This window comes from Zea mays, chromosome 8 (genome assembly GCF_902167145.1).
Source record: "Zea mays cultivar B73 chromosome 8, Zm-B73-REFERENCE-NAM-5.0, whole genome shotgun sequence".
Taxonomy (NCBI): Eukaryota; Viridiplantae; Streptophyta; class Magnoliopsida; order Poales; family Poaceae; genus Zea; species Zea mays.
In genome coordinates this window covers 79,303,228-79,374,129 of record NC_050103.1, presented here as the reverse complement: position 1 = coordinate 79,374,129, position 70,902 = coordinate 79,303,228, and the positions used below count along the sequence as shown (strand labels likewise).

Below are 70,902 nucleotides of genomic sequence, written 5' to 3'. Positions count from 1 at the left end.
AAATAAGTATTTTATTTATAAATATTTTTTGGTGAATTTTTATGATTTTTCGAGCTCTTTAAAAATGTATCTCGGAATTAGAAAAAAAATAAAAAAAGAAAAAAACCTAAACCTAATCTAACCGGCCCACTAGGGGCCGAGTTCCCAAACCCTATTCCTACGCGCGCCGCACGCCTGCCTCCTCCCTGAAGCAAGCCGCCGCCGCCCCTGTGTCTTCTCCCTCCCCTGTGTCTCTCTCTCCCGCACACGCCATGGATGCAAGCCGCGCGCAGCTACCGCGTCCGAGCGCGCCACCCAAGCCCCACCCCCGCGCCAAGCTGCCGCGCGCCCTGTGCGTACCCAGGCGCGCCGCCCAGGCCGCGCGACGAGCGCGCCCCAGGCCGGCCCCACCGCGCCGCAACGCCAGGACGCGACCCCAACGCGACGCCCACGCGCGAGCCAAGTCCCGCCCTGTAGCCGACCGAACCGCGCCAGGGAGCGAGCTCCTGCCCCGCTCGTTCACCCACGGCAGTAATGGAGCTTCAATCGTGACCATTATTCTCCCTGCGTTATGGAGTTCAAGGCACTCGTTTCTTTTCTTTGGAAACCGACGCATCTATGGCACTTGAAGACAGCTGGCGCCCCATTGAAGCTCTCCCTGGCGTCCTTTCCCCTCTCCCCTCCCTCTCTCTATAAAAGGGACAGTAGAACTCTCTCCCATCCTCCCTACCCGAGCTCTCTCCCATTCCTCTCGCTCGTCGCTCGTCGCCGGAGCCCGTGGAGTTCGCCGGAGTTCGTCATCACCGGAGCCCGTGGAGTTCGCCGGAGCTACGCCATCCGACGTCCGTAGTCAAGCCCCTGCTCTTCTCCATCCGGCCGAAACCCGTCGATCCATCCCCGTCACACGCACGAACCCAAGGTTGAAGACGAACCAAATTATTTTGTGTATTTTATAAAAGTACTTTTTGATTTGATTCGTGAGTTGTATATTTTATTTGTTGTAATATGAACACATGTGATTCATGATTTATGTATATGTGTGCGTTATGGAATTTGTTAGAGATATACGATTATTAGTGCACCGTTATATTTCATGTTAGTCGTGGCGTTGAATTTTGGTTTAGAGAAATATGACAAAATTTAGTAGTCACACGTTGGTGATAAAAAAACAAGAGATGGGAATTTTTGTAGTTAAATTTGGTTACCACGAATTTTGGAAACTACTTGGAGAATTATAGTTATAGGTGCATTTTAATGGATTTAGAAAATGGTATAGAACTCATGTATGATTAACATAGGAATTCTAGATGATTTAGTTAACTATTTTATTAACATTTTCTTTTTATAAAGAAAGGAGAAAATATCATTAGTAGGATGGAAAATAGATTTTTGCTAGTCAAATAAACATGTTCGCAAATTTAGCACTAAAATTGTTAGAGTACTAGTTTATGTCAAAATAACCTCACTTGCGTTGGAAAATGTTCAATTAGTAGTTTATAAGGATTTTTAGAATGTTAAATTCATTTTTGCTATACTAAATAATTTGAAGTAGAAATAAAAAGGATAAAAGGTATTAATTTATTTATTAGTATTAAAGACGATAATTATTTCATTGATGATGTTAAAATATATTAATACTAGTTAAAACTGTGTTTATTGCACCCACTCATAAATTCACCATTTAGGACTCATAATAATAGATATAATTGAATTAATAAGTATTTACGCGTTTAGGACGTATTTAAGACGTGATAAGTGCGATGTGTGTTTTGTGTATTGGTGTATGTTTATGTAATGGTGCATGTTTATTTATTTGTGTATGTTTTATTTTTGTATGTGCGCTATGCGACTCTATTAGAAGCCGACTGTGCGGTAGACGAACCGAACTCGTTCGAGGACTATCCGCAGGACTCGCTTGAGCAAGGCAAGTGGATTCTCCCTCTGCATATTTTTTTGTACCCAATCATTGCATATAATAATGTTTACTTTTTGATATATTGCATAATTTGATGGGTTTTACCTAATTAAGGATTTCCTAGATTTACCAACCGTATTCCTTGTTTAACTTGGGAAATTATTAAGCTGTGCTAATTTGTGCTACCGCTCAACTTAATGATTTTAACGTCACTCATTAATTGGTATTAATGTTCCAAAATTTAAATTGGCGATTATGACATTAACTCGGTGGTTAAAACAACATTATTTCAAATTAATTGGAACATAGAGTGACCATCCAGGATAACAGTGCAACCACGAGTGCTATCATGGCTCTGGCTTTGGTAATTAGTTTTATATGCTTAGTGCCTGGCAACCTTACCTGAAATATGGGCAAGAGGGGGAGCGGTAGGTGCTGGCAGCCCACGTTAACATGGGGACGTATTCTTGGCTAAGGTACCTCACACAGGGGGCCACCACCATCGTCTTTAGAAACCTTAGCGGGTTGCTTCATATTAAGGTATTTTGTGAAAGTCTCATAATGGATCCCTAGCCATTCACCTCGGCAGTGTCTAAGGGTCCGATCAACCCGGGCTAGATGGGATACATGGCTTGTGGGTAAAGTTGTACCACCTCTGCAGAGTGTAAAACTGATATATCAGCCGTGCTCCCGGTTATGAGCGACCTGGACTCCTCACATGATAATTGAACTTGAAGATGGAATTAAATTGAGATCCGATGATCTGCCAATAATTTGCTTAAGTGGTTTCACTTAAGTGTTTTTGTTATATTCATATTCCTTTGTTTAAATGGGATATTTGGGATTCACACTTATTAGTAAGACAGGTGTTGTTAATAAAATGTTGACCAACTAAAATGCTTACTGCTCAACCTTAGCCTCACCTTGTTATACCTGCATTAGTTTTTCCCCCACTTGATGAGCCCTGACCATAAGTGAGCTCACCCTTGCTAATATTTTGATCAGAGGGTGATGCTGGAGACTTTGATGGAGATTTTATCGACGACGATGATTTCTATGTCTAACGATGCGCCGGTCATCTTCCTATGGGAGATTGCCCAGTTGTTTATTTCCGCTTTACTTTGATGTGATACTTGCTAAAGATACAATGTTTTAGAAGATGTAATAAAGTATTATACTCTCTTTACGCCTTTATTGCATTGTCTTTTGATATACTACACTTGTGACGTCAACATATGTGTGGAAATGGATCCTGGCACACATATGGTATGCGCTCGGTTCTACCCCTGGAACCGGGTGTGACACTGGCGCACCGGACACTGTCCGGTGCACCACCGGACAGTCCGGTGTGCCAGACTGAGCAGAGTCTTGGCTGCTTCGAGCCAAGTTCTTCTCTTCTTTTCTTTTCTCTGATTCTAGCACTTAGACAAATATATTAGTACACAAAAACCAATGTACTAAGTCTAGAATCATACCTTCTTGTTGATTTGCACTTCATCCATCATTTGGCATATAGTTACTCACTCAACATGTGTTGGGCACTTAATCACCAAAATATACTAGAAATGGCCCAAGGGCACATTTCCCTTTCAATCTCCCCCTTTTTGGTGATTTATGCCAACACATCAAAAAGCAACAAATAGAAGTGCAACATCAATGCAATTGAGAACAAAAATAGTCTTTGACAAGATTTGACATATTTGGATCGTTCTTCGCCACCACTTGGTTTGTTTTTGCAAATCAAATTCATTTTCCTATCTCTAAGTTAAACACACATGTTTAGACACAAGGAGAGATAATCCAAGAGTAAAAATGATTAAGAGCCAAAAACTCCCCCTTTTTCCCATAATCAAACATTCTCCCCACAAGAGACCAAATTTTGATAGTAAGAGTTATTTTGACAAATCAAAAGTTCTACTCTACTCTTTTTAAAAAATTTCACAAGTGGTAGCTGATCCATTTGCTTTGGCCTTATTTTCTCCCCCTTTGGCAATAAGCACCAAAACGGGATCAATCTTTGGCCCTAAAACCCCATTGCCTCACCAAAATCGTTAATTTCGAGTAAAAAGGAAATAAGAGCATGGAGATGAACTTGGAGTAAATTACCGTCTAATCGGAGTGCAGTGGAAGTCTTGCATGGTCCAAGTTCACATTTTCCTTTCAATCCACCTTTGAGACTAAATTAGGTAAACTCAAGCACACGATTAGTCTCAAAGAGTCAAATTGCAGCATTTCTCCCCCTAAATATGTGCATCATTCACACATGGACTTGTGAGGTCCAGGGATCTCTTGCACAACTTGATCACCATAAGTGAGCAATAGTATGCATAAAGGAACATGATCAAAGACATAAAACACATGTTATGCGAATCTAAGACATTTAGCTCACTACGCAGCCTGCAAAAGGTCTTCTCATCTAAAGGCTTGGTAAAGATATCAGCTAGCTGGTTCTCGGTGCTAACATAAAACACTTCGATATCTCCCTTTTGCTGGTGATCTCTCAAAAAGTGATGTCGGATGTCTATGTGCTTAGTGCGGCTGTGTTCAACAGGATTATCCGCCATGCGGATTGCACTCTCATTGTCACATAGGAGTGGGACTTTGCTCAGATTGTAGCCAAAGTAGTTGCGCGCAACACTGTCCTGCGGCAACATACTCGGCCTCAGCGGTGGATAGGGCAACGGAAGTTTGTTTCTTAGAACTCCAAGACACCAGGGACCTTCCTAGAAATTGGCACGTCCCTGATGTACTCTTCCTATCAACATTGCATCCAGCATAATCGGAGTCTCAATATCCAATCAAGTCAAAGGTAGATCCCTTTGGATACCAGATCCCGAAGCAAGGCGTAGCAACTAAATATCTAAGTATTCGCTTAATGGCCACAAGGTGACACTCCCTTGGGTCGAATTGAAATCTAGCACACATGCATACGCTTAGCATAATATCCGGTCTACTAGCACATAAATAAAGCAAAGAACCTATCATAGACCGGTATGCCTTTTGATCAACGGACTTACCTCCTTTGTTGAGGTCGACATGTCCGTCGGTTCCCATTAGAGTCTTTGCGGGCTTGGAGTGATTCATCCCGAACCGCGTGAGCAAATCTTGCGTGTACTTCGTTTGAGAGATGAAGGTGTCGTCCTTGAGTTGCTTCACTTGGAACCCAAAGAAGTAGTTCAGCTCGCCCATCATAGACATCTCGAATTTCTGCGTCATCACCCTGCTAAACTCTTCACAGGACTTTTGGTTAGTAGAACCAAATATTATGTCATCGACATAAAATTGGCATACAAATAGATCACCATCACAAGTCTTAGTGAAAAGAGTTGGATCGGCTTTCCCAACCTTGAAAGCATTAGCAATTAGAAAATCTCTAAGGCATTCATACCATGCTCTTGGGGCTTGCTTAAGTCCAAAGAGCGCCTTAGAGAGCTTACACACAAGGTCGGGGTACCGTTCATCCCCAAAGCCAGGGGGTTGCTCTACGTACACCTCCTCTTTGATTGGCCCGTTGAGGAAAGCGCTCTTCACATCCATTTGGAACAACCTGAAGGAATGGTGAGTAGCATAGGCTAACAATATGCGAATAGACTCTAGCCTAGCTACAGGAGCAAAAGTCTCCTCAAAGTCCAAACCTGCGACTTGGGCATAACCTTTTGCCACAAGTCGAGCCTTGTTCCTTGTCACCACTCCGTGCTCGTCTTGCTTGTTGCGAAACACCCACTTGGTTCCCACAACATTTTGCTTTGGACGTGGCACCAGGATCCAAACTTCATTCCACTTGAAGTTATTTAGCTCTTCCTGCATGGCCAATACCCAGTCCGGATCTAGCAAGGCTTCCTCTACCCTGAAAGGCTCAATAGAAGAGACAAACGAGTAATGCTCACAAAAATTAGCTAATCTAGAGCGAGTAGTTACTCCCTTGCTTATATCACCCAAAATCTGGTCGACAGGATGATTCCTTTGAATCGTCGCTCGGACTTGAGTTGGAGGTGAAAGTCGCCTAAAGGGGGGGTGAATAGGGCGAATCTGAAATTTACAAACTTAATCACAACTACAAGTCGGGTCAGTGTTAGAAATATAAACGAGTCCGAGGGAGGGCGCAAAACAAATCGCAAGCGAATGAAGAGTGTGACACAAGGATTTGTTTTACCGAGGTTCGGTTCTCGCAAACCTACTCCCCGTTGAGGTGGTCACAAAGACCTGGTCTCTTTCAACCCTTTCCCTCTCTCAAACGGTCCGTCGGACCGAGTGAGCTTCTTCTTCTCAATCAAACGGGAACAAACTTCCCCGCAAGGACCACCACACAATTGGTGTCTCTTGCCTCGGTTACAATTGAGTTGTTCGCAAGTAAGAACGAAAGAAAGAAGCAATCCAAGCGCAAGAGCTCGAAAGAACACAAGCAAATCTCTCTCACTAATCACTAAAGCTTTGTGTGGAATTGGGAGAGGATTTGATCACTTTGAATGCTAGAGCTCTTGTAAGTAGTTGGAAGATGGAAAACTTGGATGACTTGAATGAGGGGTGGTTGGGGTATTTATAGCCCCAACCACCAAACTAGCCGTTTGGTGGAGGCTGCTGTCGCATGGCGCACCGGACAGTCCAGTGCGCCACCGGACACTGTCCGGTGCGCCAGCCACGTCACCTGACCGTTGGGTTCCGACCGTTGGAGCTCTGTCTTGTGGGCCCGCCTGGCTGTCCGGTGGCGCACCGGAAAAGTCCTGTAGACTGTCCGGTGTGCCACCCGCGCGTGCTCTGTCCTCTACGCGCGCAGGCGCGCATTTAATGCGTTGCAGTCGACCGTTGCGCGCGAAGTAGTCGTTGCTCCGCTGGCTCACCGGACAGTCCGGTGTGCACCAGACATGTCCGGTGAATTATAGCGGAGCGGATTCCCGAAGCTGGCGAGTTCAGAGTTGCTCTTTCTTGGGGCACCGGACAATGTCCGGTGGTGCACCAGACAGTCCGGTGAATTATAGCGGAGCCCTCTAAAAATTCCCGAAGGTGAAGAGTTGGGCGTCGAGTTTCCTGGTGCACCGGACACTGTCCGGTGCGCCAGACCAGGGCACACTTCGGTTATCCCTTGCTCTCTTTGTTGAACCCATTTCTTGGTCTTTTTATTGGCTTTTTATGAACCTTTGTCACCTGTAGAACTTATAGACTAGAGCAAACTAGTTAGTCCAATTATTTGTGTTGGGAAATTCAACCACAAAAATCAATTAGGAAATAGGTGTAAGCCTAATTCCCTTTCAATCTCCCCCTTTTTGGTGATTTATGCCAACACAAACCAAAGCAGGTATAGTAGTGCATAATTGAACTAGTTTGCATAATGTAAGTGCAAAGGTTACTTAGAATTGAACCAATATAAATACTTATAAGATACGCATGGATTGTTTCTTTATTTTTACCATTTTGGACCACGCTTGCACCACATGTTTTGTTTTTGCAAATTCATTTGTAAATCTTTTTCAAAGTCCTTTTGCAAATAGTCAAAGGTAAATGAATAAGTTTTTGCGAAGCATTTTCAAGATTTGAAATTTTCTCCCCCTGTTTCAAATGCCTTTTCTTTGACTAAACAAAACTCCCTCTTAATGAAATCCTCCTCTTAGTGTTCAAGAGGGTTTTAAGATATCGATTTTGAAAATACTACTTTCTCCCCCTTTTGAACACAATAAGATACCAATTTGAAAATCATTAGTTTTAAAATTTAGGAAGCTGGTGGTGCGGTCCGTGCGGTCCTTTTTCTTTGGGCTAATACTTTCTCCCCCTTTTGCATGAATCGCCAAAAATGGATACTTTGAGTGAAAGATAAGCCCTTAGTAAAACTACTTTCTCCCCTTTGGCAAATAAAAACATGAGTGAAGATTATACCAAAGACGGAGAGTTGCTCGGAGCGACGGCGAAGGGTGAGTTATGGAGTGGAGTGGAAGCCTTTGTCTTCGTCGAAGACTCCAATTCCCTTTCAATACACCTATGACTTGGTTTGAAATCCACTTGAAAACATATTAGTCATAGCATATAAAAGAAATATGATCAAAGGTATATGAATGAGATATGTGTGCAAGACATCAAAAGAAATTCCTAGAATCAAGGATATTTAGCTCATGCCTAAGTTTGTTAAAAGTTTGTTCATCAAGTGGCTTGGTAAAGATATAGGCTAATTGTTCCTTAGTGTTAATATATGCAATCTCGATATCTCCCTTTTGTTGGTGATCCCTTAAGAAGTGATACTGAATGGCTATGTGTTTAGTGCGGCTATGCTCGACGGGATTATCCGCCATGTGGATTGCACTCTCATTATCACATAGAAGAGGAACTTTGGTTAATTTGTAACCATAGTCCCTAAGGGTTTGCCTCATCCAAAGTAGTTGCGCGCAACAATGGCCTGCGGCAATATACTCGGCTTCGGCGGTAGAAAGAGCTACGGAATTTTGCTTCTTTGAAGCCCAAGACACCAAGGATCTTCCCAAGAACTGGCAAGTCCCTGATGTGCTCTTTCTATTAATTTTACACCCCGCCCAATCGGCATCCGAATAACCAATCAAATCAAATGTGGATCCCCTAGGATACCAAAGCCCAAACTTTGGAGTATAAACTAAATATCTCAGGATTCGTTTTACGGCCGTAAGGTGAGCTTCCTTAGGGTCGGCTTGGAATCTTGCACACATGCATACGGAAAGCATAATATCCGGTCGAGATGCACATAAATAGAGTAAAGAGCCTATCATCGACCGGTATACCTTTAGATCGACGGATTTACCTTCCGTGTCGAGGTCGAGATGCCCATTGGTTCCCATGGGTGTCTTGATGGGTTTGGCATCCTTCATCCCAAACTTGCTTAGAATATCTTGAGTATACTTCGTTTGGCTTAGGAAGGTGCCTTCTTGGAGTTGCTTTACTTGAAATCCCAAGAAGTACTTCAACTCCCCCATCATTGACATCTCAAATTTCTGTGTCATGATCCTACTAAACTCTTCACATGTAGATTCGTTAGTAGACCCAAATATAATATCATCAACATAAATTTGGCATACAAACAAATCATTTTCAAGTGTTTTGGTAAAGAGTGTAGGATCGGCCTTTCCGACTTTGAATCCATTAGTGATAAGAAAATCTCTAAGGCATTCATACCATGCTCTTGGGGCTTGCTTGAGCCCATAAAGCGCCTTAGAGAGTTTATAAACATGGTTAGGGTACTCACTATCTTCAAAGCCAGGAGGTTGCTCAACATAGACCTCTTCTTTGATTGGTCCATTGAGGAAGGCACTCTTCACGTCCATTTGATAAAGCTTGAAGCCATGGTAAGTAGCATAGGCTAATAATATGTGAATTGACTGAAGCCTAGCTACGGGTGCATAGGTTTCACCGAAATCCAAACCTTCGACTTGGGAGTATCCCTTGGCCACAAGTCGAGCTTTGTTCCTTGTCACCACACCATGCTCGTCTTGCTTGTTGCGGAAGACCCATTTGGTTCCTACAACATTTTGATTAGGACGTGGAACCAAATGCCATACCTCATTCCTAGTGAAGTTGTTGAGCTCCTCTTGCATCGCCACCACCCAATCCGAATCTTGTAGTGCTTCCTCTACCCTGTGTGGCTCAATAGAGGAAACAAAAGAGTAATGTTCACAAAAATGAGCAACACGAGATCTAGTGGTTACCCCCTTATGAATGTCGCCGAGGATGGTGTCGACGGGGTGATCTCGTTGGATTGCTTGGTGGACTCTTGGGTGTGGCAGTCTCGGTTCTTCATCCTCCTTGTCTTGATCATTTGCATCTCCCCCTTGATCATTGTCGTCATCTTGAGGTGGCTCATCTTCTTGATCTTCTCCTTTATCAACTTGAGCCTCATCCTCATTTTGAGTTGGTGGAGATGCTTGCGTGGAAGAGGATGGTTGATCTTGTGCATTTGGAGGCTCTTCGGATTCCTTAGGACACACATCCCCAATGGACATGTTCCTTAGCGCGATGCATGGAGCCTCTTCATCACCTATCTCATCAAGATCAACTTGCTCTACTTGAGAGCCGTTAGTCTCATCAAACACAACGTCACAAGAAACTTCAACTTGTCCAGAGGACTTGTTAAAGACTCTATATGCCCTTGTGTTTGAATCATATCCTAGTAAAAAGCCTTCTACAGTCTTAGGAGCAAATTTAGATTTTCTACCTCTTTTAACAAGTATAAATCATTTGCTACCAAAGACTCTAAAATATGAAATATTGGGCTTTTTACCGGTTAGGAGTTCATATGATGTCTTCTTGAGGATTCGGTGTAGATACAACCGGTTGATGGTGTAGCAGGCGGTGTTGACCGCCTCGGCCCAAAACCGATCCGAAGTCTTGTACTCATCAAGCATGGTTCTTGCCATGTCCAATAGAGTTCTATTCTTCCTCTCCTCTACACCATTTTGTTGTGGTGTGTAGGGAGAGGAGAACTCATGCTTGATGCCCTCCTCCTCAAGGAAGCCTTCGATTTGTGAGTTCTTGAACTTCGTCCCGTTGTCGCTTCTAATTTTCTTGATCCTTAAGCCGAACTCGTTTTGAGCTCGTCTCAAGAATCCCTTTAAAGTCTCTTGGGTATGAGATTTTTCATGCAAAAAGAACACCCAAGTGAAGCGAGAATAATCATCCACAATAACTAGACAGTACTTACTCCCGCCGATGCTTATGTAAGCTATCGGGCCGAATAGATCCATGTGTAGGAGCTCCAGTGGCCTGTGAGTCGTCATGATGTTCTTGTGTGGATGATGAGCACCAACTTGCTTCCCTGCTTGGCATGCGCTACAAATCCTGTCTTTCTCAAAATGAACATTTGTTAATCCTAAAATGTGCTCTCCCTTTAGAAGCTTATGAAGATTCTTCATCCCAACATGTGCTAGTCGGCGATGCCAGAGCCAGCCCATGTTAGTCTTAGCAATTAAGCAAGTGTCGAGTTCAGCTCTGTCAACATCTACTAAGTATAGCTGACCCTCTAACACTCCCTTAAATGCTATTGAATCATCACTTCTTCTAAAGACAGTGACACCTACATCAGTAAATAGACAGTTGTAGCCCATTTTGCATAATTGAGAAACGGAAAGCAAATTGTAATCTAAAGAGTCTACAAGAAAAACATTGGAAATGGAATGGTTAGGTGAAATAGCAATTTTACCCAGTCCTTTGACCAAACCTTGATTTCCATCCCCGAATGTGATCGTTCTTTGGGGATCTTGGATTTTCTCGTAGGAGGAGAACATCTTCTTCTCCCCTGTCATATGGTTTGTGCACCCGCTGTCGATTACCCAACTTGAGCCCCCGGATGCATAAACCTACAAAACAAGTTTAGTTCTTGGTTTTAGGTACCCAATCTATTTTGGGTCCTTTGGCATTAGAAACAAGAACTTTGGGTACCCAAACACAAGTTTTTGAACCCTTGTGTTTGCCCCCAACAAACTTGGCAACTATCTTGCCGGAATTGTTAGTTAAGACATAAGAGGTATCAAAAGTTTTAAATGAAATGCTATGGTCATTTGATGCGCTAGGAGTTTTCTTCTTAGGCAACTTAGCATGGGTTTGTTGCCTAGAGCTAGATGTCGCACCCTTATACATAAAAGCATATACATAAAAGCATGATTAGGGCCAGAGTGAGACTTCCTAGAATGAATTCTCCTAATTTTGCTTTCGGGATAACCGGCAGGGTACAAAATGTAACCCTCGTTATCCTGAGGCATGGGAGCCTTGCCCTTAACAAAGTTGGATAATTTCTTAGGAGGGGCATTAAGTTTGATATTGCCTCCCTGTTGGAAGCCAATGCCATCCTTAATGCCAGGGCGTCTCCCATTATAGAGCATGCTTCTAGCAAATTTAAATTTCTCATTTTCTAAGTCATGCTCACTAATCTTAGCATTAAGTTGTGCTATGTGATCATTTTGTTTCTTAATTAGAGCTAGGTGATCATGGATAGCATCAACATTAATGTCTCTACATCTAGTACAAATGGAGGTATGTTCAACGGTAGATGTAGAGGGTTTGCAAGATTTTAATTCTACAACCTTAGCATGCAATATATCATTTTTACTTCTAAGGTCGGAAATGGAAGCATTGCAAACGTCTAATTCTTTAGCCTTAGCAAGCAATTTTTCATTTTCATTCCTAAGGCTAGCAAGAGAAATGTTTAATTCTTCAATCTTAGCAAGCAAATCATCATTATCATTTCTAAGATTGGGAATTGAAACATCACAAGCATTTAAATCAACCTTAGCAATTAAATTTGCATTCTCATTTATAAGGTTGTTAATAGTCTCATGGCAAGTGCTTAGCTCACTAGATAATTTCTCACATTTTTCTACTTCTAGAGCATAAGCATTTTTCACCTTAACATGCTTCTTGTTTTCTTTAATAAGGAAATCCTCTTGGGTGTCCAAGAGATCATCCTTCTCATGAATGGCACTAATCAATTCATTTAATTTTTCTTTTTGTTGCATGTTTAGGTTGGCAAAAAGAATGGGCAAGTTATCCTCCTCATTACTAGCATTTTCCTCATCACTAGAGGTCTCATATTTAGTGGAGGGTCTTGATTTTACTTTCTTCCTTTTGCCGTCCTTTGCCATGAGGCACTTGTGGTTGACGTTGGGGAAGAGAAGACCCTTGGTGACGGTGATGTTTGCGGCGTCCTCGTCGGAGGAGGAGTCGGTGGAGCTCTCGTCGGAGTCCCACTCCCGGCAAACATGGGCATCGCCGCCCTTCTTCTTGTAGTATCTCTTCTTCTCCTTTCTTCTCCCCTTCTTGTCGTCGCCCCTGTCACTGTCACTAGATATAGGACATTTTGCTATAAAGTGACTGGGCTTACCACACTTGTAGCAAACTTTCTTGGAGCAGGGCTTGTAATCTTTCCCCTCCTTTGCTTGAGGATTTGGCGGAAGCTCTTGATGACGAGCGTCATTTCCTCGTTGTCGAGCTTGGAGGCGTCGATGGGTGTTCTACTCGATGTAGATTCCTCCTTCTTCTCCTTCGTCGCCTTAAATGCGACCGGTTGTGCTTCGGACATGGAGGGGCCATCAAGCTCGTTGATCTTCTTTGAGCCTTTGATCATCGGGAGACATTAGTGTATATCTAGGATTTCCTCGAATTAATTGAACTTGCAAAAAGAATACCCAAGTGAAGCGGGAAAAATCATCAACAATAACAATACCATACTTACTTCCCCCGATGCTAAGGTAGGCGACGGGTCCGAAGAGGTCCATATGAAGTAGCTCTAAAGGTCTTGTCGTGGTCATCACGTTCTTGCTGTGATGAGTACTTCCCACCTGTTTACCTGCTTGACAAGCTGCACAAGGTCTATCCTTTTCGAAAGAAACATTGGTTAGACCTAATACGTGTTCTCCCTTTAGAAGTTTTTGAAGGTTCTTCATCCCAACATGTGCTAAACGGCGATGCTACAGCCAGCCCATGCTAGTCTTAGCAATTAAGCATGCATCTAGATCGGCCTCCTCCTTCGAAAAATCAACTAAATAGAGTTTGTCGTCTAGTACACCCTTAAAAGCTAGTGAACCATCACTTCTTCTAAAGACAGACACATCTATATTGGTAAACAGACAATTATATCCCATATTACATAGTTGACTAACAGACAATAAGTTGTATCCTAGTGATTCAACTAAGAACACATTAGATATGGAATGCTCAGATGAAATAGCTATTTTTCCTAGACCTTTAATATTGCCTTGGTTCCCATCTCCAAAGATAATCAAATCTTGGGAATCTTTACTCTTGACGTAGGAAGTGAACATCTTCTTCTCCCCCCGTCATGTGGTTTGTGCATCCGCTGTCGATAATCCAGCTTGAGCCCCCGGATGCATAAACCTGCAAGGCAAATTAGACTTGGGTCTTAGGTACCCAACTCTTGTTGGGTCCTACAAGGTTAGTTACAATATTCTTTGGGACCCATATGCAAGTCTTGTCTCCCTTGCATTTGGCCCCCAACTTCCTAGCAACCACTTTCTTATTTTTACATGAAAGTACAAAATTAGTGTTGCAGGCATGAAAAATAGTAGCAGATTCATTATGCATTTTCTTAGGCACATGATGAACAACATTATTTCTAGGCATATTTCTACTATGCATAAAGGAAGAACTTGAAACAATCATGGCATGTGAATCATAAGCATCATAACTCCTATTATAATGAGCATTCCTAGAAAATTTCCTATCATAAATAAATGCATGATTCTTTTGACTACTACTAGCCATAGGAGCCTTCCCTTTTTCCTTGTTGAGAATGGGAGCCCTTTGACTTGTTAAGTTCTTGGCTTCCCTTTGAAAGCCAAGCCCATCCTTAATTGAGGGATGTCTACCAATGGTGTAGGCATCCCTAGCAAATTTTAATTTGTCAATGTCATCTTTGCAAGTCTTAAGTTGGGCATTAAGACTTGCCACTTCATCATTTAATTTTGCAATAGAAGTAAGGTGCTCAACACATGCATCAATATTGAAATCCTTACACCTATTACAAATCACAACGTGCTCTACACAAGGACTAGATTTATTAACTACTTCTAGCTTAGCATTTAAATCATCATTCAAAAACTTCAAGCTAGAAATAGATTCATTGCAAATAGATAACTCAGAAGATAGTAATTCATTCCTTTTAATCTCTAAGGCAAGAGACTTTTGAACACTAACAAATTTGTCATGTTCCTCATACAAGATGTCCTCTTGCCTCTCTAGCAGTCTATCTTTTTCATTCAATGCATCAATCAACTCATTAATCTTTTCTACTTTAGCTCTATCTAATCCTTTGAACAAGCTAGTGTAATCTACTTCATCATCACTAGAGTCCTCATCACTAGAAGTAGAGTACTTAGGATTTTCTCAAGCGTTTACCTTCTTCTCCTTTGCCATTAGGCAAGTATGGCGCTCGTTGAGGAAGAGCGACGATTTGTTGAAGGCCGAGGCGGCGAGTCCTTCGTCGTCGGAGTCGGACGAAGAACAATCTGAGTCCCACTCTTTGCCAAGGTGCGCCTCGCCCTTCGCCTTCTTGTAGGCCTTCTTTTTCTCCCTCTTCCCATGTCTTTCGTCTCCCTGGTCATTTTCATTATCGGGACATTGAGCAATAAAATGACCTGTCTTACCGCACTTGAAGCAGGAACGCTTTCCTTTTGCCTTGTTCTTGTTTGAGTACTCCTTGCGTCCCTTCAATGCGGTCTTGAAGCGCTTGATAATGAGGGCCATTTCATCCTCGTTTAGCCCGGCCGCTTCAACTTGCGCCACCTTGCTAGGTAGCGCCTCCCTGCTACTTGTTGCATTGAGAGCAACCGTTTGAGGCTCGTAGATGGGCATTGGGCCATTCAATGCCTCATCAACGTATCTTGCTTCCTTGATCATCATACGCCCGCTTACGAACTTTCCGAGTATTTCCTCGAGCGTCATCTTGGTGTACCTAGGATTTTCACGGATAGAGTTCACAAGATGAGGATCAAGTACAGTGAAGGACCTGAGCATAAGTCGGACGACGTCGTGGTCCGTCCATCTAGTGCTTCCGTAGCTCCTGATTTTGTTGACCAGGGTCTTGAGCCTGTTGTACGTTTGCGTTGGCTCCTCTCCCCTGATCATTGTGAACCTTCCCAGTTCGCCTTCCACTAACTCCATCTTGGTGATCATGGTGGCATCTTTCCCCTCATGAGAAATCTTGAGGGTGTCCCAAATTTGCTTGGCGTTATCCAAGCCGCTCACCTTGTGGTACTCGTCCCTGCACAAGGATGCTAGCAAAACAGTGGTAGCTTGTGCATTTTTATGGATTTGCTCATTGATGAAAACGGGGTTGTCAGTACTATCAAAAAGCATTCTATTTTCAACAATCTCCCAAATACTTGGATGGAGAGAGAATAGGTGACTATGCATTTTGTGACTCCAAAATGAGTAGTCTTCTCCATCAAAGTGCGAAGGTTTCCCAAGTGGAATTGAAAGTAAATGAGCATTGGAGTTAACCGGAATACGAGAATAATCAAAAGAAAAGTTTGAATTAACCGGTTTCTTTTTATCGTCGTCGTCGTCTCTTGGGGAAGAAGAGGACTCGTCGCTGTCGTAGTAGACGATCTTCTTGATGCGCCTCTTCTTCTTCCCGTCTCTTTTCTTATGACTCGAGTCAGAGTCCGAAGGCTTATCATCTCTTGGCTCGTTGACGATGGACTCCTTTGTCTTGTCGTTGATCACCATCCCCTTTCCCTTAGGATCCATCTCTTCGGGCGATTAGTCCCTTGCGTGAAGAGAACGGCTCTGATACCAATTGAGAGCACCTAGAGGGGGGTGAATAGGTGATCCTGTAAAAACTTAAACTTATAGCCACAAAACTTGGTTAAGTGTTAGCACAATGGAATTAAGTGGCTAAGGACCGAGCTCTTGTGAAACACAATGGTCACAAATAAAACAAGCACAAGAGACACGATGATTTATCCCGTGGTTCGGCAAAGTATAACACTTGCCTACTCCACGTTGTGGTGTCCCAATGGACGAGGGTTGCACTCAACCCCTTTCAAGTGATCCAATGATCGACTTGAATACCACGGTGTTTTTCTTTCTTTAACTCTTTCCCGTTTGTGAGGAATCTCCACAACTTGGAGTCTCTCGTCCTTACAACAAAGATCAAAGTGAAAGCACTAGAGTAAGAGAGGGAAGCACACACACACAAATCTGCAGCAATACGCACACACACAGCCAATACTTGAGCTCGAATGAATCGCAACAAGTTCACCACTAGAACGGAGCTCAAATCACTAAGAAAGTCAATCAAGTGCGCGGAGACGGAGTGTGGAAGATTTAGAATTCTCAAAGTATGCTTGGATTACTCCTCCATGCGCCTAGGGGTCCCTTTTATAGCCCCAAGGCAGCTAGGAGCCGTTGGAAGCATTCTTGAAAGGCAATTCTTGCCTTCTGTCGGGTAGCGCACCGGACAGTCTGGTGCACCACCGGACATCCACTGTTCATGTCCGAAGCGGATCTCCTTCCATTCCTGGTGTAGCCGACCGTTGGATCTTCGAGCTGGTTGGCGCACCGGACACTGTCTGGTGCACACCAGACAGTCCAGTGCCCCCAGCCGATCGTTGGCGTGGGCCACGCGTCGCGCGCGGATTGCATGGCCGACCGTTGCTCTGGCGGCCGTTGGCTCGCCGATCAGTCCGGTGAATTATAATCGTACGCCGCCGACGAATTCCCGAGAGTGGCCAGTTCGCCGGAGTCCAGCCTGGCGCACCGGACACTGTCCGGTGCACCACCGGACAGTCCGGTGTGCCAGAATGAGCAGAGTATTGGCTGCTTCGAGCCAAGTTCTTCTCTTCTTTTCTTTTCTCTCATTCTAGCACTTGGACAAATATATTAGTACACAAAAACCAATGTACTAAGTCTAGAATCATACCTTCTTGTTGATTTGCACTTCATCCATCATTTGGCATATAGTTACTCACTCAACATGTGTTGGGCACTTAATCACCAAAATATACTAGAAATGGCCCAAGGGCACATTTACCTTTCAGTAGTGGCTTGGGAGTTGAAGTGCCAGATTTGGGCGACCTCGTCCGAGTCGTAGCCCTCGTCCCGTACGGATGGTACCTGCGCTCCAAACTCAACAATATCCCATATGCTAGTGTGGAGTGAGGTTAGGTGATGCCTCATTTTATCACTCCACATACAATAGTCCTCACCATCAAAAACTGGTGGTTTGCCTAATGGGACGGAAAGTAAAGGAGCGTGTTTAGAAATGTGTGGATAGCATAAGGGGATCTTACTAAACTTCTTGCGCTCATAGCGCTTAGAAGTGACGGACGCGGCGTCGGGGCCGGAGGTGGTGGGCAACGAAGAGTCGGTCTCGTAGTAGACCACTTTCTTCATCTTCTTCTTCTTGTCACCACTCCGGTGCGACTTGATGCGGGGAGGTGATTCCTCCCTTCCTTTGGCGCCGGACTCCTTTGATGGAGCCTTCCCGTGGCTTGTGCCCGTTTCTATTTCCCTCTTGGCGGATCCTCCCGACATCACTTCGAGTGGTTAGACTCTAATGAAGTATCGAGCTCTGATACCAATTGACGGGCTCTGATACCAATTGAAAGTCGCCTAGAGGGGGTGGATAGGCGGAAACTGAAATTTACAACTTTAAACACACTACAAGTCGGGGTTAGCATTAGAATAAAATCCGAGTCCGGGAGAGAGGGGAAAACAAATCAACCAAGAAAATAAAGCAGATGACACGGTGATTTGTTTTACCAAGGTTCGATTCCAAAGAATCTAGTCCCCGTTGAGGTGGTCACAAAGACCGGGTCTCTTTCAACCCTTTCCCTCTCTCAAACGGTCACCTAGACCGAGTGAGGCTTCTTCCTTAATCTCACGGATCACTTAGACCCCGCAAGGACCACCACACAATTGGTGTCTCTTGCTTCACTTACAAAGCACTTGAGAGTAAGAAGTGAGAAAGAAAAGAAACTCAACCAAGCAAACAAGAGCAACAAAGAAACACAAATGATCCTCTCACAAGTCCTAATGCGCTAGAGTTGAATTGGGGACTTTGAGTGGATCGATCACTTGAATTGTGTCTTTGGAGTGGAGTCTATTGCTCTTGTATTGAATGCAATGTGTTGAATGCTTGGATAGTTGGAGTGGAGGTGGTTGGGGGTATTTATAGCCCTCAACCACCAATTCAACCGTTGGGGTTGGCTGCTGTCGATGGGCGCACCGGACGGTCCAGTGCGCCACCGGACACTGTCCGGTGCGCCAGCCACGTCACCCAACCGTTAGGGTTCTGAAGCGGTCGACCGTTGGAGCGCTGACCTCTGGTGGCATCGGACAGTCCGGTGTCGCACCGGACATGCACTGTTTACCGTCTGGTGCGCCTCTGACCTCTGCTCTGACTTCTGCCGCGAACTGTAGCGCTGTCAGGGGCACTGTGCAGTCGACCGTTGTGCCGAAGAGTGAAAGGGAATTAGGCTTACACCTAGTTCATAAATAATTTTGGTGGTTGAATTGCCCAACACAAATAATTGGACTAACTAGGTTGCTCTAGTGTATAAGTAATACAGGTGTCAAAGGTTCACAACAAGCCAATTAAAAAGACCAAAGTTGGGTTCAAAATAGAGATCTCAAGGCATCCCGAAAGGCTCCCTGGTCTGGCGCACCGGACTGTCTGGTGGCGCACCGGACAGTGTCCGGTGCACCAGGGGACTTCGCGCAGAACTTCTCAGCCTCGGGATTTTCCTGGAGCCGGCGCGCTATAATTCACCGGACTGTCCGGTGTACACAGGACAGTGTTCGGTGCTCCAAGAAGACGCGGCTCTGGAACTTGGCAGCCTCGGGAAATCATAAAGGCTGCTCCGCTATAATTCACCGGACATGTCCGGTGTACACCGGACTGTCCGGAGCAACTACGGGGCAACGGCTACTTCGCGCCAACGGTCGCCTGCAACAGCAATTAATGCGCGCCAGAGCGCGCAGGCGTCAGGCACGCCCATGCTGGCGCACCGGACACTCTACAGTACATGTCCGGTGCGCCACCGGACATCAAGGTGGGCCCAGAAGTCAGAACTCCAACGGTCGAATTGCAACGGCTTTGGTGACGTGGCTGGCGCACCGGACATGTCCGGTGTACACCGGACTGTCCGGTGCACCATACGACAGTCAGCCTCCACCAACGGTCATGTTTGGTGGTTGGGGCTATAAATACCCCAACCACCCCACCATTCATGGAATCCAAGTTTTCCAGCTTCCAACAACTATACAAGAGCTAGCATTCATTACAAAGCACACCAAAAGAGATCAAATCCTCTCCCAACTCCACACAAAGCTTTAGTGACTAGAGAGAGTGATTTGTAGTGTTCATTTGAGCTCTTGCGCTTGGATCGCTTCTTTTCTTTCTCATTCTTTCTTGTGATCAAACACTCACTTGTAATTGAGGCAAGAGACACCAATTGTGTGGTGGTCCTTGCGGGAAGTTTGATTCCCAAGTGATTTGAAAAGACAAGCTCACTCGGTCCGAGGGACCGTTTGAGAGAGGGAAGGGTTGAAAGAGACCCGGCCTTTGTGGCCTCCTCAACGGGGAGTAGGTTTGCGAGAACCGAACCTCGGTAAAACAAATCCGCGTGTCACACTCTTTATTTGCTTGCGATTTGTTTTGCACCCTCTCTCGCGGACTCGTTTTTATTTCTAACGCTAACCCGGCTTGTAGTTGTGTTTATATTTGTAAATTTCAGTTTCGCCCTATTCACCCCCCCCCCCCCTCTAGGCGACTATCAATTGGTATCAGAACTCGGTGCTTCATTAGAGCCTAACCGCTCGAAGTGATGTCGGGAGATCACGCCAAGAAGGAGATGGAGACCGGCGAAAAGCCCACTACAAGCCACGGGAGCACTTCATCGGAAGAGTCCCGCACCAAAAGGAAGGATAAGAAGAAGGACTCCTCCAAAGGGAAGGAGAAGAAATCTTCTTCACACAAAGAGAAGAAGGAGAAATCCTCTTCCCACAAGCCGCAGCGGAGTGGGGACAAGAAAAAGAGGATGAGGAAAGTGGTCTACTACGAGACCGATTCTTCATCAACCTCCACCTCCGGCTCCGACGCGGCATCCGTCACTTCTAAGCGCCAAGAGCGCAAGAAGTATAGTAAGATTCCCCTACGCTACCCTCGCATTTCTAAACATACACCTTTACTTTCCGTCCCATTAGGCAAACCACCAACATTTGATGGTGAAGACTACGCTAGGTGGAGTGATTTAATGCGATTTCATCTAACCTCACTCCACAAAAGTATATGGGATGTTGTTGAGTTTGGTGCACAGGTACCATCTGTAGGGGATGAAGACTATGATGAGGATGAAGTGGCCCAAATCGAGCACTTCAACTCCCAAGCCACAACCATACTCCTTGCCTCTCTAAGTAGAGAGGAATATAACAAGGTGCAAGGGTTGAAGAATGCGAAGGAGATTTGGGACTTACTCAAGACCGCGCATGAGGGTGATGAAGTCACCAAGATCACCAAGCGGGAAACGATCGAGGGGGAGCTCGGTCGCTTTCGTCTTCGCCAAGGGGAGGAGCCACAAGATATGTACAACCGGCTCAAAACCTTGGTAAATCAAGTGCGCAACCTCGGGAGCAAAAAATGGGATGACCACGAGGTGGTTAAGGTTATTCTTAGATCACTCATCTTCCTTAACCCCACTCAAGTTCAATTAATTCGTGGTAATCCTAGATATACACTAATGACTCCCGAGGAAGTTATCGGGAATTTTGTGAGCTTTGAATGTATGATCAAGGGCTCAAAGAAGATCAACAAGCTTGATGATCCCTCCACGTCCGAAGCACAACCGGTGGCATTCAAGGCGACGGAGGAGAAGAAAGAGGAGTCTACACCAAGTAGACAACCAATCGACGCTTCAAAGCTCGACAACGAGGAGATGGCTTTAATCATCAAAAGCTTTCGCCAAATCCTCAAGCAACGGAAAGGGAAGGATTACAAATCCCGTTCCAAGAAGGTTTGCTACAAGTGTGGTAAGCCCGGTCACTTTATTGCTAAATGTCCATTATCAAGTGACAGTGACAGGGATAACGACAAGAAGGGCAAGAGGAGAGAAAAGAAGAGGTACCACAAGAAGAGGGGCGGCGATGCCCACGTGTGCCGTGAGTGGGACTCCGACGAGAGCTCCACCGACTCCTCCGACGACGAGGACGCCGCCAACATCGCCGTCACCAAGGGACTCCTCTTCCCCAACGTCGGCCACAAGTGCCTCATGGCAAAGGACGGCAAAAAGAAGAAGGTTAAATCTAAATCCTCCACTAGATATGAGTCCTCTAGTGATGATAATGCTAGTGATGAGGAAGATAATTTGCGTACCCTTTTTGCCAACCTTAACATGGAACAAAAGGAAAAATTAAATGAATTAATTAGTGCTATTCATGAAAAGGATGACCTTTTGGATTCTCAAGAGGACTTCCTAATTAAGGAAAATAAGAAACATGTTAAGGTTAAAAATGCTTATGCTCTAGAAATTGAGAAATGTGAAAAATTATCTAGTGAGCTAAGCACTTGCCATGAGACAATAGACAACCTTAGAAATGAAAATGCTAATTTATTAGCTAAGGTTGATTCTCATGTTTGTAATGTTTCAATTACCAATTCTAGAAATAATAATGATGATTTACTTGCTTGGATTGATGAATTGAACATTTCGCTTGCTAGCCTTAATGTTGAAAATGAGAAATTGCTTGCTAAGGCTAAAGACTTTGATATTTGCAATGCTACTATTTCCGACCTTAGAACTAAGAATGATATGTTGCATGCTAAGGTTGTAGAATTAAAATCTTGCAAACCCTCTACATCTACTGTTGAGCATGTTTCTATTTGCACTAGATGTAGAGATGCTGATATTGATGCTATTCATGATCATATGGTCTTAATTAAACAACAAAATGATCATATAGCAATATTAGATGCTAAAATTGCCGAGCATAACTTAGAAAATGAAAAGTTTAAATTTGCTAGAAGTATGCTCTATAATGGGAGACGCCCTGGCATCAAGGATGGCATTGGCTTCCAAAGGGGAGACAATGTCAAACTTAATGCCCCTCCTAAAAATTTGTCTAACTTTGTTAAGGGCAAGGCTCCCATGTCTCAGGATAACGAGGGTTACATTTTGTACCCTGCCGGTTATCCCGAGAACAAAATTAGGAGAATTCACTCTAGGAAGTCTCACTCTGGCCCTAATCATGCTTTCATGTATAAGGGACATCTAGTTCTAGGCAACCAACTCGTGCTAAGTTGCCTAAGAAGAGAATTCCTAATGCATCAAATGATCATGACATTTCATTCAAAACTTTTGATGCATCATATGTTTTGACTAACAAATCCGGCAAGGTCGTTGCCAAGTATGTTGGGGGCAAACACAAGAACTCGAAAACTTGCGTTTGGGTTCCCAAAGTTCTTGTTTCTAATGCCAAAGGACCCAAAACCGTTTGGGTACCTAAAGTCAAGAACTAAACTTGTTTTGTAGGTTTATGCATCCGGGGGCTCAAATTGGATACTCGACAGCGGGTGCACAAACCACATGACAGGGGAGAAAAGGATGTTCTCCTCCTACGAGAAAAACCAAGATCCCCAACGAGCTATCACATTCGGGGATGGAAATCAAGGTTTGGTCAAAGGTCTTGGTAAAATAGCTATATCTCTTGACCATTCTATTTCCAATGTTTTTCTTGTAGATTCATTAGATTACAATTTGCTTTTTGTATCTCAATTATGCAAAATGGGCTACAACTGTCTTTTCACTGATGTAGGTGTCACTGTCTTTAGAAGAAGTGATGATTCAATAGCATTTAAGGGAGTGTTAGAGGGTCAGCTATACTTGGTAGATTTTGATAGAGCTAAACTCGACACTTGCTTAATTGCTAAGACTAACATGGGCTGGCTCTGCATCGCCGACTAGCACATGTTGTGATGAAGAATCTTCACAAGCTTCTAAAGGGAGAACACATTTTAGGACTAACAAATGTTCATTTTGAGAAAGACAGGGTTTGTAGCGCATGCCAAGCAGGAAAGCAAGTTGGTGCCCATCATCCACACAAGAACATCATGACGACCGACAGGCCGCTTGAGCTACTCCGCATGGATCTATTCGGCCTGATTGCTTACATAAGCATCGGCGGGAGTAAGTATTGTCTTGTAATAGTGGATGATTATTCTCGCTTCACTTGGGTGTTCTTTTTGCAGGAAAAATCTCAAACCCAAGAAACCTTAAAGGGATTCTTGAGATGAGCTCAAAACGAGTTCGACTTAAGGATCAAGAAAATTAGAAGCGACAACGGGACGGAGTTCAAGAACTCTCAAATCGGAAGTTTCCTTGAGGAGGAGGGCATCAAGCATGAGTTCTCTTCTCCCTAGACGCCACAACAAAATAGTGTAGTGGAGAGGAAGAATCGAACTCTATTGGACATGGCAAGGACCATGCTTGATGAATACAAGACTTCGGATCGGTTTTGGGCCGAGGCGGTCAACACCGCCTGCTACGCCATCAACCGGTTATATCTACACCGAATCCTCAAGAAGACATCTTATGAACTCCTAACCGGTAAAAAGCCCAATATTTCATATTTTAGAGTCTTTGGTAGCAAATGTTTTATTCTTGTTAAAAGAGGTAGAAAATCTGAATTTGCTCCTAAGACTGTAGAAGGCTTTTTACTAGGATATGATTCAAACACAAGGGCATATAGAGTCTTTAACAAGTCCACTGGACAAGTTGAAGTTTCTTGTGACGTTGTGTTTGATGAGACTAACGGCTCTCAAGTAGAGCAAGTTGGTCTTGATGAGATAGGTATTGAAGAGGCTCCGTGCATCGCGCTAAGGAACATGTCCATTGGGGATGTGTGTCCTAAGGAATCCGAAGAGCCTCCAAATGCACAAGATCAACCATCCTCCTCCACGCAAGCATCTCCACCGACTCAAAATGAGGATGAAGCTCAAGTTGATGAAGTAGAAGATCAAGCAAATGAGCCACCTCAAGATGACGGCAATGATCAAGGGGGAGATACAAATAATCAAGACAAGGAGGATGAAGAGCAAAGGCCACCACACCCAAGAGTCCACCAAGCAATCCAACGAGATCACCCCGTCGACACCATCCTAGGCGACATTCATAAGGGGGTAACTACTAGATCTCGTGTTGCACATTTTTTGTGAACATTACTCTTTTGTTTCCTCTATTGAGCCACACAGGGTAGAGGAAGCACTCCAAGATTCGGATTGGGTGGTGACGATGTAAGAGGAGCTCAACAACTTCACTAGGAATGAGGTATGGCATTTAGTTCCACGTCCTAATCAAAATGTTGTAGGAACCAAATGGGTCTTCCGCAACAAGCAAGATGAGCATGGTGTGGTGACAAGGAACAAAGCTCGACTTTTGGCCAAGGGATACTCCCAAGTCGAAGGTTTGGATTTCGGTGAAACCTATGCACCCGTAGCTAGGCTTGAGTCAATTCGCATATTATTGGCCTATGCTACTTACCATGGCTTTAAGCTTTACCAAATGGACGTGAAAAGTGCCTTCCTCAATGGACCAATCAAGGAAGAGGTCTATGTTGAGCAACCTCCCGGCTTTGAAGATAGTGAGTACCCTAACTATGTCTATAGGCTCTCTAAGGAGCTTTATGGGCTCAAGCAAGCCCCAAGAGCATGGTATGAATGCCTAAGAGATTTCCTTATAGCTAATGGCTTCAAAGTCGGCAAGGCCGATCCTACTTTATTCACTAAAACTCTTGACAATGATTTGTTTGTATGCCAAATTTATGTTGATGATATTATATTTGGGTCTACTAACGAATCTACATGTGAAGAATTTAGTAGGATCATGACACAAAAATTCGAGATGTCGATGATGGGGGAGTTGCAATATTTTATAGGATTCCAAGTCAAGCAACTCCAAGAAGGCACCTTCATTAGCCAAACGAAGTATACTCAAGACATTCTAACCAAGTTTGGAATGAAGGATGCTAAGCCCATCAAGACACCCATGGGAACCAATGGGCATCTCGACCTCGACACGGGAGGTAAATCCGTCGATCAAAAGGTATACCGGTCGATGATAGGTTCATTACTCTATTTATGTGCATCTCGACCGGACATTATGCTTTCCGTATGCATGTGTGCAAGATTCCAAGCCGACCCTAAGGAAGCTCACCTTACGGCCGTAAAACGAATCTTGAGATATTTGGCTTACACTCCTAAGTTTGGGCTTTGGTATCCTAGGGGATCCACATTTGATTTGATTGGTTATTCGGATGCCGATTGGGCGGGGTGTAAAATCAATAGGAAGAGCACATCGGGGACTTGCCAGTTCTTGGGAAGATCCTTGGTGTCTTGGGCTTCAAAGAAGCAAAATTCGGTCGCTCTTTCCACCGCCGAAGCCGAGTACATTGCCGCAGGCCATTGTTGCGCGCAATTGCTTTGGATGAGGCAAACCCTGCGGGACTACGGTTACAAATTAACCAAAGTCCCTTTGCTATGTGATAATGAGAGTGCAATCAAGATGGCGGATAATCCCGTCGAGCATAGCCGCACTAAACACATAGCCATTCGGTATCATTTTCTTAGGGATCACCAACAAAAGGGAGATATCGAGATTTCTTACATTAATACTAAAGATCAATTAGCCGATATCTTTACCAAGCCTCTTGATGAACAAACTTTTAACAAACTTAGGCATGAGCTCAATATTCTTGATTCTAGGAACTTCTTTTGTTAAATTGCACACATAGCTCTTTCATATACCTTTGATCATGTCTCTTTCATATGCTATGACTAATGTGTTTTCAAGTCTATTTCAAACCAAGTCATAGGTATATTGAAAGGGAATTGGAGTCTTCGGCGAAGACAAAGGCTTCCACTCCGCAACTCATTCTTCGCCATCACTCCGAGCAACTCTCCATCTTTGGGGGAGAAAGCATGAGCACCAAGCAAAAGGACTTCGTCTTTGGTATAATCTTAACTCATTTATGTATGACCAAAGGGGAAGAAAGTACTTCGAGGGCTCTAATGATTCAGTTTTTTGGCGATTTATGCCAAAGGGGGAGAAAGTATGAGCCCAAAGCAAAAGGACCGCACCACCACCAATTTCAAAAATTTTAGTTTTTCAAAGAGTATTTTCAATTGGTATCTTATTATGTTCAAAAGGGGGAGAAAGTAGTATTTCAAAAATGATGTATCAAAACCCTCTTGAACATTAAGAGGAGGATCTCATTTAAGGGGGAGTTTTGTTTAGTCAAAGGAAAAGCATTTGAAACAGGGGGAGAAAATTTCAAATCTTGAAAATGCTTTGCAAAATCTTATTCATTTACCTTTGACTATTTGCAAAAGAACTTTGTAAAGGATTTACAAAAGAGCTTGCAAAAACAAAACATGTGGTGAAAATGTGGTCCAAAATATTAAGAATGAAAGAAACGATCCATGCATATCTTGTAAGTATTTATATTGGCTCAATTCCAAGCAACCTTTGCACTTACATTACGCAAACTAGTTCAAGTATGCACTTCTATATTTGCTTTGGTTTGTGTTGGCATCAATCACCAAAAAGGGGGAGATTGAAAGGGAATTAGGCTTACATCTAGTTCATAAATAATTTTGGTGGTTGAATTGCCCAACACAAATAATTGGACTAACTAGGTTGCTCTAGTGTATAAGTAATACAGGTGTCAAAGGTTCACAACAAGCCAATTAAAAAGACCAAAGTTGGGTTCAAAATAGAGATCTCAAGGCATCCCGAAAGGCTCCCTGGTCTGGCGCACCGGACTGTCCGGTGGCGCACCGGACAGTGTCCGGTGCACCAGGGGACTTCGCGCGGAACTTCTCAGCCTCGGGATTTTCCTGGAGCCGGCGCGCTATAATTCACCGGACTGTCCGGTGTACACCGGACAGTGTCCGGTGCTCCAAGAAGACGCGGCTCTGGAACTTGGCAGCCTCGGGAAATCATAAAGGCTGCTCCGCTATAATTCACCGGACATGTCCGGTGTACACCGAACTGTCCGGAGCAACTACGGGGCAACGACTACTTCGCGCCAACGGTCGCCTGCAACAGCAATTAATGCGCGCCAGAGCGCGCAGGCGTCAGGCACGCCCATGCTGGCGCACCGGACACTCTACAGTACATGTCCGGTGCGCCACCGGACATCAAGGCGGGCCCAGAAGTCAGAACTCCAACGGTCGAATTGCAACGGCTTTGGTCACGTGGCTGGCGCATTGGACATGTCCGGTGTACACCGGACCACCGGACTGTCCGGTGCACCATACGACAGTCAGCCTCCACCAACGGTCATGTTTGGTGGTTGGGGCTATAAAAACCCCAACCACTCCACCATTCATGGAATCCAAGTTTTCCAGCTTCCAACAACTATACAAGAGCTAGCATTCATTACAAAGCACACCAAAAAGATCAAATCCTCTCCCAACTCCACACAAAGCTTTAGTGACTAGAGAGAGTGATTTGTAGTGTTCATTTGAGCTCTTGCGCTTGGATCGCTTCTTTTCTTTCTCATTCTTTCTTGTGATCAAATACTCACTTGTAATTGAGGCAAGAGACACCAATTGTGTGGTGGTCCTTGCGGGAAGTTTGATTCCCAAGTGATTTGAGAAGAGAAGCTCACTCGGTCCGAGGGACCGTTTGAGAGGGGGAAGGGTTGAAAGAGACCCGGCCTTTGTGGCCTCCTCAACGGGGAGTAGGTTTGCGAGAACCGAACCTCGGTAAAACAAATCCGCGTGTCACACTCTTTATTTGCTTGCGATTTGTTTTGCACCCTCTCTCGCGGACTCGTTTTTATTTCTAACGCTAACCCGGCTTGTAGTTGTGTTTATATTTGTAAATTTCAGTTTCGCCCTATTCACCCCCCTCCTCTAGGCGACTATCAAAGAGTCGTTGCTCCGCTGTCACACCGGACAGTCCGGTGAATTATAGCGGAGCGACGCCTGAGAAACCCGAATGTGAAGAGTTCGGAGTTGTACGGTCCTGGTGCACCGGACAGTCCGGTGCGCCAGACCAGGACACACTTGGGTTTCTTTGCTCCTTTCTTTTTGAACCCTTTCTTTAATCTTTTTATTGGTTTGTGTTGAACCTCTATGCACCCGTGGAATATAATATAGAGCAAACTAGTTAGTCCAATATTTGTGTTGGGCATTCAACCACCAAAATTATTTATAGGAAAAGGTTAAACCCTATTTTCCTTTCAAATAGTTTACGTGAATATTGTTGTGAGTCGTCGCAATACACGCGCAACCGACTAGTATATCTAAATAGGCCAGATCTGCTAGGTGGCTCGATGCCTGACAAGGTTTAGTCTGACCCACTGTCCAATAGGCCCATGCCGACTTGGCTTGATTAGTGTGTCGTGTTTGGATCTTAGGTGTGACGCGTCATGCTAGGTCTAGTGTAGACCAAGTTTTTTCTATTTTTTTATAAAAATATCTATATTACACCTGAGTATATAATATAAAATATAAAAACATGTGTATTGTGTTAGTTGGTGGGTGTGAACATAGAGCTAACTACCAAGGTTCAAATCTTACTGTGCATAAGAAAGCTGGAAGGAAAGAGATAACACATGTATGGAGAAACTCATGCATTATATTAGTAGAGAAATATTCATATTAGAGATATATTTGATCTATATTTTATATTTTGTATGTACATATTTATCATACAGTTAACTATTTTATAGATAGTTTAGTTGGGAACATATAAAGTGCATACCAACACAAGAATAGACGTTGGATGATCTTTTTATTAATATCTAAAAGAGGTGGAAGGGTTTATTAGAAATATTATATTTCAAAAAATGCCCTCCCACTTGTATTCTTGTATTGGTTTGCACGGTTATGTACCATAGGTTCATTTGCACCTAATATATTTCTATCTTAGCTTTGCTTAATCCGTTGTGTAAAGCGTAAAAATGGACAGAGGAGAGAAGAAGAATTCTATATATAAAGCACAGAGGCAAATCCTCTATATTTAGATGAGGGGATGTATCTTATGCACAAGACAATGCACAAATGCAGAAACTCGATTTGGTCCCTCCATCCAATAACCAACGGTTGAACATGAAGGAGTTTTTTTGTGCACATACAGTTGAGCATCGGAAGGATCGTGGGTGATGTTTTGTACGTAAAAAACGCGCTAGTGTATTTGTGAACCAGTTATCCCTTGTACGTATGACATGTCCTTATTTAGATGATGTTTTAAAACATAAAGTTGATATATGTAGAGGAAGAAAATCTTCTCGAAATATATTTAAATACATAGTATGAGACGATTTAGTCTAGCTTCAGCAGTTTACCATCTTTATATCTATATTCAAACTTCAATCTAAAAACAATGTATTATATAATGTAAAACAGTGTTTTTGACAATTTTATGGGTGAACGGTTTGGACACGTTCTTGCAAACTCAAAGGAGTCGATCCTAGGTTATCTCTAGCAACATCAATTTTTTATGAGGGTGTTTAGTTCCTCTAAAAAGTTTAGTTCACATTACATTAAAAATATTTGCCTAGTCGCATTAAAAATATTTGCCTTGAAAAGTCGGTTGTTGAAATGGTAAACAGACCCAAACCGGCCGAGCGGCCAAGGAATTCAGCAAACATCGTTCGTCACATTGGAAAGGACAGGTACAGCACAGCAGCAGGGAATGTCAAATGGTTCACACCCGTCAGTCTTGCACGGAAATGGGCTTTTACCAAAACCAAAGCCTAGGTACGGCAATGGTACAAAACTGTCGGATTTTGCCGTCTCAAATACGTACTCATAAAAAATATATATACTCATTTAAAAACTCATATCCACAACGGATTTAAAATTTTGCCGAAACTCGTATCCATCGGATTAGCGGGTGCCCACGGATTACCCGCGGGTTTCATCTCTAATATGCTAGTTCTTCTAGTAATCAATAAGTATCATAATGATTAATGAGATTATGGTCCAAAATTTATGCGATGAACAACGAGTTTGTGATTTAGTATAAAAATTATTAGCAGAGAGAATAAAATACAAATAATAAGTTGTATAATCGAGTGACCTTACACTAATTAGTTATCCATCAACCACATATATACGCCAGTAAAAACTATAACACCAAGCAATCAACACTCTCACCAACTACTTATACATTCACCATATGATAAAAATTAGGAAGTAAATGAGAAGATAACAAGTTTGTTGTTCGTTTATAAAATAAAATGACAATATACAGTAGATTTGGTGGTTTAAAAAACTCATGGGTTCACAGGTTTAGATACTATAGGAATAAACACGCACCCATAAACCCGTCGGATATAGATTTATGTCCATTAACAAATCCATAGGTATGAAAATTGATCCAAACCCGTACCCTAAGGTCTTGTTTAGTTAGCTCTCAATCCATGATTGAGTGGGATTGGGTGGGTTTAAATCTCAAGCAAGTTAAATTTCTTCACAATTTTTTTCAATCCCGTCCAATCCATAGGTAACGGGATTAACCAAACAAGGTCTAATATGGTAAAAACCCATCGAGTTACTTGCAAGTCAGACAACAATTCGTTTCTCCATCCAAACCCATCTTCAGAACCTGTTTGGATCTGTTAGAATACCCGTTTTAGGGTTTGGGGTTTTCTCTTATGTAATTACTGTCTCGCCCCTATGTAATGGGTCTGGCCCAATACTCAAGTCTATTAATACACCACCCAACCCATGTTAGGGTTAGGGTTTCCATTCCAACTAGATCACTTGAACTGGTCATGTGCTGTTAGGGATACATGAACTACTCACATAGGGAGGCTCGCAACAAGGCGCATCAATAGCAACTGCTGACCTGTGATCGCTATCATCCACATCGGTTCAGACCGTGGTCAGTTCGATCGGTCGGTGGCTCTACCAACCGTGTATCGACCATGTTGGAGACAAACCGGTCCATGCCGATCGATATCAACCATTGCATTGGATGAACCGATCGTTAACGACTGAGTACTGACTTTAGTAACGTGTTGTAGTTAGTTCACACGTGCACTACGTCAACTAGCTTTCTTTTTAAAACTACTTGCAAGTACAAAAATCTAAAAAAAAAGTATTAAAATTTTAAAAACTAGATTCCAATCTATAAATTGGATTTTATTTATGGTCTATTTATTATTTATTTTTATGCTTAAGTAATGGAATTTTATTCATAAATTATATATTTTATATTATTATGTTTGAACATGAAATTTTTAAGAATTGTTATGAATTATGTAATTTCATCCACTTAATTACGTATAGCTCATACAAATGCATTTGTTTACTTAATTCTTAAAAAGTTAAACGAATAACATTACATAATTCATAAAAACATTTAGAAACTACATGAATCAAACATAATAATAAAAAATACATATTTTGTAAATAAAAATACATAACTTAAACATAAAAATAAATAATTCATAAATAAAAATCGAAAGTCAGTCATTAACGTCCGGTTCGACCAGCTCATCCAAACATGTTATTGTTAACGACCAGTGGATATCGATCGGATCGGCCCGATCGGCAACACGTTCAGCATTTTGGCCATACGGTCATCCCAAAATATTGTTTTACATGATCATGCCAATGCCATAGGTAAAACACAAGGAAAACGCACGGATTGAGATGTGCTACTGCTTCTTGTTGCTGTTTCTTTGACTTGGCTCTTGGATACGTAGGTTTGTTCAACAACTGTACCACGTGCTACTAGACTAAAAATCCTATGATCAAAAGCAAACCCAACCCACTCTTTGTCTTTGATCTACCTTTCTCTCCGTGTGTTCAGCGTTCTACGAGGATGAGGATGACGGATTGCGGGTGATCTTCCCACTTCCCAGTACAGTTCAAACAACCCAACGAATGATCAATTCCATGGACGGTTCCAATCCAATGAAAGGAGAGGGAGTCGGGAGACAGAGTAGCAGCAGCAGCATAGTAGAAGAATCTGATGGAACGAACGAACCGACTGAGAGAATTCAGAAGAATTTGGTGCCGGCTCGTCCGCTGTGGAGCAGGTTGTGCGCGATGTCGTCCCTAGCCTTGGTGGCGCCGTCCGACCGCACGGGGTTCTCCGGCACCGTCTCGTCGTCGTCGATGTCGCATCGGAGCGCGGGGTCCATGCCCTCCCCGCGCGACTCGCAGATGTTGTGCAGCACGCAGCAGGCGCCCAGCACCACCGGGAGGTCCTGCAGCTTCACCTCCGTGCGCTTCTGCAGGCACGCCCACCGGCCCTTGAGGCGCGCGAAGGCGTCCACGGCGACGCGCCGGACCTCCGCCACCTTCTCGTTGAAGGCGTGCTGCGCCCACGTCAGGTTGGCCTGCGCGTAGGGGGCCAGCACCCACTCCGTGAGCGGGAAGCTGACGCCGCCCACCACCCAGGACCCCGCCATCATCCCGGCCGCCGCGCGCTGCTGCAGCGCCGACCGCTCCAGCACCTGGTCGTCGGGCATGGACCCGGGCCAGCCGATGCAGACGTCGGTGAAGGCGCCGTCGGGGTCCACCACCCCCTGCAGCGTGATGGAGTAGGACGTCTTGTGGTTGCGCTCCGTGTGCCGGCGGTTGAAGTAGGCGGTCACCGACACCTTGGGCGCGATGATGGGGATGTGGGTGGTGTAGATGGCGCCCACCACGCTGGGGATCCCGGACTCCGCCTGGAACCGGGACTTGAACGCCTCGGCGGCGGCGTCATCGGGCCAGCGGAGGAAGCGCGGCATCAGGAGGCCCCGGATGGCGGCGCAGACCTCCAGGACCAGCTTGTGGCAGGTGGAGATGCCGAGGCCGAAGCGCTTGGACACGAGGCGGAGCGGCTCCCCCGTGGCGAGCCGCCACACGCACACCGCCACGCGCTGCCGGACGGGGATGGCGGCGCGGAGCGCGGTGTCCTCCTTGGCCACGGCCGCGCCCAGCGCGTCGCACAGCATCGCGAAGGTGGCGCGCCCCATCCGGAAGGCGGACCGGAAGTCCGCCTCCGGGTAGTCGGCGCTGCTGCACTGCTCCCACCACGCGCGCGACCGGTCCTTGACCCACAGCCGCCGCTGCTGGTGCGGGCTCTGCCCGTGGCCGTTGACCACGGATGACAACGACGACCCCGCTCCTCCTCCTCCGCCCCCACCGGTCACCTCCTCCTCTTCGTCGTCCTGTTCCGCCTGCTGGCGAGGTCGGCTCAGCTGGAAGAGGGGGAGCTCCGGGCGCGGGGCGTCGTTGACGTCCAGGGAGGTGAGCACGCTGGTGGCGGGCCTCCTCTTGCTGCTGGCCTGTTCATCGGCGGCGCCCCCCTCGCCGCCGCCGCCGCCGCGCTTCCGGCGCCGGTTCGCCGTCGCCGGCTTGGGCATCGCGGGCGGCCTGCTGGAAATTGGAATTTGGAAAGGGGGATGGGATTGGGTGCGGAAGGGGGGGAGGAGGTGGAAGTGGTCGTCGTCTCCGCTCCGCAGCAGGTAACGGGTAGGAAGGAGCTAGGCGGAGCGGGTTATAGGTTAGGTGGGTGTGAGCGCGCGCGAGGAGGAAGAGCAGCAGCAGGAGGAGGAGCAGGCGCACGGAGACATCGCTGTCGGCCCGAGCGAGACTAGTGTGGAAAGGAGCTGCCCTTCCTTGGAGTGGCATCCGCTTTCTGGTTTTGGAGCGGGCGGCGGCGGCGGCGACGACGACGATGAAGGGTACCTCGTCCGTGCGTGCATGGGTGGTGTAAACGCCCGGACGCCGCGGCGGCGCGGGGACGACGGCTGGCAGTTCTCGGCATCCAGTACTGCTCGCTCCTCTTGGCTCGAGAATTCGGGAACTGAGAAAATTCCATAAGACTTGGGTTTAATTTGTCAGCCATGCGTTCCAAACACGCCAATCTATTCTGGTTCACCCAGTTTCGTGATGTTCAATTGCAAGGGGCTCAAGGTAGAGATGGCCTGGCCGGTAGGATAGGAAGCTCTCCAGAACCAGAACGTACACATTCCACTGGAAAAAAATCGTCTGCGCCACAAACCCAGAGCCTAGCTAGCTCCACATTCCATTTTTCATCAACTGACAATCCAAATTTTAGTTACTTATTTTCACATGGCTTTTATTGTAAATAAATAAACAAATCCAGTAGACAACTGTTCCAGGCCATTTACAATGCGCTCCCAAGGTACAATACTGCAGGGAAACATGTCCTCAGAAACTACATTATTGATCGGCTGGTCTCTCTGTGATGTGAATTACAGGAGCACATGAACCGACAAATCAACAAAGAATTTATGGCAGTTCTGCTCGAAATATTGCCTGGGCCGCAGACGGCCAGGAACATGCCGGTCTCAGACAAAATTTATGGTGAAGGAGACGTAAGGGTGCGCCTCTGTTTCACCTCCCAGACCGGCGACGCCTACGTCGTCTTCGGATTTCCAATAAATACTGCATTTCAAATGTTGTGTGTGTTAGTGGAAAACAACACCAACGTGCGATTCAAAGTCCAATGGACCGCACCCCCCGAAACACTGAATTACCTATGGGCATTGCCGCAGAGCTCCTCTAAGATGCTCCTTACTTTCTTCTCGCTCTTTGTAGATGGTGCAAGAACAGCAGACTGATATGCAAAACATATGATCAGACAAGAAACGGAAGTATACTATTTACCATCATAAACAACAGCCTCAGCAAATTACCAGGAATGATGGAGGGAGACCATATCTAAGGATGCTCTCTACAAAGACACGCACAGCACAGAAGTGCATCCAGGAACTGAATACCTGTACAGTAATAGTTACAGTTCACAAGCAAGAAATGACATACGAAAGAGAAAGAAGGCAAAAACCAACTCAGCAAACCATATAACCACAGCAACAAAGCATAGCCAAGGCTCAGTAAAATTTCAAGAGCTTCACAACCCTAAAGGCAAGAAAAAGCAGGATAGCGGGTTTTCTGTTTTACTATGACTTTCCAAGAATTAGAGATCCATATCCTGCACAGCTTATAATAACATAATAAGGCCTACCATTCATAGCTCTAACTAACAAATTGCAATGCATCCTAATCTGGCTCAACACTTTGTGATCAATGTGTTACCGCCATATCAATTTTTCCATAAATATCAAGGTTGTACCAGTGAAACATTAACATAAAGCAAAAGGCAGTTCCAGCATGACACAGCCAGGACTCACAACGAAACATGGCCTTATTTAAAATTTTAATACGAGAAACATATAAATTCTAATGCAAATGAAGACAATAATAATAGGGAAACATTAACAGCATAATGGCTTTCCAAAGAAACATGGCCTAAAATTTCCATTCAACATTACTGACACTTACAGCAGAGATGTAATCAATAAGATCATTAAGGAAAGAAAACACAGTTGTCGTTCAAACCACTAGATTATGTAGGAAAAGACAAGTACCTCGCTGTAGCTGGCATAGCACCATTGAAGAAGAGTGGTCCTCATGGCTTCTTGGTCTTGCAGTAGCTTCTCCATCTCCTGCTTCCGACTTTCCTGTGCTTCAGGACTGTACTCAAAATCACGGACCTGGAATAAAATGAAATTAAAGCTTATAGTGGATAACAAAAGGCTAAAGAAGGATAGCCAGATTAATATAAAGTGTAAACATACGACTCTCAAGGAAACCTTACCTGAAAACCCTTCTCGCGAGCACGGACCTTAAAATTGTCAACAACCTTAGCAAACAGTGTTACAGTGTAGAGAGCATATTCATTGTCTTCATAGAGCTTTTTAGATGACCTAGGTACCTATAAAATTTTCAGTTAGCTCATATGAATGGGGGCAGTCAAATCCGGTATGAATATAACTATACAAGGAAGTCAGGGACATAATTTAGACAACGTTGACAGATTTTAATTAAAGATTCTCCTAAGGGTAGTTAAAACATTATTCAATTCTCTTCAAAAGGAAAGTTATAAGAAAAAATATGTCGATTTGGGAGGTTCTAACAAGCAGACAAGCACAACCAAAATTTAACCTTACCACGAATGTGTCAATTTTCTCATAGCTTGACAACCAGTCTTTTTGGGAGTACTTGGGAACAATTGCAAGAAGTGTCACGAGATGTTCCGAGGTGATCATATCCTCCGGTTTTACCAGATTGGAAAGATCACGAACCGCTAAGCTTTCACACAATAAAAGGCCAAACTAATTAGTATAGGAAAGGCAACAGATAAAATGAGTAAGCCATTCATTTCTGCTCTCCTGTTCCTTTTACAATAAACAAGGAAAAAGTCCTGGAATCAAGCACTTCCTCTAGAGTCTGAACACACAAAGTATGTCAGCGCAATTTACCTCCCACTTTGCTTCCTGTTGATCGCACTAAGCTGGCTCCTTACATTATTATATTCCGATGCTCGAACCTGGGGAAGAGAGCGTTTTTAGGAGTTGTGAACTAAAACATAAAAGTTATTGACCAGATGTATTAGTATAGCAAAAACGAGCCATAAAATTGAGGCCAAAGCAAAAAAAATCACAGGCAGAGATCCAAATGGCATTTTTAGCTGAGAAACACAAACTTTCTTTGTCTTTGCAACCTACATTTCATCATATTTTAGACCTCAAGAAACTTAAATAGATGAGCTACGTTCAGTTCATATATATATATATATATATATATATATATATATATATATATATATATATATATATATATATATATATATATATATATATATATATATATATATATATATATATATATATATATATATATATGAACTTTTTGACCAGCCCTCCCGTGTATATAATTTCTGGTATCTGCGAGTCTAGCTAATGAATTGGTTTTGATATAATCCTGTGCAATTACTTATTTGGTGCAATCGAACCATCCAGAACATCCAATCTAGATCCAATGGTTTCATATAGAAGAGGTTAAATGTAAAAGAGGTAGGAAGAGGTTAAATGTAAAATAGCAGTCACCATTAGATTTTAATTTGGACGCACCAGATTGCTGGATTACCCGTTTACACCAATATGATTCATTGATTGCACATGATATGTTTCCGGTTTTGCTATATATCTACAGAGCGATGAGCCTTGGTCCCAGCAACAAATTGGCGTAAATGTGCAAAGAGGAGTGGAGTCGTGCAAACAAACCTTCATGTCATCCTCGATCTTGGCAACCTGTGACTGTATGCTGCCGACGATCTCCTTGAGAGGGGACATTGTGGGGTACTTGCCCTCATCCCACACGAACCTGCGCGCGCGATCAACACAGAAGCTTTTAAGCTGAACAGGGCACCCATCCGATGGGGTTGGCAGTTTGCAGCAGACCTAGTGAGGTAGGTGTCGACGGGGACGCCGTCGACGGTGAGGGTCCCGGTCTCGACCCCTCCGGCGCGCTCGAGGTCCTCGATCTGCCTCCGGATCTTGTGTGACACGCCCTCCACGAAGACATTGGACTGCGGGTATACATATAGAGACAAACACACGATGGCACGGAATCAGAGGCTAGTGCCCCGGGGCAGCTGGAGAGGGGAGAGGGGATCGAGATCGTGCGGGGAACCTTGACGAGGTCGTCACTGAGCGCGAGGAGCGAGTCGAGGGTGCCGACGCGGAGATCCGGGACGTTGAACTGCGCGGACGGTGAGGCTACGCGAGATTAAATCCCGGCGGGTGAAGGAGACGGGTCGGAGGGGATCGCTTACGCGGTAGAGCGGGGTGTCGAAGGAGTGGCGGGAGATGGAGTCCTGGAGGCGCGACCACAGGGAGCTGGCGGTGGCGCCGGGCGACTGCACGGGCAGCGACACGATCAAGTAGCGTGTCGCCATGGGCGCCGGCGGTGAGGCTCCTCTCCGGTCGGGGGAGGAGGCGGTGGTTTGGTTCGTGTGATCTGGTTGGTTTCAGGATTCGGAGGAGCAGGAGAGGTCGTCGTATTCTGCATGTGGGACCCATAATATGTCGGTCGGTGAAGTAAGTTACAGTGCTAGCCAGATCCATCAGTAAAACTTGACAATTACATTGTGGCTGTGGCTTGTGTATGCAAAAATTAGGGGTAGGCACTGCTAGATTTCTTCATCTGCTGCTGCTGCTGAAGAACATGGCCCCGCAGCAAACCGTGAGCACAACTGCAGCACGCACCCCCTGCGCACATCAGACAATAACATCCGCAATGAGCAAAACCAACAGCAGGCTCTGTCTATCATCAGAAACAAGACTCGCCTGAACTATCAGCCACCCGTTTATCATCAGGAAACCACCGCTGCGAGCCCGAGCAGCGGCGGCGGCAATGGATTCGTCGCTTTTTCTCTGCGAGCCCGACCAGAATGAGTTTTGTTAGGATCAAACCATCTCATCTCAGCAGCAATGACACTATAGCATGGCATGACAGTTACCTCTCGGGTACCTTGCTGTCCCTTAGTAGCGGTGCGTTGGAAGTTGAGGTGCTCAAGCTCAAGGAGGTCTTTCAGTTGCTTGGTCGCGCCCGTGACGCAGATGTGCGGGTGTATCCAGGTGCTCGACGTCGCAACCAGATAGTTCAAGGGACGCTCCACGTAGTCCCTTGGCTGCATCTGCATCTGCATCTGCTTTGCCTGTGACCTCCTCCTAGTTCTTGGATGCAGCTCGTTGTGCTGCTTGCTTGCTCTGCGTCGGCTTCTGCTTTCGGCTGCTTTTGGCGTCCTAATAGTTTGTAGTTGTGCAGGTGCGATCGTTTCTACTAGTATATGCTGAGACCTGTGATTTGAAGCTTTGTGGTGATCATCAACAGGGATGATGGCTGTTTTGCCTGCCTGCGTGCTGCGGCTGCCTGAGTCGGTTTCTGAAACGATACCCTGCAGGTTGGTCCAGCGATGACAGAGTTACCATAGATACGCATTTCACATCCACCAATCAATCATATTTGGATATCACTGCTACTAGATGACGACATGTTCCTGACAAATAAAACTGATTTCTTTGTTTGAAAATGTTTGGATGAAAACACACAAACAAACCAACCAACCTGTGGGGTGGTGGTGCCTTCAAAGCTACTTATCATCGTCTTCACTGCACTACTTGATTTGCTGCTCTCTGGTATGCTGTCCCCTTTCTTGGAGCCAGGGCCCGGCCTGTCCGGCGGCCACGTGCTGATCGCATCCACTGCCCCTGCCCCGTCGCTGACTTCCTGCTCCGCCTCTCCCACGACCCCTCGCCCGCCGCCGGATGCTACGTCCAGGCCTAGGCGCCGCCTCTCCCCTTCCACCGGCGATGCCAAGGCTTCGACTTCGGCCTGGCTCAGCCGCTGCTTGGAGCCACCGGGATCTTCCAACCTTACACCCCCTTGCAGCAACGAGTCCCTTGAGGCCTTCACCCGTGGATCCGCATCGATTCCAGGGAACACGGCCCGCTCTTGCAAATCATCCAGTGACATGCTCTTCTGAAGCTCAGATCGTTCAGCTGCTTTGCTTCGGATGTTGGAAATCTTCTCCGTCAGCCGTTTAGACAATGCGCTGTCTAACAAGTCGCCGATAAGAACTAACATTGATGAATGAACTCTGCGCTCTTCCATTATTAACAAAGAAAACAGACACCCAAGTTCGAGTAGAAAAAGGACTTGAAGCTGCACCCAACCAGTTGAGCAAACGTAAGACACACTATGAATTAAGCAAACGTCACTAGTTTACCTGAAAAATTGAGTTCATTGCCATCCCCAAGCAGCCCTTGCTGCTTCATCTTCATCGCAGAATTTCTCTAAATAAATAGTACAACGCAGGTTATATACGTCACTTTAAATTATTGAGACTATCGAGAAATTTGCCCCTACAGTTTTTTTTTTTTTTAAAAAAGGCGTCCGAGAAGGAGCCATCTTACCATTTCTTGGATTCGCTTGCGGTCATCATCGTTGAGCAAGAACTGAATCTGAAGAACTATTTCTCCCCCGCTATCAAGAGCAAATACTGTGTCCATAGTTCCTGACTCCACAATCTCTTTTGTCTTCAGCTCTGTGGTAATTATTTTTTTTCAAAACACATCATCAGTTAATAGATCCTGGTAAGTACAAAAAGGAACGGTGAATAGCCAGCTAAAGAGGAACCTGATTTTGATATCAATGCCCCGTCTGCACTGTACAGCATTATTACCATACTCTCCCGAAGTGATGTAACGGGGCTGCACACCACCACACATATATTTGGTTTATGTGATGACAATGAATGATGCACTGGTTAAATTTCAATTAAGGTAATATATGGAAGAAGAAGAAAAATAAACTTACAAAGATAAAGCATCTTGTTCTATGTTTCCACTGTATTCTCTGTTGCCCACAGTGACTGCGTCCAAAATGTAATTTACATATAACACAGAAGAAAGATCAGCAAGTGGAAAGCAAAACGAGGAAAGAAAGTAGATCAAACCTTGCAGAAACAGAGGGGTGATGACTGGTGGTTGAGTGGCTGCATAGTAAAAAGCAAATGTAAAGAAGCACAATCAGCTCTTGCTTCCAACAGAACGAACAATACGAGAGGTTTTTTTTTCAGATACTCGAGTAAAAACATAGTTATGACACAAAATTACCTGAGATGTGGATGCTTCCAGGCATTCTTTCTGAATTCCTGCTTGGGTGCTGCACAGAAGCCCTACAATACTAATCTTCTAGAGCACAGAGAAGAAAAAAGATACACCACACCAGCTGCAGCTAGCTAGTGGATGTTGTCTGGGCAAGCTGGACCTGTGGCTGGCTATCCGTAGCCACTCGGTCTCCTGGGACCACAGGAGTTAAAAGTTTTGTTCTTTCTGTTGCTATCGAAAGACATACAGCCACAAATTGTGAAGACAACAGAACACCACATGGTTTGCATTAAGTGGTTAATAAACAATATTATGAATAGGGCTCGGGCCCAGTCGCAGTCTCAACAATACGTTACATGGCAATCGATGGGCTCACCCATCACACGAGAACCACATAACATGAAATTGTCAACCGAGCAAATCAAGGATGGAACACAAGAATCTCACGCAGAGAAGTTTTTCTTTTTTTTCAGTCTTGAAGAATCTCTAGAACCAATGCACACAATACTGGTTTGCATCCACAGAACCTTTGGACTCGAGGAGGCTAAATCATGAAGACATCGGTTTTCAAGATAGCAGTATAGCACAGTACTGTGCTTGTACACAACCCAACCAGGCACAAGAGACCCAAATGACAGCTTGGGAGGGATCCTGCTCGGATGAACTCCTTGAGAAGGGCGCTTCTCCTCATCGAGTTTCTTCTTCTCGGCAGCATTGCGTGGCTCCGCCTCTCTTCCAGCATCCATTTGTAGAGCTTGCGTTGGTCATCTTCAGGGATTGGTGGGAGCTCCATTCTGGGTGCAGGCTGGTTCGGAAGGCTTCCCAGCAGATGTAGCAGCAGGATGACTCATCTGAGTCCTTTTGGTAGGCCCGCACGTGAGCAACCCTTTGAACGTTAGAGATCGTTCCAGATTTAGACCATCAACAGATCCCCTATGCCATCTCGTATCTCATCCTCAATTTCAGGGCTCCACTCTGCAACAATGTCAAACAGTATCATCTACAATTCAACATCCCTATTTTACAATACCCACTGGATACAGCATTAATATGTGCATCTGAGCAATCCTTTGAACACCGGATACATTTTTTAAACAAAGGGCTGGGTTGCTGACCCTGCCCGATTGAATTGGGCCTGGAATGAACCAGGTCCTACAAGACAGTCATTCGGTCATCTCTCTGGCTCCTAGTACCCCAATATATTCAGATAGGACCATGACAGGATTCACCGCTAATCTTTCCATTCAACATAGAATAAAAGAAAAAAAACAATCTCAACAAACTGGCACAACCCAAAAAGTATTCCGAGTCAACCAATAAAGCAGGGCAGGCTACAGCTTCGGGCCAACACGGCCCGCGGCAACTGCTGAGGCAGCTCATGGAACTGCTACAGCACAAAAATAGATGGCAAAAAGAGGATGTACATGCATCAAGTTACAAGCAAAGCTTCTGCGTATCCATGTACTAGTGAAGCCTCGTCAGCTCTTCCACAATCTTGGACAGATCCTCCACCGAAACGCCCATAGCCTTGGACACCACCTCCATCTTGCTCCGGCTAAGGTCAAGGAACGACTCGATCAGGTCACCATCAAGGAAGTTCCGTGCCTCCGCTGTCTTCTTGTCGTTATGGAACGACCGCCATTGCTCATGGCTCATGTTTCCAACTCCCTTTATGTACTTGACAAGAGTGGACTGGAACTTCTCAAGGAAGGTGTAATGGTCATGCGGGAGGGAGGCGATAATGCCAATGACCCCGTTTATTGTGCCAAAGATGACCGTAGGAATCTTCCCTATCTCTGAGTCTGGAAGGCGCATCACGAGTGAACCATGGCGGAATCTGTTCACAAACTCTCCGAGATGGTACTCCCCAACGACCTCAAGCTTGGCCCTTTCGTCATCTGTGGCAGCATCACTGTTCTTGCGCACGGTGAATAAGTTATAGCCATTCTCCGCCCCAACATAGACTTCATCATCAAGCATCTCAACTGCAGTCATCCAGTTTGCATTGTAATCCCTAGCACGCTCTTCGATCGCGCTTTCCTCATGCTGCTCAACAGGGAAAACATTAGCAATCAGCCCAACAAAGACGGACACAATAATTTTACAGATAATGCAATGTGAGTCAAGCAAACAGTTAAAAAACCCGTCACCCACCTTATACACCAGCAAGGAAATTGACTTCATCAGATCGCCAACCACAATGAAGTCACCACGTGTTTGAGTGTACAAGGCAAGTATGTGCCCATGGTGGCCACACTCAGATTGCAGCTCATGTGAACCATCCTCGCGCGACATCCACTTGTATAATTGAATCTTCTGGTTGATAGCAGCCAACAATTTCCCATTGAATGCATTCAACGAATAAACTGCTCCTTTGGTTTCTTTCTCCACAATTAATTGCAAACTTCCATCTTCAACTGCAAATACAAGGATTCGGCCCTACAAGATGTACCGATACATAACCATTTTGTGCACGAGAAATAGAAAAGGCTCACTGAGAAATTAACTAAAACAAGCTGTAAATTGAACAAGTATTAAAAACGAGTTAACTAGCATTAGTAAAAGATCATGATTTCAGATATATCACCTTGGTTGGTTCATTTTCTTCAGGTATAACATATGCAGTTCCCACACAGTAATAGACATTATTGTCATCCACAAACGAACAGCTAATGATGGAGCAGCCACATTCATACTGGTCTAGAGGATACACACACAGGGACTCAAAAGTCTGATGATCTAGCAGACGTATTAAGTGAGTCTCACTTTCCTCCACACTCTGGTTGTACTTGAAACTGCAAAATGCTAGTGTCTTTGATTGCTCCTGGTGGCAAATGCGGCGTGCTTGTTCATTAAGGGGGATTGTGCGGATATGAAGCTTCTGGATATCATCAATAGTTCCAATTGAAAGCTCACCCTCTTTAGCAATTGCAAGACTGACATTGGAAAAAAGAAGGGTGAACTAGAGGAACCTTAAGACAGTGGTAATACTTTCTAACTGTAACTCCACAATGACTAGACCAGTGACACAAATGAACTACAAGCTCCCAGCATCAAGTAGAATGCAACTAGCAACCAAAAAAACAATGACATCAAAAGACATAAATGGCAGGCAATAAAGCATTTGTTCCCTAATTTGACTGTTAATGATAATAAAATGTATAAGTACAAATGAATTAAAAAGGAGATTGCTTAACAGATTCAAAAGAAATTTAAGGTCTTTCAATAACATTATCTTCAGACTAAAATGCTTTGCTGTTGTCAAGCAAGCCAAATTTTTATAAGATTGTGAAAGCTAATTAAGGGGCTGCTTAGTTTTTTGACCAGGTACTATTTCAGCTTGGTTTTTACTTTTTTGGTTGCCTTACCTAACTACCTTGGGGTCTGTGTAGGCAAGGTTTGCTTTGCCAGCCTGAGAGAGCCAAATTGAGCAGGCTCTCCTGGCTGGGCAAGATTATCGTGTCTCGTGCTAGCCAGGTGAGGCAAGGCTAGGCACCGAATCTAGTCAGTGTTCCAAAACACGGTACTAGGCGCTCACCTAAGTGAGCTTCAGAGCTGGACAGAGAGATAACACCTCGCCTATGGGGTAAACGGAGAATATGTGACGTGCCACTAGACTGAAGCCACGCTGCACGAGGGAGGGAGCTGGGCCACCAGATCTATTGCTGGGCCGCCACCAGACCTCCCTCCCCCACCAGTCATGCATCGTCAGATGTGCATCCGTTTCAAGGAGAGGGGAAGGGAGCAGAAAGGAAAGGCAGGCTTGGGAGTGGTGATGGCATGGGGAGCGTGCAGGGCAGCTCTGCAGCAGCGCACAAAGGCTGAGCCTGTGACCACTGACCTGCCTGACTGCAGCCACCCTCCACAGAGAGAGGTCATGGGAAAGAAGTGTCACCGAAAAGAAAATCCAATGAGGGATGCTCGGGCTGCAGGTGATGTGGATAGGACAGAACGATTTTGCGACTTGCCCCTCCACTTTGTAAAAATTCCTGCATTCTTAATATCATTTCCTTTACTGGTTTTTTACATCCTAGTCCCTAGAATTTCATTTTTTACAAGATACCATTAGATATATTTTTTGTTTGATATTTCTCTTCTCATAACATCCTCTGGTAATTAACGTTGGTGATTAATTCAATGATTAGTCAACTACATAGCGCAGAACAAAGTGATATAACCACCTAAGAAACACCTAGAAAACACCTAGGCGTGCCTAAGCTCTAGGCAGAGGAACACTGCGAGAGAGTGCCTAGCGCCTTTTTGAACCTTGCATCTAGTGAAGCCAAGCACACCCTAAAAAAAGTTGCTACTGCTAGTATAAGAACTTAGTAATAGTCAACTTTTTAATGAACCACACAATACATGGACTGCACAAAGATCAGATGGTTATGCAAAATGGCTTGTGAAAACATTTCGTCCAAATTGATACATAATCCCAATTCCAGTACATACAGGAGATACTTGACTCAAAGTTGAAGACTTCAATTCCATTGCACAAAATCTAGAGAGGGAACAAACCTGTCTGGAAAAGCGGCTGTATTGAAAGGGCACATATGATTAACCTCTTTCAAATTTACATTGCTATAGAGAAGCTTCTTATTGCTGCTATAGATGACAGTTGGCCTATCTGATGAAGCAAACACGTGGGTGGTACCCTTTGATGAGAATGTACGAAGGCTGATTGGTTGGGTCCCGAGGGTAACCTTTTTTCTATCAGTCAGTTCACCTGTGCTTGCATTCAGCAGAAAACTGAACAGATTACCATCCCCAAGAGCACAAAGTAAATACGAAACCTGAAAAAAAAGAACATATATATGTTACTTGAAGTAGCCATTCTTGTTTTCAATGGAACTTAGAAAAGCGAGTTCAAGAGCATACCCCCTCCAAGGTGCACAGCAGAACAGACCGAGGAACAATTTCTCCACCCAAATTTTCTTTCCTTATTAATACAAGATCTGGAAGTGAAAATATTCTAACACTTATATCTGTCCACATCCCAACAGCAGCTAGGGAACTATACTCTAGATGCTCTCCAATTGGGTTCAAATCAAGACAAGAAATCTCATGTTCTAACTGTGCATGCTTCACTTCAACAAGTTTAGCATCCCTAATTTCTAGGTAAACAAGATGGCCACCACCGGTTGCCAACAGAACCTGTGACACATGTGCAATTGAAAAATAGTATGAGAATAAATAGAATTGGCATCCAACAATTCAAATCCATTTGTATTAGGACATTGAAGAAAAATGTATTGACTAGATTGCTGATGATCAAGTGATTTATAGTTTCAGCCTCTTGGTCGCACAAGGGGCAGTGCTCTAGCGAGTCTAGCCCTCTTTTTCTGAGCCTGTCAGCTGTCTGTAAGTAGAGGGACTCTAACTCTCATCAAGAGGATGACACTATGAGTTGGGGCAATTTTCTGTTTATTTCCTCAAACACTACACAATGCCATACCCTTAGAGGGGTTGGGGACACAAATTTATAGCCCTAGGGGCTGCACTACCACACCTTCTCACACACACTACACAGCAGGATTGTCCTCTAGATGCTAAAGAGACTACAGAGGACAGTCAAAAGCGACTGTTGTCCTCTAGATGCTAAAGCGACTACAGAGGACAGTCAAAAAGCGACTGTTGTCCTCTAGATGCTAAAGGGACTACATAGGACAGTCAACCTGTCCTCTAGATGCTAAAGGACTACAGAGGACAGTCAAAAGCAGGCTGTCCTCTAGATGCTCAAGACTTATTCCATCATTCTCCCCCTAAGTCTTGGGCGTCGTCTTGTGAGAAAGTTGGGCCATCCCGGACCTGGAGCAAAGCTCAACAAACTTAATCTTCCCAAGGGGCTTGGTGAGCAGGTCTGCAAGCTGATCCTTGGTGTTGATGTAGCGCGCCTTGATGCTCCCTTCTGCCAAGCAGTCTCGGATGAAGTGGTATCTCAGTCGGATGTGCTTGCTCCGTTCATGGAACACGGGGTTCTTGGCCAATGCCAGAGCGGACTGGCTGTCCACCCTGAGTTCCACCGCTCCAGTGTCTCTCCCGAGGAGATCACCGAGCAGTCGAGCCAGCCAGAGAGCCTGAGTCGAAGCAGTGGACGCTGCTATGTACTCGGCCTCGCAGCTGGACATGGCCACCACCTGCTGCTTGACCGACTGCCAGCTGATGGGGCACTTGCCGAGGAAGAAGAGGATCCCGCTTGTGCTCTTGCTGGTGTCGATGTCGCCGGCGTGGTCGCTATCGCTGTACCCGACAAGGTGTGCCTCCCCAGGGCACCTCGGGTAGTAGAGACCGTGGTCGAGAGTCCCCGCAACATAGCGGATGATCCTCTTCACAGCCTGCTCATGCTCCGTCGTCGGTCGCTGCAAGAACCGACTAACGTAGCTGACGGAGTATGCCAAGTCAGGTCGTGTGTGGACGAGGTAGCGAAGGCTCCCCACAAGACGCCGATACTGAGTAGCATCCATCTCCTCCGTCGTGCTGTCGCGACTCAACTTCAGCCTCTCCTCCATCGGAGTGAGAGCTGGGTTGCAGTCGGTGAGCCCAGCCAGCTCAACAATGCGCCTGGCATAGGCGGTCTGGCGAAGTGTGATCCCGGAGTCTCCCTGGTGCACCTCAATCCCCAGGTAGAAGGAGAGATGCCCCAGGTCACTCATTTGGAAAGTGGCCTTCATCTCTTCCTTGAACGCTGCCACTTCTGCATCCTTGGCGCCGGTGATCACCAAGTCGTCGACGTAGACACCCACCAGCAGGACATTTTCTCCATTGCCCCGCCGATAGATGGCCGCCTCGTGCGGGCTTGGCGTGAAACCCATTCCTTTGAGCGTGGAATCCAGCTTGGCATTCCACGCCCTCGGTGCCTGTCGCAGGCCATAGAGAGCCTTGCGCAGGCGCAACACCTTGCCCTCCTTGCCAGGGATCGCAAAACCTGGCGGCTGGTGTACGTAGACCTCCTCCTTTAAGTCGCCGTTGAGAAACGCCGACTTGACGTCCATGTGATGAACGTGCCAGCCCTGCTGGGCTGACAGCGCAAGGAGGAGTCGCACGGATTCCATCCGTGCCACAGGGGCGAAAGCATCGTCGAAGTCGATCCCCTCCTGCTGTAGGAAACCGCGTGCCACCGAGCGAGCCTTGTGCTTGACGATGGCGCCGGCTTCATCCCTCTTCAGTTTGAACACCCATTTAAGGGTGATCGCGCGATGACCATGAGGGAGATCAGCGAGCTCCCAGGTGCGGTTCGTCTCAACCGCGTCCATCTCCGACTGCATCGCGGCACGCCAAGCCGCATGTTTCTCGGCCTCCGCGAAAGACCGAGGCTCACCATCGTCGCATGCAAGATGCAACTCTCCTGCCAGAATACGAGATGCAGGGCCTGGTACCGACGGGTCGATGAGAAGGCCCTCCACCCTTCGATACCGCAACGGCTCACCGTCGTAGCACGCGTCGACGCGCTCCTCGTCGCGGGACAGAGGGATCACGAGCTCCACTGGGTCGTGCTCGACACGAGCTGGTGTCGGAGAGGACGTTCCCGGAGAGGGTACCGTCGGTGCTGGAGTACGTGGTGGCGAAGAGCTCGCTGTAGCCGGAGTCGTGGCTGGAGTGCGTGGTGGTGAAGAGCTCGTTGTAGCAGGAGCTGGAGAGTTTGGCGCTGGAGTCGGTGGAGACTTGGGGGCTGGGGTAGACCTGCTCGGAGAAGAGTTGCCTACTCCCCCAGCTCCCTCAAAGTGGACGTACTCGATGGTGAAGTCGTACGTCGGAGTCGTGCCGTCGTCCACCGCCTTGTCCCACGCCCATCCTCGCCCTTCGTCGAACACTACGTCGCGCGCCGTGCGCACACGCTGTGTTCTTGGGTCAAGGATGCGGTAGGCCTTCGAGCCCTCCGCGTAGCCAATGAACACCCCCGGGGTGCTCCTATCGTCGAGCTTGCTGATGTGGCCAAGCTCCTTGGTGAACGCGAGGCAGCCGAAGACCCGTAGGTGAGAGACCGCCGGCTTGCGCCCATGCCAAGCCTCGTACGGTGTCATCCCGTTGAGAGCCTTGGTGGGCGAGCGGTTGAGGATGTAAACCGCTGTCACCACCGCCTCTCCCCAGAAGACAGCTGGCATTCCTCTCTGCTTGAGGAGAGCTCGAGCCATCCCCACAACCGTCTGGTTGCGCCGCTCGACGACGCTGTTCTGCTGCGGGCTGTACGGCGCGGAGTAGTGGCGCTGAACGCTCTCATCCGCGCAGTACGACGCGAACTCAGCCGCCGTGAATTCGCCGCCGTTGTCGGTGCGCAGCACGCGCAGCTTGCGGCCGCACTCCGCCTCCGCAGCGACCTGCACACGCCTGATGGCGTTCGCAGCCTCTCCCTTGCTGCCAAGGATCATCACCCACATGTAGCGGGAGAGATCGTCGACGAGCAGCAAGAAGTAGTGTCGTCCTCCTGGTGTGGTTGGTGTCACCGGGCCACACAAGTCCCCATGCACGAGCTCGAGCCTCTCCTTGGCTCGGAAGCTCGACTGCTGGGGAAAGGGGAGCCGTCTCTGCTTTGTCAACACGCAGACATCGCAGAATTGCTCCACATGGTCAAGGCACGGCAGGCCTCGTACCATCTCCTTGGCACTGAGCCGCTTCAGGGCCTCGAAGTTAAGGTGCCCGAAGCGCTCGTGCCACTGCCATGCCCCGTCGTCTCGACGAGCAGCAAGGCAGCAAGGTTGTGCCACCTTCACATTGAGGATGTATAGCCGATTTGAACTCCTGTGTACCTTGGCAAGAAGGCGACGAGAGGGATCCCAGATCCTCATGACTCCGTGCTCGACCTCCACGCGCGAACCGTTCTCATCCAGCTGTCCCAAGCTGATGATAGAGTTCCTCAACGCGGGGATGTAGTAGACTCCGGTGAGCAGCCTGTGCTCACCAGACGCGGCGGTGAAGACGACTGAGCCGGCGCCCTTGATCTCTACGCCGGAGGCGTCCCCAAACTTGACGGAGCCTCGGACGCTAGAGTCAAGCTCGGTGAAGAACTCCTGTCGGCCGGTCATGTGATGAGTGGCGCCGGTGTCGAGGCACCATCCTTCGATCATGTCCTTGTTGGAGCCGTCGCCGAGGAAAGCGCGTGCTTTCGACTCGTCAAGGTGGAGGAGTGCCGCTGCGGCCGGTGCCGCTGGAGATGGCTCGATGCTTGCATGTGCCAGGAGCAGGGCCTCCTCCTCCGCCTCCGCCTGTGCGACGTTGGCCTGGCCACGTCGTGGCTGCCGACAATCCCTGGCCCAGTGGCCAAGCTTGCCGCAGTTGTGGCAGCCGTCGTCTCGTGCCGGCTTCTTGTTGCCGACGGCGCCGCCTTGGGCACCTCCACGTGCACCACCTTCAGCATGTCCTCGCGCCCCGGCCTGGGCGCCTCCACGCGCCTTGCGCGGCTTGCCGCGTTTGCGGCCTCGTGTCGAGGAGGACTCCCCCTTCTTCTTGTCACCCTGGCAGGCCTCCCACTGCTCCCGAGTGAGATGTAGCTTCCCGTCGATAGTGATAGGCCCAGAGAGAGCCTGTGGTTCGTCGCCGTCGACCACCTTGAGGCGACCAATCGCCTCTTCGATCGTCATCGTGGAGAGGTCTAGCAGAGACTCGATCGAGCGAGCAATCTGCCTGTACTTCTCGGGGATGCAACGGAAGAGCTTCTCAACAGCTCTCTCCTCATCGTAGGTGTCGTCGCCGAACTGCACCATCTTCTGCAACAGAGTGTTGAGGCGGAGAGCAAAGTCATCAACATCCTCACCTGGCTTGAAGGCCAGGTTCTCTCACTCCTTGCGAAGTGCCTGCAGTGTGGTCTTGCGGGCACGATCGCTGCCGATGCGGGTCGCAGCGATGGCGTCCCAGGCCTCCTTGGCAGTCCGCTTCTGGGAAAGCGAAAACTGCATCTCGGGCGGGACTGCAGCAATGAGGGCATCCAGCGCCCGCCGATTCTCGTGGTAGTCGACGTCGTCGTAACGAACTGCTTCCCACATGTGGCGAACCTGGAGCCGTACCCTCATCACCGCGGCCCACTCGACGTAGTTGGTCTTGGTGAGGGTAGGCCACCCACCGCCGGGACCGATGTCCCTGACAATGGCCTGGGCCATGCGGCGACCATGGTACCGATCCGGGGAGGGAGAGTCGTGCCGCCTGTAGAGGCCGCGATCTCCGTCGACTCGGTCGCCGCCGCCAGGAGCACCGCCGGCGCGTCTACGCCCGTCTGGGCTGTCGCCGCGTGCGCCCCCGCCTAGAGCGCCGTCAGCGCGTCGGCGCCTATCCGGGCTGCCGCCACGCGCGCCCCCATGGGGATGCGTGGCTGCCCACTGTGCTGCCTGCTCTCGCGCTGCTTCCCTCGCCAGCCTGAGCTCTTCGTCGGTGTTGTCGTCGACAGAAGCAGAGGTGCCAGCTCTACTGCCGCGCAGAACCTCGAGCTCTGTTGCCGCCGCACGTGCAGCATCCGCCGCCTCCGCTGCTTCTACTTCCGCTCTCGCTGCTGCCAGTTCCGCCGCCGCCAACCGTGCTGCCCTCGCCGCTGTCGCTGCAGCCGCTGCTGCTGCTCGCTCTCGTTCTTGTGCCGCGGCGACCTCGGCTTCGTGTTGGCGCCGCGCACTCGAAGTGACCGAGCGTAGGGACATGGTGGGCTAGTGAGGGGTCGCTGCGTGTGGAAGAGGCTGTCTCAGACGAAAGGTTGCTCGTCTGAGCAGGAGAGGAAGGAACAGTTGGAGCTCTGCGGGAAGGAGATGAACAAGAGATGTTTAGGCTACAGGATAGTTTGGCTCTGATACCAATTGTAAGTAGAGGGACTCTAACTCTCATCAAGAGGATGACACTATGAGTTGGGGCAATTTTCTGTTTATTTCCTCAAACACTACACAATGCCATACCCTTAGAGGGGTTGGGGACACAAATTTATAGCCCTAGGGGCTGCACTACCACACCTTCTCACACACACTACACAACAGGATTGTCCTCTAGATGCTAAAGAGACTACAGAGGACAGTCAAAAGCGACCGTTGTCCTCTAGATGCTAAAGCGACTACAGAGGACAGTCAAAAAGCGACTGTTGTCCTCTAGATGCTAAAGGGACTACATAGGACAGTCAAGCTGTCCTCTAGATGCTAAAGGACTACAGAGGACAGTCAAAAGCAGGTTGTCCTCTAGATGCTCAAGACTTATTCCATCACTGTCCAGCATCTATTATGCTCCACAAGCCAAATAAAGAACTTGCACTTCCCAGGAGCCCAAGATTTCCACACTCGTTCTGCTGGTTCTAACTGAACTGAACCATGGAAGAGAGCTTTATAAGCAGAACTAGTTGTATAATCCCCTGAAGCGCTTGTTGGCCAAAGTGTTTTTGCCAAGCAGTTCTGGTTTGATTTCATTAGTTCAGTGGGGCTGCAGGAGTTGTGTCCAGCTCACGAGGATTCCTTCGAGTCATGGTGGAAGACTAGCAGCTCTCGGGCATCTGATCTTCTGAGGAAGGGTTTCAATTCTTTAGTAATCCTAGGTGCTTGGACCATATCGAAGCATAGGAATAGATGTGTCTTTGATGGATGTAATCATAGCTTGGTCACAGCCCTTAGGGTGGCTAGGGAAGAGGCGGTGCTCTGGTCCTTGACTGGAGCCAAGGCCCTGTCTTTCCTCCAGGTTGAAGAGTTGCTGGCTTAAAACAGCGCTGTGGGTCGTGTTTTCTCAGTGTTAGTCGGTGATCATTAGTCAGTTCTTTAGTGTTGGGGTGTAATGTGTGTGGTGTAATGGGGTTCTTTCCCCCTTTCTTCTTTTAATGCAAAGATGCGCAGCTCTCCTGCGTATTCTAGAAAAAAAAAGGTTGCTGATGATAAAAATACCTGAACAAAACCGCAGCAATATGTAAAAGTGACACTGATTCTTCTGGATTATAATAACTACACAAAGTTACAAAGCTCCATTTGGCTGCTAGTTTTTCAATTGAATTTTATTTTCCGGTTTTGAGATGTTTGCAAATGTCCAACGGAGACCTCCAGAGATGTCAGTGCATAGTAGGACCCTAGGCACGATAGTAATGGGAAGAGAGGCAGGGGATGGCCGAAGTTGACATAGGAAGATACAATAAAAGGAGACTTGAAAGAATGTAATATACCCAAAGATTTAGCCTTGCATAGAAGCGAATGGAAAACAGCTATCCACGTGTTTGAACTTTGAGTTGTCGCTTATGTTAGGTTTCAACTCTAGCCTACCCCAACTTGTTTGGAACTTAAAGGCTTTGTTGTTGTTGATGATTTGGACATAGCAATTATTTCAGCATAATTTCTTGAGACATAATGAGAAATTCTTAGTTAGTGCAATAAATGTTCCTGTGAGTATCAGCATAACAAGTTAGCAACCAAATACTGGCCCCTCAGACTCAAGGAAAAAGAAGTGGGCACACCAGTTATAGGTTCCCAATGCAGGCAAGAATTGGAAGTCATATATGCATTGCAATTACTACTCAAGTACCTTTAGATTGCAATTGCATGTACACAAGAAATAATTTGATAAGCTCCCTATTTCTTGTTTATGTTTCTCGCCCCTTAACCCTCTCCTGGGTTTGTTTTGGATAACAGCAGACCTGGATGCACGTCAACATGTGCATCGACAATAAGGCAAAAGGGCACTATAGCAGTAAACAATCCCCCAAAGTTTGTATTACTACACATATAATGATCAGATCATATTTGGTAACCAGCTAACTGGTTGTTGCCTGATTGGGAAAGATAACATGGAAATATTACTTAGGGGGACTGCTCCAAGTTTCAGCTCCAGTGTGGAGTTGTAGTTTATAATATATAAATTTAAATAGTTTTTACAAATATTTTTAATCTAAATAATAAACAAAATGACTTATCTAAATGTCTTCTAAAGGTTCACAACTCCAGCTCCGCGATTTTCCGGATCACCTAATAAAGTGCTCCATTAACTCCACCAAATTTTCTGGAGCTGGAGCACTCCCAAACGGAGGCTTAAATGACAGAGGAAAGATTTAGGTTTCAAAAAAGAGTAATTGGATGTCACTGAATGTGGGATGCACTCCAAATTTTCTGAAGGAAGACAGGAAGTAGTCCCAAAGGAAAAGCACCTGACTGGCATTAGCTGAAGCAACATTGACTGAGAATCCTGCTGGTGCATTCCACTGATCCACTAGCTCCCGGGAGGTACAACTGACTAATCGAACCGAATTAGCAGTAACCTGTCAATCAAAACAACAGGTAAAACATTGATAGTTGATTAAACATAACTCATCACATAGCTGCTAAAATGATGAAAAATGAAGTGACAGGAAACTAATCTATCAAACATTAAAAAAAAGGAACTTTCTTCAAATACCCACTTGTTACCGACTCCTCGCTGGTGAGTCCGTAACCTTGGTTTCCTGGTGTCCTTCAATGGGGAGTGGAGAGGGAGATTGGAGTGGCGCAAGGTGTATAGAAGAAGAGGGCGCTGATCACCCAGATCTCCTGCGCCGGCGTCGTGCCTGGCCAGGATGATCCCAGGTGATCTCGCCCAAAACAAAAGGGAGATCTTATTCCTGGTTCATTATTACAGCTGATGTCGAGCCGCCTTTATAGCCATAGGCGGTCTCAGGATAGACATATCTACTGCTACTATTTAGCCACATAAAAAGGAACTAACCTATTATTTAGGAACTGCTACTATTTAGCCACATAAAAAGGAACTAACCTATTATTTAGGAACTGATAAAACAGAAACTATTCCTGACTTATCTCCTCTTTCCTATTTCTGCGCCTTGTGAATTGGCGGCCCACAAAAGCATCTATAACATTTCCCTCCTCTCCGACAAACAACTCGTCCTCGAGTTGTATTTCTGGATATCTTCTCTTGAACTCATTACATTGTTCCCATGTAGCATCAGCCGGCTCACGTCCAAGCCACTGGACCAGTAACTCCCAAACACCTCTATTTAAACGAGCCTTCACTACTTGTGCTGGAACCGGAAGTACCTTGCCATGTAGAATTGTTGGTAAGGGTACTAGTGCGGATGGGGGCTCCCCTTGGAATTTCTTGAGAAGTGCCACATGAAAAATATCATGGATTCTTGCATTGGTTGGCAGCTGTAGCTTATAGGCGACCTCTCCAATGCGTTGCAGAATTTGATATGGCCCATAGAACTTAGGTCCTAATTTGGATGTTGCTGCTGGAGTGACACCCACTGCCGACCTTTGGTGCAGACGCAGCCAAACCCAATCGCCGACAGCATACTGCACATCTCGACGGCCACTGTCCTGCGCCTGCTTCATTGTTACCTGAGCTTGGATTAGCCTTTGTTTGATGTCTGCCAAGAAAACATCTCGATCCTGAAGTTGCTGATCAACGGCAGCTACTCTGGCTGTCCCAGGTGTATAAGAAAGCATTGTTGGAGGGTCCCGGCCATATACAATCCTGAATGGAGTGCACTTGACCGCAGTCTGGTATGACGTATTGTAACAAAATTCAGCCCATGGAAGCCATTGTAACCAAGTTTTTGGTCGATCACCTGCCAAACAGCGTAAGTACATCACAATAATTCTATTAACCACTTCCGACTGTCCATCGGTCTGGGGGTGAAACGCGGAACTAAGTAACAACTTGACCCCAGCAAGGTGAAAAAGCTCAGACCAGAAGGCACTAGTAAACACTGTATCTCTATCACTTACAATTGAGCACGGAATACAATGAAGGCGCACAATCCCTTCGAAAAATGCCCTAGCCACGGTCACTGCGGTATATGGATGGCCAAGAGGAATAAAGTGGGCGAACTTAGAGAACCTGTCGACCACTGTTAATACCACTGTCTTGCCACCAACCTTAGGAAATCCTTCAACAAAGTCCATGGAGATGTCGTTCCAAATTTCCGATGGTACCGGCAGGGGTTGCAGCAGACCTGCTGGATGTAGATGCTCAGTTTTATTCCGTTGGCAAGTGGTGCATGCTTGCACAAATTCTCTGACTCGTCGTAAGGCCTGTGGGCTGTAGAAGGATGCTCTCCATCGATGTACAGTCTTCTCAATGTCATTTGGGTGCATGCGTACTTGGTGATATCCACTGCGGAGGTCCAACTTTGTGAAGAAGCTGGCACCGTGTAACTCATCCAAGAGTTCGTCGACCACCGGAATGGGAAACTTGTCCTTGACTGTTTTGGTATTGAGGGCCCGATAGTCAATGCAGAAACGCCAGGATTTATCAGCTTTCTTCACAAGTAACACTGGAGAAGAGTAGGCCGATGTGCACTCCCGAATGATGCCTTGCTGCAACATGTCTTCGCACTGGCGCTCGATCTCGTCTTTCAACAATTGGGGGTATCTGTAGGGCCGAACTGCAACTGGTGGCGTCCCTGGCAGCAGCCTGATGTGATGGTCATGACGCCGAGGTGGCGGAAGGCCACGTGGTTCAGCGAAGATGTCGGCGTAAGACTGCAATAATGCCTGTAGTAGTTCGCGGGGTTCGGACAGGGCTGCGCACTGAATATGTGGCGCACCCAGTCCTACCCAACGCACCTTGCGTCCCAGGCGCCAGAACTCCATGGATAAGGCATTGAAGTTCCACAATATGGGTCCCAATGACCGAAGCCACTGGACCCCCAGGACAATGTCGAAGCCGGCCAGAGGAAGACCGTAGCAGGTGATGTGGAAGGTCTCCTCGGCAATAGTAGTTCGGAGCTTGGAATATATCCCGCTGCTGGCGACGTTGTCCCCGTTTGCTACCTTGACGGAGAGACCCGGTCTTGGTGTGACTTGGAGGCCCAGCTGGGTGGCCACAGCTTCCCGGATGAATGTGTGGGTAGAGCCTGTGTCCACCAGCGCCACCAATGTCCGATCCTTGACCCTGACCTGGAGCTTCATGGTCCTGCTGATGTCAATGCCCGTGAGGGCATGAAGAGAAATGCCCAGGTCTTCCGCTGCTGCATCTTCCTCCATGTCGTCGTCCATTTCCAGCAAGAATACCCCCCTTGCGGTGCACTTGTGATCAGCCGAGTACTTCTCGTTGCAGTGGTAACATTCTCCACTTGCCCGTTTCGCTGCTAATTCTTCTGGTGTTAGACGTCTGAAACGCGGCCGATTTGGAGCAGCCGGCCTGGCCCCCGGACCTGAACCAGTCCCTTTGATGGCGGACGGGTTCCGGTGACTTTGTCTATCTCTGAGTGCTGCAATGTTCTCCTCCTTGCGCTCATAAGCACGGGCCAGACTCATTGCGGTCTGCAGGTTTGTCGGGGCCAGCAGCTCGACATCGGTGCGGAGGGGATCTCCAAGACCTGCTGTAAACATGTTCACCTGCTGCATAGGAGACAAGTCATCACAGCGACAAAGCAAGACTGAAAACTGTCGCTGATATGCCTCCACGGTGCCTGTCCTATAAAGGGCTTTCAGTTCTGCCAGGCCATTGGATCGGATGGGTGGTCCAAACCTCATGTTGATGTAGTCAACAAATCGCGCCCACGACAGAATGCCATGATCACGTTCCAGGGCATAGTACCACTCGGCTGCTGCTCCCTCCAAGTGTAATGATGCTAGCCAAACTTTTTCTTCTGCCATGGTTCGCATCCCTCGGAAATAGGTGTTGCACTTGTTGATCCATGTCAATGGATCTGATTCGCCGTCGAAGGATGGAAAGTTGGGTCGCGGTGGACGGCCGCCGCCTTCGTCGTCACGACCCCGACCACGACCATAGCCATCTGGTCGGCCATAACGATCCGGGCGGCTGTAGAATTCGCTGCCCCCATCACTACTCCCGCGACGTGGGGCCTGACGGCCACCATTGTTGCTGTCGTGGTCGCCCTGGTGTGGTGGTCCGTCGCCGTCGTCAATCTCCGTAATTTCCTCCAGCTGGACGCCGCCGGGTGGAACCGTTTCCACCCGCGCCAATCGACGATCATGGGTGTCCAGCCGACCATTCATGGTTGTCAGCTGACCCAACATCCTGTTCATTGCGTCCATGAGGAAGTCCAGCTTCTGTTCTGTGCTCTTGTCTTCAGGATCGGGCATGACGCCGGACATGATTGTCGCTGCGTCTGCTGAATCTGATACCAAATTGTTACCGACTCCTCGCTGGTGAGTCCGTAACCTTGGTTTCCTGGTGTCCTTCAATGGGGAGTGGAGAGGGAGATTGGAGTGGCGCAAGGTGTATAGAAGAAGAGGGCGCTGATCACCCAGATCTCCTGCGCCGGCGTCGTGCCTGGCCAGGATGATCCCAGGTGATCTCGCCCAAAACAAAAGGGAGATCTTATTCCTGGTTCATTATTACAGCTGATGCCGAGCCGCCTTTATAGCCATAGGCGGTCTCAGGATAGACATATCTACTGCTACTATTTAGCCACATAAAAAGGAACTAACCTATTATTTAGGAACTGCTACTATTTAGCCACATAAAAAGGAACTAACCTATTATTTAGGAACTGATAAAACAGAAACTATTCCTGACTTATCTCCTCTTTCCTATTTTTGCGCCTTGTGAATTGGCGGCCCACAAAAGCATCTATAACACCACTATTTCATCTTTTATATCCACTAACATAACACATTTTGAATTGAATAAGCAGAAGTCAAATGTACAAAAAGGGGGGGAACAATTAGGCAAATTAATGCAAGTTCAGCGTACAAAAGCTGCATCAGTATATATTTATTTAAATTACTTTTAAGATGGTGTTGATTTTGCAGCAACTGATAATACATTGCAAAAGAAATGGCTAAAATCTACTTCATAAGATTTTTACCTTACTAAATTAATGCACAGATAGAATAATAGTCTGCTAGCATGGTAGTGTGTTAAATGCAAGAAAAATTTGACAAAATGGTCATTAGAACAGGCACCTGTATAAGAAGGTCATTGATCGCATTTTGACAAAACAGGGTCTGAGTTTGTGCATCAAACCCCTCTATCTCGGTCTCTTCAAGTTCATCTTCCATGTTCATTGCCAAGAATCGTGTCTCACTTATAAAGCTCACAACAAGGTACATGTCATATGGATCATTGAAAGAAGATTTCAATGACCATAATCCCTTTATGCCTTGGAGTTCTACTGAAGCCTAATCAAGCAGGAGAGAAAAAATACAACTCAAAACTTCACAATAAAAAGTTGGCAATGATAAACTACCATAAAAATACCTGCTCATTAATCCCTATACCATTCCGAACCACCCGAAGGGAACCATCTTTAAATGCCCCAGAACAAGTGACCACCTGACCTTGACCCTGCCTATCAAGGTCAATCACGCAGAAGTCCACAATCGGTCCAAGATTAACATACCGTTCGAGAATTTCAACAAATGAACCACTTGCATCAGCTTGGAGGTTCAGCTTCACCAGCTGTTAGAAAAATAGAATGTTCATGAGACATGTTCCAAAGAACAATATGATGCTATCTCCAGCAGCTTACTCATCTGCATCTCCTATTTCAAACCTCACTCTGTAAATAGTGCAAAACAGTGTTTTGCACGACCATATGCAGAATCTGCTAGCCATAGCCTAAAAGGAAGGACAAAAAAAGCATTGAACTACCTGTGAATCGCCAAACCGTGAACCAACATAAACAACGCCATTATCAAGATATGAAATCGATGATGCAATCGAAGTCTCCCCCAGGTATTCAATTTTCAAACCAGTAACCCTAAGATGGCGGAAGGTGAAACAGAAAAATTTTAGCAATAGCCTTTCTGTTTCAAAATAATGCACAAGCTGTTACCTTTCTCGTTCATGGGTAAGGACAAGTAAATGCAGAATTCCAGTATTATCACCAAGTAAATATCGAGAACCATCTGGGTCAACCCGTCCATAAGCTCTAATAATGGACTGGCGAAAAACGGAAATCAAGGGCAAAAGAATTAGTGTAGACACGATACTTACCAACCTGAAGTAGGCACCACAAAGAAATTTAAAGAGATGTAGGCAAGAGATTACTTGTTTTATTGGTATTGCTTTAAATGTAGAATTGGCATTGCAGTAAACTATTTGCTCCTCGCCAATTATTATCACACCACCAAGTGGAGCTGGTACAGGTATCAACAAACCAGCACCATTGTCTACATTATTCTGAGACCAAGGGCCCTCAATAAAATCTTTGTCCTTCAGTGCAACTTCATAAGTCTTAACATGCCTCACATCTTTATTATCCTGAAGTATAGCACAGACAGATGCAAATAATATAAACAAAAGCAACTACCACAAATCATAACAAAATGCAGTCAAGCGTTCAGAACTCTATAGTTTCTAGCAAGGGAAAGTTCATAATGAAGTTTAAACAAACCTGGTAGAGGACAACAATTGTAGGTTTAACACAACCATGCAGAAATTTGATGTCCAGTACTTGAAGTTCTTCCAGTCTAACAGAAGAAAATGATAACTGTAAGATAGTATGAGTAACATAACATTAACTATTATACAATATACTCAAAATATCTAAGTTCATCTCCATAAAGTTAATCACCAAGATTTGTGATAAAATTCCATGATGAGTAAATGTTGCTAATGTAATCTGATCATAGATAGCATGAGATAAATGCTAGAACAATAGTATGCTCTCAAGATGCCATGAGAAGCCGCTGGCATCAATTTGATTCACAAGACAACCTCGTGATTAGTCATCCTAGCCGGTATGCTGGACTCGACTATGGGTTACGACTTACGATTAGTTTTGTTGTCATCTGATTAGTCATTGACTAATCACAAATAGTCAGGAAACTAGGGGTGGACAACCAGAAAGAATGAAATTATTGGGCAGCTTAGGACATGGGCTGCATCTGGGATGGCTTAGGCCACTTGGGCTCATGTTCTTCAGCCCAATTTGCAATCCTACATACAGCCACCACCCTAGAGTTTCCTTCATGCTTGATTTGTACTCTAGAACATATAGTATATTAGCATATATTTGGTATATTAGTTCTGATTTATATAGGAAAACTACCTGACAACTAGAAGCGACCAGTGACGATTAGTCGCCCTGATTGAAGACTAATCGCAACTAGCCTGATCAGTTCCATGGTGACTAGGATCGACTACACGACTTGATAGCATTGATAACCACATAAATTTCATACTGATGGATAGAAGAATGGAGACATCTAAACGAGATTAAGTCATGCGCATTATGGTTTCCAAGTAAACTGCAGAGGGTGCCAAAAAGATATCCACCCAATGACAGAAATACTGAGTATGCATGCATGCTCCGATATCTATTGTTACTACCACATACATTTCCAGAACACATTAATACTTTTCAGCAAATAACTAACAATTAGAAATTCCACACTCATACCTGATATTGAAAGCTTCCTTCAGCTGCCCTTTGTTGTCAAATGGTATAACCTGCAAAGCACGGATAGCAAAAGAAATAAGAGGTGTGTTTGGGATATGTCGAGTACATCTTTATAATAAGAACAAATCTGCATCCATAAACCTAATGAGGCAGACAATATATTTACCTTAAATAAGCCGTCATAGAGATGAAGACCAATGAGTCTACAGTCAGGGTCGATGATTCCAATCTACACAATAAAGAAAAAGATCATTCATTAGTATTACTGTTACAGGTGAAATATTGCTCACTATTCATGTAAAACCCTGTGAAATGATGGACAAATAAATTTTCAAATTGAAGGAAAATTTTGATATTATTAAGGAGTCAAATGTAGAGGGTTGAAACTGAAAAAGAACTCACCTGTCCATTGTCAGTAGGGCGGCCAATGCGATCAGAAACGTCACCCATGGCTCTACATATTACAACAACAACAAAGCCTTTTAGTCCCAAGCAAGTTGAGGTAAGCTACAAATCCAGTGGCGGATGCAGGATAAAATTCTAGGTGGGGCGACATTGTAAAAGACAAATCACTAGACTAGACCACTGGATAAAAGTAGCTCCATGATAATAACGTAAAGGTTAGGTGATAATACTGATTGTTTCAAAATGACATGAATACCCGGAAAAAAATTGGTTGCCCTAGGGGAGAGTCGGAGAGGGGAAAAAGGTGGGCCAACGAGGGGGGAGGCTGGGGCGGAGCGGCCACATCGGCATGTCGTTGTGGCGAGTTGGCGAGTCCGTCGCGAGATGGCGACGATGAAGCGACAACTTTCAGGGGATAGCGAGGGCAGGCGACGGTAAGCGACAACCATTGCCACATTGTGATGACGTTGTGGGACCCAGTGATATAGCGAGGGCAGGTGGTGTCGTGGTGCCAAGGTAGGATCCCACTGACAGCCTACCTGCTCGTCGGCGCGGACTAGGAGGCAAACTAGCAGCATTGCGTGTAGGATCCCGACAATGCGACGAGTTGGCGAGTGACGAGGCTCGTCGGCGCGGACTAGGAGGCAAACTAGCAGCATTGCGTGTAGGATCCCGACAATGCGACGAGTTGGCGAGTGACGAGGAGGCAAGGTGGAACTGGCAGCGGGTGGGTTAGGTCACCCACTAACCAATCAGTTAATAACTGAAGGAGCAAGCGAGCCACGAGTGGGCTAGCCGCTAGGAGAGAGAATCAAATGACTCGGGTGGGGATTGGGCTGAGTAGTGGAGCGCTGAAAAAAAAAGTTGAATCAAAACTAAGAATATATATATTTTTTATTTTAATGTATATTTAAACCTAGGTATAAGAAGTTATAAAATTAAGGTGGGGCCATGGCCCACCTTGCCCACCCCTTGCGTCTGCCCCTGTACAAATCCATGTTACAAATAAATCATTATTTTCCATACGAAATAGAGAACACCAGTTTTGTTTTCCTACAGACAACATGTAAGTGAGACCTGCAACATAAATCCATGTTGTGTAAAGTGAAAGGCTAGGAGAGTAAGTGTCCAAACCTGGTGATTAGCTCTGATTTTTCTGTGTCCCATTGCAGAACACAGAATTTGTACCTCTCCGTAGCAATGAAAAGAAAATCCTGAGTCTCATTCTGAGGATAAGAAACCAACAGAAAATCCATTTATAAAAAAACTTCAACACAAAGACAAATAAAGTATCTCAGATGGATGAACTGTAAACTAGCTTACATGAGGCCGGAAGAGCTCAATCGTTGCAATTCTCCCATATATAGGCACATCAAGCATCGGCTGGTACGCGAAGATATCATGCAGAAGATATCATAGTGAAACTACGCTGACAAATCTATAAATGACTAACCTGAAGGCCCTGAGGGGTAAGCAAATGGATCTCGATCCGGGTGCATTTCCTGAAAGGTTGATGCAGGTGTGCCTTAGTAAAGGATTGTACAGGCAATTGCCAACAGAAAAAAATCCTAACTCTGTTGTTACATGTATTTCTAGGCAGCAAATTCAACACAAACGTCTCAAGTTGTGTTGCCATGGAACATGTAGTTAGAATATGGTTGCTACATCCGATGTTTAGCTATCGCTCTAATGAGCTATAAATCGCAAATACAGAGAGAATCACGCCAGGCATGTGTCACTTTGTATTAGCTCGACTGTTGAACATCCCAGTAGGGACTGCCAAATTGCTAGGTAGGGTTTTACTGTGCTAGTCTCAGATATTGCATAACTGGGTGGTACAAACCCCGAAATTGCCCCTCCGGAATTAAAGAAAAAATTTAGAACGGGGAAGGGTGAGCAGAAATAAATCCGGAACAACCTAGACGAGATAGAGGAAACCACGCATTCCAGAGTGGTCTAGCTGAGGGCAAACCCTAGGCCGCGCCCCACCTACGTCCCAAAACCCTAGGAGACCCCGCAAGGTTTGCCCAATCTCAAGTGCTAGAGCATTTGGGAGCAGCGCTCCGAGTTAGATCGTACGTCGAGAGGAAGAAGACAGGGAGGAGGGGGGGTTGCTTGTGCGCTTACGCGATAATGAGGTTGAGCTGGTTGGGGCTGGTAAAGTTGCCGACGCAGGAATGGCTGACGCTTGTGGGCTTGTGCGCCGTGACGACGTAGTTCCACACGTTCATCTCTGCCGCCGCCGGGGAACAGTGGGCTCTGGAAGGTGAGGGAAGGAGGTGAAGGCGGTGGCGAAGGGAGCCGACAGCCGAGCCAGGGAGGGAGGAGATGGACTCTTTTCTAGCGCGGGCGCCGCGGATGGACGCTGCTGATGTGCTAGGACTAATAGGCCAGCGGCCTAATCGGCCCAGTTGTCTTGCTGTTGGACCGGGCCTTTTTAACGTCGTCCAAACTTGGAATCAATCGAATTCACGGCCGGAGGCATGTCAGATCGAAAGCTCCTTCAAAATCACTCTTGTTGTTTCTATAACTAGTGTCTAACTAGCGCCTTGGCGCGCTAATTTGTATGTTTCTAAAGAAATGTATATATAAAAAGAAGGGATAGAGGTTGAAAAAGAAAATTGATGTATTTTTCAAGAAAAAAGTATAATAACTATGTAAAGGAAGAAATCGGTAAACTGAACAACGTCTATCACAGTCATTTCAGATTTCTATCTAATGCCAAGGCACTAATTAGCAAGCAATTTTTTTCTTTTTTTTGAACACAAAGGGCCATCAAGCTAACATTGAGATATTTTTATCAGGAACCTGTAGTATGGTTGAAGCATATATATATAAAGGCTTGTTCATTTCGCCTTAAACAAACCAACATTTAACATTAGCTAAAGAGAGCTAGTTTGGATTTAAGGGCCCCAATTTTTTCCTCCAAAGCACAACTTTTATGGAACATGGAAAACACTCTAAGTGCATGTGCAACCCCGTTTAATATGAGGTCTCTTGAGGGGTCTCTAGTAGGCTAATTAAAGAAATACAACTACTCGATTCTTTATACATATTGTTTCTTAAATGTATTTATGATACATAGACTCTAAGTTGTATCATGCAGTCTCTTAGTTATCTCTTGTATGTGGAAAATCGAGCTATAGTCTCCAGGTTGTATATGCTCTAAGGTGGATCACGGACAAAACTTTGGTCATCTTTGTTTTCCCCAAAATGTTGGAGAACCGAATCCGTTTGAATTAAGAGAAAACGGATTCATTGTGTATGGATCCTTGAATTAAGGAGAACATGATTGTTCATTTTATCCCCTAAAACACCACCTTATGTACGTCTATTGAGAACAGTAGATGGTAGCATTACATTGAAAAATGTTACCATTGAAACAAATATTTAAAAAGTAAAATACCGACAAAATAGACTAGAATACTGCCTCACAAAACTTTCTTAAGCTTGTGGCTATTCGGGAAAGCCCACATGCTTGGTTTGTGAAAGTCGCCTAGAGGGGGTGAATAGGCGAAACCTGAAAATTATAAACTTTGAACATGCACTTCACCCAGGGTTAGGTTAGAAATAAATAGTAGTTAATTTGGAGTGCGAAATATAGTTCTTCTTGCTATGAATTGCTCAATCAATACAGATAACTTTGGGAGCTAACTCAAAACAATGTGAGCAAGAGAACTTTTAGTGAGAGGGGAGAGGGAAGAAACAAATCGAATGGTGAAGATCAACACAAGTGGATACGGTGATTTGTTTCCCGAGGTTCGGTTTCAAAGAACCTACTCCCCGTTGAGGAGGTCACAAAGGACGGGTCTATTTCAACCATTTTCCTCTCTCAGTCGGTCACCTAGACCGGTCGAGTGCTTCTTCTTAATCTCATGGGTCACTAAGACCCCGCAAGGATCACCACACAATTAGGTGTCTCTTGCTTGTTTTACAAAACATTTGGAAAGTTTAGAAGGAGAAGAAGAAAGCAACCAAGCAAACAAGAGCAACAAATGAAACACAAATCACCATCTCTCATGCCAATAAACACTTTTGATCACTTGACTTGATTATGGCACTTGGAGAGAATTTAGGGCTTTGAATATGTCTTTGGAGTGTATTCTTTGCTCTTGTATTGAGTGTAGATAGTGGAAAGCTTGGATGACTTGAATGATGGTGGTTGTGGGGTATTTATAGCCCCAACCACTATTCTAGTCGTTGGTTGTTCTGTTTGTCGACGGGCACACCGGAACTGTCCGGTGATTCCACTGAAAGTGCATTAATCTCTTTTGTGAGTTTTGGTGATTTGGATAACAACACATTTAAAGGTCTAACAAGTTTGCTAAGTGTTGAACAGGAAATTCAGTATGATGAACATACTTGAATAGTGTATAATGATCAGTGAACAAAGATTCAACACAAGATTAAATAACCAGTGAGACAATGCAGATGGATATAATATGATCTCTATATTGGTTTGAATTTATGGATAAGACCTGAGAAATCACTACATACATATGATCAGAATAGAGGATGAAGTGATTAAGAGGATTGGTCAAGCCAAAGTGAATAAGATATGAGGAATCATGAATTGGCTTGACCATATTACTATCAGTCCAGATATGCTTCTATGAGAATCAAACTAGAGCTTGATTGATCTTAACAGTTATATCTATAAGACATTCAAGCAAGGTTCAGAATATTGAAGAAATGATTCTCTCAATGGATGCTCAATATGATGTGACTCAAGAATGGCTTGATAGGGTGAAGATAGCAAGGAAAGGGCTTCGAGAAACTAAGCGAAGGTGAAGGCCAAGCGACGGGACCGAGGTACCATGGCTAAGGTTAAGAAGAGAGTACTTGCACTAAGTCGATGAACTAATCATGAAGAGTTATAATATATTGATGCATCAGTAAGGTGACTTGAAGCCATGATTTAAACTCATATATGGTGAAATGGTGCAAGTCATAGGGTTTGATTTGTGTTTGCTTCAAAAGGTGAGACAAAGATGTTTGTGATCCTTATGAAGCAACACCATGGAGAAATCACACACAAGACACGAATTACTCAAGGAGTTTACTTAATTATATTTTATTTAACTTGAGTACAAAAATCGTTGTATTATCAAGGGGATCCAAAAAGAAGGTTGGTGTTTGCCAAAGCTCAAGCCTCTATATTCAAAAGCTATTTCGAAAAACCAAAATCCCTTGGACACTCTGTGTCTGACTGTTGTTAAGATTGAGAAACTGAGAGTGTTCCTGTTGAAAAGCAGTTAAGCTTTTTCAGCTGAGTTGAACTTCAACTAAGTTGAGCTTCTTCAGCTATAGTTGAGCCTTTTCAGCTGAGTTGAACTTCAGCTGAGTTGAACTTCTTCAGCTGTAGTTGAGCTTTTTCAGTTGAGTTGAACTTCAGCTGAGTTGAACTTTTTCAACTGCAGTTGAGCTTTTTCAGCTGCAGTTGAGCTTTCTCAACTGCAATTGAACTTCAACTTCAACTATGAATCTCTTTGACCATACACCAGTTGAACCTACCTTCGGGCCAGTTGAGCTGAGGTTTTCTCTCCTAAACTTTTAAGAGCACCTAGAGAGGGGGTGAATAGGTGACCCTGTAAAATCAAATACTAAAAGCACAAACTTGGTTTATAAGATGTTAGTTAGATTAAACCAAGTTGCTATACCGAGAGCTCTTGAGAAGAAATCAATCACAGAGAAAAGCGACACAAGAGACACGGTGTTTTTATCCCGTGGTCCGGTTAAGTAACACTTGCCTACTTCCACGTTGTGGCGTCCCAATGGACGAGGGTTTCACTCAACCCATTTCAAGTGATCCAATGATCAACTTGAATACCACGGTTTTCTTACTTATCGTTGTTTTCCCGTTTGTGAGGAATCTCCACAAATTGGAGCCTCTCACCCTTACAAAGTTGTTCACAAGAAAAGCACAAGAGTAAGGGAGGGAAAGAAATACACACAATACTAGAATCGCAGCAACAATACGCACACAAGTCAAGAAGAGAGCACACAAGAACAATGCCACAAGTTCACAACACACTTAGTGCTCAAATCTCAGTCACGATGATGCAAATGTGTATTTGCGGAGTCTAGGCATCTTAGGATGTTTAGTGAATGCTTGGTGTAGTGCTCCATACGCCTAGGGGTCCCTTTTATAGCCCCAAGACAGCTAGGAGTCGTTGGAGTTCCATTTGGAAGGCAATTCTTGTCTTATGTCGGGTGGCGCACCGGACAGTCCGGTGCACCACCTGACATGAACAGTGCTTGTCCGGTACCCGATCTCCTTCCTTTTCTAGCGAAGCTGACTGTTGCGCCCTCGGTCCTCTTAGCGCACTGGACACTATCCGGTACACACCGGACAGTCCGGTGCTACCAAGTGACCGTTAGCTTGGGCCAGGTGTCGCTCGTTGATCGCGTTGTCGACCGTTGGCCGCGGGTGCCGTTGGCTCACCGGACAGTCCGGTGAATATTAGCTGCGGCGCCATCAATGAATTCCCGAGAGCGATGAGTTTGTCGCCGAGTGCTGAGCGCGGGCACTGATGGCTCACCGGACAGTCTGGTGATTTTTAGCCACGTCGCTGCCGCCGATTCCCGAGAGCAGTGACTTCACTACTGAACCAGCCTGTGCATCGGACACTGTCTGGTGCACCACCGGACAGTCCGATGCACCGAAGGCTAGTGCATATTTGGCTGGACTCAGCCCCTTCTCCATTCCATTCTCATTTGCATTGATATTGTTTCTAGCACTTAGGTAAATATGTTAGTATCAAAAACAATTCACTAAGTCTAGTGTCGGTGTTTTGGGTCCGACCGCGCACCTAGGGTTGCCCATCGAGGTGCTTTTTGGAGTAGGACGGTGTTACTAACTGTAGCTCGATGGTTCGCGTTGGATGCACGAGAGACAGTGGACAATTTTGTACAGGTTCGGGCCGCTTTGAGATGTGTAATACCCTACGTCCTGGCGTGAATACTTTGTGTGGTGGGTTACAAGGAGGTTCTCTAGTATCGAGGATGTTAGAGAACTGGGTGGATGGCTAAGTAGTGAGATATATCTTTGAGGGGATGCCCCTAGGCCTTATATACTCGACCGTGGGGCATTACATGGGGATATGATAACAACGTGAGCCTAAGTAATAGTGAACCGACTAAGCCTATCTTCCTATAATTCCACCGACCTATATCTGTTCAGTTTTGATGTATGAGGATACTGTACGGGAAGGTCGGATCATCGCCATGGTTGCTGCTCAAATTTATCAGGTCGTCTGGGCTTACGTTGATCCAATCTTGTGTCAATCCACTTCGCCGGACGTTCCTCCCTAGGCCCACGAAGGAATGACCTTGTGAACTTTTGGCCTTCCAGTGGACCCGGGGGATATCTGTCCCCCACAAGCCCCCAATCTTTGGGTTGATTTTGAAATAAACAGCCCAAAGATTCTAGGTCCAGCTTGTAGTTTTTGATTTTGATGCCTTGAAAATAAGTCTGTCGAGCCGTTGCTTCTGAACTCTGAGTGACTCGGTAAAAACGATCTTCTATTGTTTTCTTCTGCCATTATTCATCGGCCTTCGCTTTATTCCTCAGAAATTGGTGCTCTGTCTTGGGTTCGTGCTTTGGAGATCAACATTCTGCTCTTTGGAATTCAGGATTCATTGGGTGCACCGAAGGTGCACCTAATGGGTGTAGCCCCCAAGCTTCAAGTGGATTATTGAAAATAATCCACTCGAAGGTCTTCATTTCAAGTCTTCTCAGAAATCGTTTTTATCTTCAACTCATGCTTTAGAAGTCAGCATTGTTTTATTTTCTTCTCATGCTTTAGAGATCAGCATTCTGTCTTTTGGGGTTGGTGATTCATTAGGTGCACCGGAGGTGCACCCAATGGGTGTAGCCCCCGAGCTTCGAGTGGATTATGAAAATAATCCACTTGAAGGTCTTCATCTCATGCTGTTTTTAGAAATCATCCTTTCCTCTTCGTCGAATGCCTTATAAATCAACATTATATCATCAACTTTATGCTTTAGAGGTCAGCATACAATTTTGCCTTTGAGATCGAGCACGCGATCCGCCCATATCTTGTTAGGTTTGAAATTTATTTGATCTGCGATAGATTGGACGTTCGGTAGATGGCTCTTGGCTAGTCTTCATATCACTTCGTGCTTCAATGCTTCTGTTGATTAGACTTGTGCCTCATCGGATATATTTGGCTTTCCTTTGATCTTCGTCGATATCTTCCTTCTATCTTGAGGTATTCATTGCGTATACTGTGTGGATGTGACTGCTTGGGAAAATCTATTGAAAATTCCTGGACGTCCCCCCAATGGGTGTAGGCAAGGGATGACTTGGTGCGCTGAGCGTTTAACAAACTGCTCCTGAGTAGTAACTTGACGTGACCGCGAGTGTAATCATATCATTCAAGCAGTTGACTTGAGTCCCAATGGGTGTCGTGTTATGTGGAATGGCACCAGCCGTCTGACTTGTTTCAAGACGGTTTGAATTGCTTATTGAATATTTGCGATTGTTCGGTGACCATGGTAGGAGGCGAGCGGTTGCCTTCTTCTTCTATAAATAGTGTGCTTTCTTCATTGTCGTCTTCACACATCTTTCTGTCGCTTGTTGCTTACTCTCTTCTCTTCTACTCCACCATGAGCAAGAGCAAGAAGGGCGGAAGTTCGTCGCACCACTCCGGCGACAAACGGAAGCGCGAGCCGACTCCTTCCTCGGAGGACTTCGGCGATTCCGAGTACTCGGAGGAGGAGTTCTCCTCCGAGTCCGAGGGGTCGTCAGTCCACGCCTCTCCCCCGACATCGTCTGATGACTCAGACGATTCCCAGGGGATTGCGGCGGAGGTGTGGACATACATCCGGGTCGTCGAGCGCGCTGGGCTCGAGGGCTCGGATGAGTCGGAGGTCTCCTCGAACGAGGTAGACTCCTCTAACTCGTCCGAGGAGGGGAGCGTCGGCGATGACGGCGGTGAGGGCGACGGCGGCGATGGGGGCGACGGTGGCAACGACAAGGGCGACAGTGGCAGCGGCAAGGCCAGTGGCTAGGCACCACTGGCTTAGATGTTAGTATAGTAGTAGAAGTAGTATTAGTAGAATAATGTAGTAGTAGTTAGTAGTATAGTGTAGTGAAATGTAATGTATTAGTGTAATGTACTGAACAGTGGGAAGAAGATCAACTCATAATGAGTTGGTTTTTAAGTTTGTGAAAATACTTCCCCTCCTTATATAATGAAGAAGACTTCTCCTCGTTTTGAGCGTGTTTCTTGCTTTTCCACCGTTCCTCTTGCAATTGGCCGATCGACTGTATTTGTGCTTAAAGTAACCGAGTCCTTTTGAGCCATCTCGGCGTTTTAGATATAACGACCGAGTGATTACGGGTGACGTCGACTTCTTAGAAGTAACGACCGAGTTA

The 70,902-nt window shown here is 45.8% G+C and overlaps 4 protein-coding genes across 4 annotated transcripts; all 4 read right to left on the bottom strand.

Moving 5' to 3' along the window:
• Positions 1-31,868: 31,868 nt before the first annotated feature.
• LOC100275559 (PIF/Ping-Pong transposase family protein) lies at positions 31,869-34,008 on the bottom strand. Its single transcript, NM_001149613.2, has one exon. It carries the CDS (start codon positions 33,728-33,730, stop codon positions 32,375-32,377), a length of 1,356 nt encoding a protein of 451 aa, NP_001143085.1. The 5' UTR covers positions 33,731-34,008; the 3' UTR covers positions 31,869-32,374.
• A 418-nt stretch (positions 34,009-34,426) lies between these two features.
• On the bottom strand, positions 34,427-38,171 carry LOC100273246 (vacuolar ATP synthase subunit C). Its single transcript, NM_001360224.1, has 11 exons — positions 38,011-38,171; positions 37,869-37,937; positions 37,637-37,764; positions 37,460-37,559; positions 36,656-36,723; positions 36,344-36,485; positions 35,992-36,108; positions 35,762-35,887; positions 35,030-35,113; positions 34,871-34,950; positions 34,427-34,778 (listed from the first exon to the last, which is right to left on the bottom strand). Exons 1-11 carry the CDS (start codon positions 38,131-38,133, stop codon positions 34,682-34,684), a joined length of 1,134 nt encoding a protein of 377 aa, NP_001347153.1. The 5' UTR covers positions 38,134-38,171; the 3' UTR covers positions 34,427-34,681.
• A 42-nt stretch (positions 38,172-38,213) lies between these two features.
• LOC100275805 (uncharacterized) lies at positions 38,214-40,956 on the bottom strand. Its single transcript, NM_001360228.1, has 10 exons — positions 40,856-40,956; positions 40,696-40,734; positions 40,557-40,611; positions 40,377-40,450; positions 40,154-40,284; positions 39,967-40,033; positions 39,306-39,796; positions 38,698-39,135; positions 38,525-38,611; positions 38,214-38,446 (listed from the first exon to the last, which is right to left on the bottom strand). Exons 1-10 carry the CDS (start codon positions 40,878-40,880, stop codon positions 38,378-38,380), a joined length of 1,476 nt encoding a protein of 491 aa, NP_001347157.1. The 5' UTR covers positions 40,881-40,956; the 3' UTR covers positions 38,214-38,377.
• Positions 40,957-41,915: 959 nt separating this feature from the next.
• LOC103635427 (uncharacterized) lies at positions 41,916-63,970 on the bottom strand. The gene is made up of 19 exons (XM_020543320.3): positions 63,627-63,970; positions 62,953-63,001; positions 62,823-62,882; positions 62,634-62,725; positions 61,497-61,548; positions 61,261-61,323; positions 61,095-61,144; positions 60,087-60,162; positions 59,741-59,953; positions 59,526-59,632; positions 59,342-59,450; positions 58,949-59,149; positions 58,654-58,869; positions 53,928-54,038; positions 45,728-46,003; positions 45,368-45,642; positions 43,437-43,785; positions 43,004-43,288; positions 41,916-42,895 (listed from the first exon to the last, which is right to left on the bottom strand). Exons 1-19 carry the CDS (start codon positions 63,728-63,730, stop codon positions 42,314-42,316), a joined length of 3,270 nt encoding a protein of 1,089 aa, XP_020398909.1. The 5' UTR covers positions 63,731-63,970; the 3' UTR covers positions 41,916-42,313.
• Between the last annotated feature and the right edge of the window lie 6,932 nt (positions 63,971-70,902).

Coding starts and splice junctions, on each gene's coding strand:
- LOC100275559 (NM_001149613.2), bottom strand. CDS start 33,730: ATGCCCAAGCCGGCGACGGCGAACCGGCGCCGGAAGCGCGGCGGCGGC.
- LOC100273246 (NM_001360224.1), bottom strand. CDS start 38,133: ATGGCGACACGCTACTTGATCGTGTCGCTGCCCGTGCAGTCGCCCGGC. Junction 36,109..36,343: donor AGAAAATTGACACATTCGTG/GTAAGGTTAAAT, acceptor AAAATTTTATAG/GTACCTAGGTCATCTAAAAA. Junction 35,888..35,991: donor CTCGCGAGAAGGGTTTTCAG/GTAAGGTTTCCT, acceptor ATTTTATTCCAG/GTCCGTGATTTTGAGTACAG.
- LOC100275805 (NM_001360228.1), bottom strand. CDS start 40,880: ATGCCTGGAAGCATCCACATCTCAG. Junction 40,451..40,556: donor GAACAAGATGCTTTATCTTT/GTAAGTTTATTT, acceptor GGTGGTGTGCAG/CCCCGTTACATCACTTCGGG. Junction 40,285..40,376: donor GGCATTGATATCAAAATCAG/GTTCCTCTTTAG, acceptor TAATTACCACAG/AGCTGAAGACAAAAGAGATT.
- LOC103635427 (XM_020543320.3), bottom strand. CDS start 63,730: ATGAACGTGTGGAACTACGTCGTCACGGCGCACAAGCCCACAAGCGTC. Junction 61,549..62,633: donor AAATCAGAGCTAATCACCAG/GTTTGGACACTT, acceptor TGTAATATGTAG/AGCCATGGGTGACGTTTCTG. Junction 59,451..59,525: donor CTTACCCATGAACGAGAAAG/GTAACAGCTTGT, acceptor CCGCCATCTTAG/GGTTACTGGTTTGAAAATTG.